The following is a 72,089-nucleotide window of genomic DNA, read 5'->3' on the forward strand; positions in this document are numbered from 1 at the left end:
AGAATCACATGCTGCGTTCTGTTATTTAGGAACTATTCAATCCAACCACACAGTTGTTCTGATACTCCATGTGCTCTTACTTTGTTCATTAAACGACTGTGGGAAACTGTATCAAACGTCTTGCGGAAGTCAAGAAACACGGCATCTACCTGAGAACCCGTGTCTATGGCCCTCTGAGTCTCGTGGACGAATAGTGCGAGCTGGGTTTAACATGATCGTCTTTTTCGAAATCCATGCTGATTCCTACAGAGTGGATTTCCAGTCTTCAGAAAAGTCATTATACTCGAACATAAACTGCAGGAATTTAGCGGAAGGAATCACTTGTGATTACTGAATATCTCCCAGGATTCCAGCTTGTACAATCACTTTTCACAGGGAGTTAAGCAGAATGGGGTACAATTACCTAGGATCTCCCCTAATCCACGCATTATTCGTAGTCAGTCCTTTGCGACGCTTTCCTGAACAGCCATTGCTTTTCCAAGGCATCGTAGCATTCCGCTGTCTACTGGACTAATGAGCACGAAGTCTGATGTCATTGAATAGCAGTCGTCGTCATCGTAATTCACACACCTCTGATAATTACGAAAAGATACCGGCGCTCCGTGGTTCCTAATTTCGGTAAGGTGTACGTCGATACAGATAGTTCCATAAGCAGACCTGCAGCTAAGTAGTCGTTCAGTTGACGGTTGAGATGAAACCCAATCAGAGTCTCGTGGGACATCCGGCTTTGCAACGGAATTTACTGGATTAGAGTACATGACATGTTGTGGTGTGTCACTGTCTCTGCTTTGGTCCTAGGTTTTGCACGCACCTCTTTAGATGACTGCCTTTTTCCATGTGGTTTATAGCAATCGCTGCAGCACGCAGCAGCAGCGGCTAAAGCTTATTGTTACTAAGAATGACTTCACCAAAAAGGAGTTGGTGTGGGTCCTTCTAACTACTAAATAACTTGCGAGAAGGGATTTTATAAATCAAGTCTATTTAAAATTTCAGAAATCGTTATCACCAATAACAGACAATGACAATGGTATAAGAATCAATAATGGCTGGGTGCCAGACTAACAAATTATTTCAATTTCAAAGTTACATTAACATTCAATAACCGCAGCATATTTATTAAATAAATGTAGGGAATAATAATTATTATTTGGAGGATAAGGAGGCATCTTTAACTGACAAACAAAACATGGGATTACTTCAAACTCGTACTAACAATCACGAGCCTAACCCTGCAATTTCTTTTGCGCTATGCTTGTGAATTTTAGCTTGATCTCCATCTTCAAGCGTAGTTAAAGCCATCTAAATCTCTCCTGGCTATGTAAATGGAATCAGGCCTTGAGTGTGATAAGATCTGCCGTCACCGATGTGAGAGTAGCGTGACTCGTCTTCCGTCTTCGAAATCTAAACAGACACTACTTAGAATAGCACTCCCCTGTTTCGCCCTCAGTTAGTTACTAGTAGTGGTGGGCAGGAAATCGCGTATCTGTTAGAAATCACAGTGACTGAGAAGTCACAGATATCACAGTAACAACTTTACAAAATCTAGCTGCGATTTCAGTCACACTTAGCAGGCGAAAGTAGCATTTCACAATAAACGCCGTGAGCCATCTGTTGGCCGAATTCCATATTGCTTTCTGCGATTTCAGTGACAAATCGCAACTAAGAGTCGCAAGTAGCAACTAAAAAGCGCAGTTAACAGTGCCATCTGTTGAGCAAAGCTCATACTATGCTATTCACTACCGAGTCAAACTGCGATTTCCGTGACAAATCGCAACTAAGAGTCACAAGTAGCAACTAAAAAGCGTAGTTAACATTCTTTTCCTAGTGCCATCTGTTGAACGACGTACGTACTTCGTTATAAGAGCCTTATGCTTCACGAGATCGGTGTGCTGTGTGTGCGTATGAAGGACTTATTTCATTAGTGGTGCAAGTCCATTTTTCTTCATTTTGAGATACGGAGTCGTAAAGTTAAATGAGCGCTGAAAAATCTACAGTTGAGATACCAGAAATATTCAAGCATATGGCTTCTTGCTAGAAACGAACCTTTATTAATGTTTATTTGGATCATTAATTTCAGAAGCATTATAGACAGAAAAGTGGAGGTAATGGACTTGTACCACTATTGAAATAAGCCCTTCACATTATATGACGACATGCACATTCAGCATCAGTTATGATTGGTCAAACACAGCTGTGACTCTGAATGTGTTATATTAATAAGAAGCAACATTGCCTTTTTCTCCTGAAAATATCAAGTAACGTAACAAATGTGATTCTGCTTCCAATATGACAATTTTGGTTAATACTCCACATGTCTACAGGACTTTGCAATGTTAACACAGCAGAACTCAGACATCTGTATAAGTGTAGTGAAATGAAAACAGCATTATTGAGTCATATGAATGCCTCACTTTTATTCCGGCACAGTTCAAGACTCGGGATAAAAGATTTGCCCCTGGTGTTCTACATGGCAACTTCACACACACGAACTTTTTGCCGACACTACACCAGCTACATAAGTAAGCTTTTCCTGTGTTACTTTCAAGTACTGCGCTTAAGCTATTCCTGATTTAACTGGAAGATCTGTACTTCCCACTTTCATATCAACAGCCTCAAAATGCATATTCTACACCTCGGGCTATGTTACAGGTCAGTGTCACACCAAGATTGCGGAGGGAAAGGGGGGGTGGGGGGGCGGCGGCATGTCACTCTTCAACTAGTGTTTACCAGTAAATATGTGGCGAAAAATTACGGGTAAAGGACGGCTTAAACATGTGGAAAATGAGATTTTCATTATTCAATCACTATATTTAACATTTATTATTTCTTTAAAATCGCATAACAACTTCAATAAAACACAGTTTAATCACTCATCTGCACACTTATTTCACAATTATGTCACTTTTAAACTGCAAATCCTCTAAGAGCTGTCTTGAATCTTCACGAGTTTCTCTCAATAGCCTTGATGTGGATAGATACGTACAGCAACCAGTAATCAAGAGTCAGAACTGTGTCTGCAAAATCACAAGGATTATTAAACAATTTTTGCTGTCACTAATTACAAGCAATGTAATTGACAGAGTAGATTGCTAAAATTTGCTGTAATGAAAGCCACTCAATGGGGTATATTTCACATTTGCAAGAACGATCTCACTGAAGTAATTAAGTCCATCGAAACACTTCGAAACTAACCTCTCGTCTGACGAAATCGTTCTAAGGACGCAGTGGCAATTTCTCCAGATCTGTTGACAATGATATTTTGAGTTATCGATTTACTGAGTGACTGAAATGTAGTTCGGGTACCTGTGAACGTAACAATATGTTAGAATTCATTTTCTAAACACGAACTGTATGGCTACTTACATATTAATTACACTATTAACATTTTCACAGTTGTTTCTTTAATACATAATTAAAGTCAACGGAAGAACAAACATAAAACTTACTTACCAATGACAGATTTCTTGAGATGCAATTTTCTGTGTTGGCAGATGTAACTTTTTCATACGGTGGTAAGTCGCAGAAATCGCAGAAGTCACAGAAATCGCAGAAGTCACAGAAATCGCAGAAGTAGCAGAAATCGCAGAAGTAGCAGAAGTCACAAAAATCGCAGAATTAGCAGAAGTCACAGAAATCGCGGAAGTAGCAGAAATAGCAGTGGCGGAGGGATACGCGACCTACGTTCCTTAACTGCGATTCTGAACTGCGACAAATCACAGTTAAGAATAGCAAATACTGAAAAGTAGCATTCACAAAAATCACTGATATCGGAAAATCGCAGTTTAGCCCATCACTAGTTACTAGTCACACAACAATGCTTAGAATCGAGCTCCCGTGTTCCGCACTCAGATTGTTACTATCGATATCTGAGTGCTTATTTATTTCCAATCTTACACAACGCAAAGCATAGCGTTAAGTTGTCTATATTGCTTTCAATGTAATGGAGAGTTCTGACACATTACATACATGTTAAAAGAATTACATAAACCACAGAACCACAGCTATCTCATGCAAGCACGGACTTGTAAACTCATATAAGTGGGAATGCCTTACTCGGATGGAAAGTGTTGCTATGTCTGTATGGGAAGTACAATCTAACAGTTAATAGTGTCTACCAATAATAACTGTAACACATTCCACTAGGTGAACGACGCTACAGTTTAGTGCACGCTAAAATGCTAACAATTAGATAGTTACACAATCTGAACAAAAGAATCCGGAAGCATATCAGCGGACGTTAATAGACGGTGTTTCCACCCTTCGCGTTTATGACAGCTTGAAGTCTGTTGGGAAAACTTTGGACGAGGTGTCTCAAAGTGTGTGGAGGAATGGCAGCTCATTCTTCTTCAAGAGCCAGAACTTGAGGCGGGGTTTTTTTGCAGCTGGGTTCTGGGGCGAAGCAAGCACACTAACTCATCACAAACGTGTTCCATTGATTTTAGGTCAGGACTTCTGCATGGGGTAGCCCATTTCAGGAAAATTGTTGTCTGTAAACCATTGCCTCACACATGCTACTTTACTGCGGAGTGTCATACTGGTATGAACAATGAAATATACTGGTAAATTAGAACTGTGTTCTAGGCCGAGACCCGAACTCGGGACCTTTGCCTCTCGCGCAAAATGCTGTACCGACTAAGATACGGAAGCACGACTTAGCAGAAGTTCTCCTGCAAAAGCAACTCAGTCGATAAAGCACTCGCCCGTGAAAAGCGAAGAGACGGAGTTCGAGTCTGGGTCCAGCACTCAGTTTTAATCAGACAGAAAGTTTCGTATTGGTACACACTCGCTACAGTGTGAAAATTTCGTTCTGATGTGAGCAATGTTTAAAGTGTTTTCGTACCTTTCAGTGTTCAGTGTTTCCTTTAGTGCAGTAATGGGAACACACCCTAACTACGAAAAAAAAAACCACATCGTAACACCACCCTCCGCTGCCGTCGACGGTTCCTTTCCCACAGTGTATGAGCTGCGTCTGGTTTTGCTTTAGCTGTGGGTGTTTCTTGGCGTTCTCACTTCAGAGTCTCATAACCGACAGTCAGATGGGCAGCTTTACATGGATTTATATATTGCTGATTGACTTGTTTCTCAGGCAACTTGCAATGATTAACCCATTCTGCTGTTACCCCTCCCCATCTCTACTAACAACACAGTACCCTCCACGCTGTTTTATATTGGCGGTTCCCCGTCTCATGAAATCTAGTGGTCATTCCCGCATCACGACGTGGTAACCTGTTACTTCGACCACATAGTGTACTTGGTTGCTTGTTCGTATTAAAATAATTTTACAGTTGTACAAGTACAACAAGAAAATAAAAGTGACGGAAAACATAAGTCGACATCCCTCGTTAATCAAAGAGACGTTGTGCTCTAGAAGAGGAAAGGAGATTAGCGTTTTTGATGATAGATTTTAGGAATATAAATTTACAGTAACGGACATTATACTCTGGAAGGTTGTTGTGATATGACAGAGGTAATTCAGTTTTAGATTGATATTGTTTTGGTAATCAAGTATTGTACACTGCTTATTATTAAAGAGTATGCTGTCAATGCTTTTTTCAACATGTTGGTCTGCATTTCGTTACCTAACTTACTGCAGAGTCCCTACCAGAGAATACTGTTTGGACCATTTTGTCTGATTTTCTCTGGTAAGTTGAAAGTAAAAGAATATTTTGAATAGATGCTGACAGAAACTATAGAAGCTGACACTTTCCGTTGATTTGAAAAGCAGAAAACAGAAAGAGAGGAATAATAAGGCTATTGAGAGGTATGGAGAGGATGTTACGATTGAGAATGAGAAAAGGGTAGTGGATTTATTGAAGGAGTATGAATTACGAGTAGAAGCTACATTCTTTGCTCACCAGGATATAGGTAAATTTCCAGGGTATAACCATACAAAAGGGTTGAAATCAGTTATTGATTATCTAATCTTGAGGCAAAAAGCAAATTTAAAAATTCAGACTGTCACAGTTCAAGAGGGGCAGATGATCGATGTGACCATCGTTTGGTCGAATGTAATGTTTATATTGCATACACTTTCTTGAGCAGTGGCGAACAAGAAAGAACGCAATATGCTGACCAGCGTGAGGTCATCAGGTGTAACTTAGACAGTTTAAGAGAAAACAGGACTAAGAAATTGTAGCAACAGTGACTGGAAAACAAAATGCAGAGTGCAGAGAGGCCAGTAGAAGAGAAATATGGACATAGAAAGGAGGTCATAGATGAAACAGCCAAAGAAGCCCTTCGAGAACATCAGCAGAAGATGCAACCAGTTCGGTGGGATGCAGAAACAGCAGAAATGATTGAAAGGAGAAAAGAAGCTTCTCTGTCGTTCCTGGATACGAGTGACAGTGAAAGTAGAGATGGATTGGACACTAAATACATAAGTAAAAAAGATAAGTTTTAAAAAGGAGAATCAAGGCTTGGGGAGAAAAATGTGAGTATGTAGAGTGGCTGATTGGTGGGGCTCGTAGTGATAAGACATACAGGAGAATCAGTTCAATGCGAGTGTGACAAGCTGCATTATTATAATATTACTCATGCTCAATGTAAAACGTGTTTTACAGGTTTATTCCTGGAAAACTGGCCTAAATTTTCTCTTAATTCTGAGATGAGGATGCAATAGGCGGAGTTATAGCATTTAGACACGATAGTTCTTCAGTATGCCGTGAGGAGCTGCATGATGATATGGATCAATACAGGGTGTTACAAAAAGGTACGGCCAAACTTTCAGGAAACGTTCCTCATACACAAAGGAAGAAAATATGTTATGTGGACATGTGTCCCGAAACGTTTAATTTCCATGTTAGAGCTCATTTTATTACTTCTCTTCAAATCACATTAATCATGGAATGGAAACACATAGCAACAGAACGAACCAGCGTGACGTCAAACACTTTGTTACAGAAAATGTTCAGTGTCCTCCGCTAGCGAGGATACATGCATCCACCTTCCGTCGCATGGAATCCCTGATGCGCTGATGCAGCCCTGGAGAATGGCGTATTGTATCACAGCCGTCCACAATACGAGCATGAAAGAATCTCTACATTTGGTACCGGGGTTCCGTAGACAAGAGCTTTCAAATGCCCCCATAAATAAAAGCCAAGAGGGTTGAGGTCAGGAGAGCGTGGAGGCCATGGAATTGGTCCGCCTCTACCAATCCATCGGTCAGCGAATCTATTGTTGAGAAGCGTACAAACACTTCGACTGAAATATGCAGGGGTTCCATGGTGCATGAACCACATGTTGTACTTGTAAAGGCACATGTCTAGGAGCACAGGTAGAGTATCCCGTATGAAATCATGATAACGTGCTCCATTGAGCGTAGGTGGAAGAAAATGGGGCCCGATCAAGACATCACCAACAATGCCTGCCCAAACGTTCACAGAAAATCTGTGTTGATGACGTGATTGCACAGCTGCGTGCCGATTCTTGTCAGCCCACACATGTTGATTGTGAAAATATACAATTTGATCACGTTGGAGTACATACTGACGAAACTAAAATGAGCTCTAACATGGAAATTAAGCGTTTCCGGACACATGTCCACATAACATCTTTTATTTATTTGTGTGTGAGGAATGTTTCCTGAAAGTTTGGCCGTACCTTTTTGTAACACCCTGTATATCCAGAGCTGGTGAAGCTTCGTCCACCGAAATTGTTGGGGATGATAAGGATGCTGTTTGAAACAGTATTAAGAGAAGAAGATATTCCATTGGAATGAAAAACATATTACATAAGACATGTGGGTAAGAAAAGGACACATAATGACCAAAATAATGGTAGGGAACTGGCAGTGATCCCTTTCGTTGGAAGACTGTATGTACTTCATGGTACTGAGGGACCTAACAGAGAAAGGAACAATTCACAAGCAGCAAGAAGAGCAAGCAGGATTCAGAGTAGGAAGATCGGCACTGCATAACGTCTTCACAATGAAACTGTTGTTGTGGTCTTCAGTCCGAAGACTGGTTGATGCAGTCTTCTATGCTACTCCATACTGTGCGACCATTATCATCTCGAACTAACTACTGCAACCTATATCTTCCTGAATCTGCTTACTGTATTCATCTCTTGGTCTCCCTTTACGATTTGTATCACATACAGTTCCCTCCAATACTCAATTGGTGATCCTTTGATGCCTTAGAATGTGTCCCATCAACCGGAGACCTCGTTTTGGTCAAGTTGTGTCACAAATTCCTTATCATGTCATTTCTAATCAGTACCTCCTAAATAGTTATGTGATCGACCCATTTAATCTTCAGCATTCTTCTGTAGCTTCACATTTCAAAAACTTCTATTCTCTTTTTATCTAAGCTTTTTAATGTCCATGTTTCACTTCGATACATGTGGGTGAATAAGGATCTGCGGCAGGTGTGTGGGCTGCCAACGACCTTCTCAAGACAAATACTTTCAGAAAAGACTTCCTGACACTTAAATCTACATTCGATGTAACAAATGTTGGACTGGAGACAGATGTCGCATTGATTTACCCAGAGGACACATATGATAATGTGCCCACCATCAAACTGTGGGAAAAGTTGAAAGAGGCACAGTTAGCTTAAAGAATGCTAATGACTGTTATGCAATTATGTGACAATAAGACAGCGAGAGTAAGGGTTGGGAATAGTTGGGCAGTAGAATTCGAGGTGAATAAGGGTCTGCAGCGAGAATGTGGGCTGTCATCTACCTTCTTTGAGTTGTATCTAAGAGTTATCCTTCAGGCTTGGCATGGTAAACGCCAGGCTATGGAAGTAACAGTAGTAGAAGATAGTAAGATATTTATCTCGTATTTTGCAGATGACAGGACTGTACTATCAGAAGATGAAGATGATCTGGGCTATATGGCAACAAAGCTTAAGGACGAATACTATAAGGCTGGCCTGAATGTGAACATGAAGAAGTGTGAGTACTTGGCTACTGGAACGGAAAAAGCAAATAATCTGGAGGTCGGTGGAGAAGTAATGATAGGTGTGAAAAAGACAAAATATCTTGGAGTATTATTTAACAAACAGGACACTAGCAACGATAAAATCGCTAGTAGCATTAATAAAGGACGAGCTGTAATGAAGGTAGTCAATTCTGTTCCTCGGGAAAAAAGAAGAAGAAGATCAACGAAGAAGAAAATGTATTACACTACAAGCCAGAGTGTGGAGTTTTGTTCGGAGCTGAATCCTGAGTCGCTAGCAAAACAAATCAGAATAAACTGCTTGCCACAGAGATAGATTTCTTAAGAAAGTACAAGCAGTACTAGGATGGGTAGGAGAAGAAATGACGTACTCCGACAAAGGATGAAAACGGGTAGGGATATCTGAGACGACATACAATGAAAACAGCTGGTGCGGTTTGGACATGTGAATAGGATGAATGAAGACAGGATAGCAGGTGGGATAGTACAATGGGTACCATTCCAGGGGAGGTTGGCAAAAATACTTGTTCAAAACCGGTGGTAGGCAGAAAACGTCTTCCGAGATTGTCCTAAATGCATTCTCCGAAAATTATTTCGAGCAGTTAGTCCACGAACCCACGCGAATTGTAAATGGTTGCGAAAACACACTTGACCTCTTGGCCACAAACAATCAAGAGCTGATAGAGAGCATCATGACTGATACAGGGATTAGTGATCACAAGGTCATTGTAGCTAGGCTCAATACCATTTCTTCCAAATCCATCAGAAACAAACGCAAAATAATTTTATTTAAAAAAGCGGATAATGTGCCACTAGAAGCCTTCCTAAAAGACAATTTCCATTCCTTCCGAACTGACTATGCGAATGTAGACGAGATGTGGCTCAAATTCAAAGATATAGTAGCAACAGCAATTGAGATATTCATACCTCATAAATTGGTAAGAGATGGAACGGATCCCCCGTGGTACACAAAAAAGGTCCGAACGCTGTTGCAGAGGCAACGGAAAAAGCATGCGAAGTTCAGAAGAACGCGAAATCCCGAAGATGGGCTAAAATTTACAGACGCGCGAAATTTGGCACGTACTTCGATGCGAGATGCCTTTAATAGGTTCCACAACGAAACATTGTCTCGAAATTTGGTAGAAAATCCGAAGAAATTCTGGTCGTATGTAAAGTACACAAGCGGCAAGACGCAGTCAATACCTTCGCTGTGCAGTGCCGATGGTACTGTTATCGACGACTGTGCCGCTAAAGCGGAGTTATTGAACGCAGTTTTCCGAAATTCCTTCACCAGGGAAGACGAATGGAATATTCCACAATTTGAAACACGAACATCTGCTAGCATGAGTTTCTTAGAAGTAGATACCTTAGGGGTTGCGAAGCAACTCAAATCGCTTAATACGGGCAAGTCTTCAGGTCCAGATTGTATACCGATTAGGTTCCTTTCAGATTACGCTGATACTATAGCTCCCTACTTGGCACTCATATACAACCGCTCGCTCACCGATAGATCTGTACCTACAGATTGGAAAATTGCTCAGGTCGCACCAGTGTTCAAGAAGGGTAGTAGGAGTAATCCATTTAACTACAGACGTATATCATTGACGTCGGTTTGCAGTAGGGTTTTGGAGCATATACTGTATTCAAACATTATGAATCACCTCGAAGGGAACGATCTATTGACACGTAATCAGCATGGCTTCAGAAAACATCGCTCTTGTGCAACGCAGCTAGCTCTTTATTCGCACGAAGTAATGGCCGCTATCGACAGGGGATCTCAAGTTGATTCCGTATTTCTAGATTTCCGGAAAGCTTTTGACACCGTTCCTCACAAGCGACTTCTAATCAAGCTGCAGAGCTATGGGGTATCGTCTCAGTTGTGCGACTGGATTCGTGATTTCCTGTCAGGAAGGTCGCAGTTCGTAGTAATAGACGGCAAATCATCGAGTAAAACTGAAGTGATATCAGGTGCTCCCCAGGGAAGCGTCCTGGGACCTCTACTGTTCCTGATCTATATAAATGACCTGGGTGACAATCTGAGCAGTTCTCTTAGACTGTTCGCAGATGATGCTGTAATTTACCGTCTAGTAAGGTCATCCGAAGACCAGTATCAGCTGCAAAGCGATTTAGAAAAGATTGTTGTATGGTGTGTCAGGTGGCAGTTGACGCTAAATAACGAAAAGTGTGAGATGATCCACATGAGTTCCAAAAGAAATGCGTTGGAATTCGATTACTCGATAAATAGTACAATTCTCAAGGCTGTCAATTCAACTAAGTACCTGGGTGTTAAAATTACGAACAACTTCAGTTGGAAGGACCACATAGATAATATTGTCGGGAAGGCGAGCCAAAGGTTGCGTTTCATTGGCAGATGCAACAAGTCCACTAAAGAGACAGCTTACACTACACTCGTTCGTCCTCTGTTAGAATATTGCTGCGCGGTGTGGGATCCTTACCAGGTGGGATTGACGGAGGACATCGAAAGGATGCAAAAAAGGGCAGCTCGTTTTGTATTATCGCGTTATAGGGGAGAGAGTGTGGCAGATATGATACACGAGTTGGGATGGGAGTCATTACAGCATAGACGTTTTTCGTCGCGGCGAGACCTTTTTACGAAATTTCAGTCACCAACTTTCTCTTCCGAATGCGAAAATATTTTGTTGAGCCCAACCTACATAGGTAGGAATGATCATCAAAATAAAATAAGAGAAATCAGAGCTCGAACAGATAGGTTTAGGTGTTCGTTTTTCCCGCTCGCTGTTCGGGAGTGGAATAGTAGAGAGATAGTATGATTGTGGTTCGATGAACCCTCTGCCAAGCACTTAAATGTGAATTGCAGAGTAGTCATGTAGATGTAGATGCAGATGGAAAGAGGTCGTCCACGATACAACTGGAGAATGAAGTGGCGGAGTCAACGGAAGCGAGAAATACGAAGTCGATGAAAGCCCAGACAGAGTAAGGTGGCGACTGGAGGCGGAGAAGCCAGCCGTAGGCAATCCGCAAGAAGAGAAAGATGCGAAGACAAAAAGGTTTGTCATTTCTTATCAGACTGTCCAAACATGTTGACGTATCAAATTGAAATTTATGTCACGTACCTAGGGCTGCGGTCCCTCGGCTATATAATGAATGTTAGCTTCTAAGTCAATGCAGTGTAAAGATATGGTAATTTGTGTTACACATTTTGTTGCTCGCAAAGCCAGTCATTAAAATCAATAAACTAGCTCCCCTTCATGTAAAACCATTAAGTTTCAAAACAAGAAAAGTTTCACCACACAACTAAAGGAAAAAATTATGAACTTATTAATTTGTAATTATAGCATGCAAAAAAAAATTAGCAAAAGTCATCGAGATCCTCGATTCCTGTAATGGAAGAGTTGTCTTTATACATAATTAAGCTTATACAGCGTGAGTTCTACCGCACCTGGCCAATTCTTTTTTTTTTTTTTTTTTTTTTTTTTTGTTATATGGTGATGAACTGTGAAGCTTGGATACTCTGTAAAAAGATTTAATCAGGCACTGTTCAATGAATTGATCAATGGCAATAAAGCTAAGAGAGTGATAGGGACTCCACGGACAACCTTCATATAGGAGCATAGTAGGAGGTAAGGGGGCCAAAGATTTTTCAAAACAAAAGCAGGTGAAACTGGGCTAGTTAGTATTCAACTCATGCACCGGTAGGTGAGTTGCTTCAGACAGTCGCCATTCCTAGCAATTATGGAGGAAAGGGCACCACTGTGAGGACAGCGGTCCCATACAGCCGTGCTGCTGAGTGAGTATTTCTGGCGGCTGAGCCGGGCCTCCTTACACTCGGCTTCCCTCGGAGCCGAGCCACCTATAAGTCTGATAATTGGCCGTGTTAGCCACGGAGAGCTCCGCCAGCCGCCAACGCCTCCACGCGGCGGAAATCTCGTTATCAGCGCTGGCCGACGCTCGCCTTTTATTAGTCGTAATCCTCCAATAAGGACCAGCGCAGGCACTGCAGTTAAAGCCGGCGCCGTGTATGAAGGGGAAGAGGAAAAACTGCGAGAGAGACCTGGCAGCGCCGCTACTGCCTGCCGCTGCTCCTACCTTCCGCCGCGCACAGAATAACTATAATACCTCGACCAGGAGAAAAAGAGTCCGCCTGCGCACATTGTGCTGGTGTCGGCAGCGGGGGCGGGAAAAATTTGCTGTGCCACCAGGAAACTCTATCGTTAAATCTCGTTTCGCCACTGTGCCGCCTCTGAGGGATACTCAGCGGACTTGCTAAACAGCCTCCAGAAAAATCCCCACCTCGAAAGCTGCGGCAGCGCCTGCATTCTGAATTCTACGTCTCGTCAGTGCCGGCGAGGGAAAATACTGAGCAGGCAACTGTTAACTGCGTGGGCGTAGGAAAGGCTTTAGATACTTTTCTGAGGCAGCTGAAAAACAGGAAAATACGATAATTACTTAATCTAGAATGTGGTGTTGCAGAAGCCTATATTAGGCACCGTAAACAGTTTCGTGAAAATGGGAAGAGAATAAATATAAAATTCTAGTAAACCTTTTTTGTCACTTTGACATAGCACATCCGGGTGAACATACTCTCAGAAAATAGCACTTCAAATATGACTACTTCCGAAAAAGAAACGCATGATATTTTCAAGTGTCATGAGTAAGTCATTAAAGACTTTATGAGCCCCATACTCCCCATTTCTGCCCGTTCATAATTCTTCGAATAATAATTAGAGGATTGTTCTTACATTTCACAAAATATTGCCATCATAAACATACTCGTAGTTGACATATATTTAATATTTAATTGCCTTTACACAATGTGTTTTTTTAATCAGTCACAATGATCAATAAACGAAGACCTGGGGGGGGGGGGGGGGGAGAGATAACGATGAATATAGCATTTCAGTGTTAGTGACGTGTTTGAATTTTAAAATATAACACGCATTATTATCTATGATTGGCATAATAAGAATCCAATATTAGCAGTAAACAAACCTCAGGTTCCAATAATGTAGTGAAAAACTTCGAAGAATGTCCGACCCATAAGAATGGAGAAAATGCAGCAATGAGATGTCAATGACTAAACATAACCAGGAAAAGCGATTAATGCACTCAAAATCGTTGGCGCGTGATTTTTATTTTACGCCAGTTTCTACCACTGAATTCGTACGTCTTTAAAACTTCAGTACCGTAATTTAACACTGACGAATAACATCACATTTAAGTCCCACGTTCACCCATAGTGCTGAATCTTCTTATAAAATGCTTTTGATTCATCTGTTGTTAGAAGTGCTGAGAGTTCCTGAAAACCAATATCAAAGAAGTTGGTAGAGTTTACTGTTACAATACTAGTAATAGTAATACTAGTAGTAGTAGTATTAGCAGTAGCTACTTCAATTCTATAAAATATTCAGTAGACGTACTTGCAAATCCCCCTCCCCCCCTCCCCCGCCCACGAAACATGGACCTTGCCGTTAGTGGGGAGGTTTGCGTGCCTCAACGATAAAGATAGCCGTACCGTAGGTGCAACCACAACGGAGGGGTATCTGTTGAGAGGCCAGACAAACGTGTGGTTCCTGAAGAGGAGCAGCAGCCTTTTCAGTAGTTGCAGGGGCAACAATCTGGATGACTGACTGATCTGGCCTTGTAACACTAACCAAAACGGCCTTGCTGTGCTGGTGCTGCGAACGACTGGATGCAAGGGGAAACTACAGACGTAATTTTTCCTGAGGGCATGCAGCTTTACTGGATGATTAAATGATGATGGCGACCTCTTGGGTAAAATATTCCGGAGGTAAAATAGCCCCCCATTCGGATCTCCGGGCGGGGACTACTCAAGAGGACGTCGTTATCAGGAGAAAGAAAACTGGCGTTCTACGGATCGGAAAGTGGAATGTCAGATCCCTTAATCGGGCAGGTAGGTTAGAAAATTTAAAAAGGGAAATGGATAGAGTAGGTTTAATAATGAATAAAAGAGTGGGTGTAAGCTACCACAAACAGCATAGTGAACGCATTATTGTGGCCAAGATAGACACGAAGCCCACACCTACTACAGTAGTTCAAGTTTATATGCCAACTAGCCCTGCAGATGACGAAGATATTGAAGAAATGTATGATGAGGTAAAAGAAATTATTCAGATAGTGAAGGGGGACGAAAATTTAAAATTCATGGGTGACTGGAATTCGAGAGTAGTAGCTGAATACGGACTGGGGCTAAGAAATGAAAGAGGAAGCCGTCTGGTAGAATTTTGCACAGAGTATAAATTAATCATAGCTAACACTTGGTTCAAGAATCATGAAAGAAGGTTGTGTACATGGAAGAACCCTGGAGATACTATAAGGTATCAGATAGATTATATAATGGTGAGACAGAGATTTAGGAAACAGGTTTTAAATTGTAAGACATTTCCACGGGCAGATGTGGACTCTGACCACAATCTATTGGTTATGAACTGTAGATTCAAACTGAAGAAACTGCAAAAAGGTGGGAATTTAAGGGGATGGAATCTGGATAAACTGAAAGAACCAGAGGTTGTACAGAGTTTCACGGAGAGCACAAGCGAACAATTGAAATACAGTAGAACAAGTATGGATAGCTTTGAGGGATGAAATAGTGAAGTCAGCAGAGGATCAAATAGGTAAAAAGACGAGGGCTAGTAGAAACCCTTGGATAACAGAAGAAATATTGAATTTAACTGATGAGAGGAGAATATATAAAAATGCAGTAAATGAAGAAGGCAAAAAGGAATACAGAGACGTCTCAAAAATGATATCGACAGGAAGTGCAAAATTGCAAAGCAGGGATGGCTACAGTGCAAATGTAAGGATGTAGAGGCTTATCTCACTAGGGGTAAGATGGATACTGCCTACAGGAAAATTAAAGAGACCTTTGGAGAAAGGCACGAATATCAACAGCTTTGATAGAAACCCAGTTCTAAGCAAAGAAGGGAAAGCAGAAAGGTGGAAGGAGTATATAGATGGTCTATACAAGGGCGATGTACTTGAGGACAATATAATGGAAATGGAAGAGGATGTATATGAAGATGAAATGGAAGATATGATACTGCATGAAGAGTTTGACAGAGCACTGAAATACCTGAGTCGAAACAAGGTCCCTGGAGTAGACAACATACCATTAGAACTACTGACAGCCTTGGGAGAGCCAGTCCTGACTAAACTCTACCATCTGGTGAGCAGGATGTATGAGACAGGCGAAATACCATCAGACTTCAAGAAGAATATAATAATTCCAATCCCAAAGAAAGCAGGTGCTGACAGATGTGAAAATAACCGAATTATCAGTTTAATAAGCCACAGCTGCAAAATACTAACGCGAATTCTGTACAGACGAATGGAAAAACTGGTAGATGCGGACCTCGGGGAGGATCAGTTTGGATTCCGTAGAAATGTTGGAACACGTGAGGCAATACTGACTTTACGACTTATCTTAGAAGAAAGATTAAAAAAAGGCAAACCTACATTTCTAGCATTTGTAGACTTAGAGAAAGCTTTCGACAATGTTGACTGGAATACTCTCTTTCAAACTCTAAAGGTGGCAGGGGTAAAATAAAGGGAGCGAAAGGCTATTTACAATTTGTACAGAAACCAGATGGCAGTCATAAGCGTCGAGGGGCATGAAAGGGATGCAGTGGTGTGGAAAGGAGTGAGATAGGGTTGTAGCCTCTCCCTGATGTTATTCAATCTGTATATTGAGCAAGCAGTAAAGGAAACAAAAGAAAAATTTGGAGTAGGTATTAAAATTCATGGAGAAGAAGTAAAAACTTTGAGGTTCGCCGATGACATTATAATTCTGTCAGAGACGTCAAAGGACTTGGAAGAGCAGTTGTACGGAATGGACAGTGTCTTGAAAGGAGGATATAAGATGAACATCAACAAAAGCATAACGAGGATAATGGAATGTAGTCGAATTAAATCGGGTGATGCTGAGGGAATTAGATTAGGAAATGAGACACTTAAAGTAGTAAAGGAGTTCTGCTATTTAGGAAGTAAAATAACTGATGATTGTCGAAGTAGAGAGGATATAAAATGTAGACTGGCAATGGCAAAGAAAGCGTTTCTGAAGAAGAGAAATTTGTTAACATCGAGTATAGATGTAAGTGTGAGGAAGTCGTTTCTGAAAGTATTTGTATGGAGTGTAGCCATGTATGGAAGTGAAACATGGACGATAAATAGTTTAGACAAGAAGAGAATAGAAGCTTTCGATATGTGGTGCTACAGATGAATGCTGAAGATTACATGGGTAGATCATATAACTAATGAGGAGGTATTGAATAGAATTGGCGAGAAGAGGAACTTGTGGCACAACTTAACTAGAAGAAGGATCGTTTGGTAGAACATGTTCTGAGGCACCGAGGTATGACCAATTTAGTTCAAATGGTTCAAATGGCTCTGATCACTATGGGACTTAACATCTGAGGTCATCAGTCCCCTAGAACCTAGAACTACTTAAATTTTACTAACCTAAGGACATCACTCACATCCATGTAAGTTTTAAGGCAAATCCAACACCTTCCATGAAAACCCTGACATGATAAGGAAATCCAGTAGTATGTCACATAGATCCGAATAAATCGTGACATTACATTAACCAAAGTAATACGAGTAACGAGTGAGCAAATGGAATACCACAGACTAACACAAGAATGCCTAAATGCATGTCGTACCTTCGCACCGTGAGACCGACGCAGTTCCGAGGGGAGAAACGAGAACAGAAGCCGAGAGCAGAACCGTGTTATGCTAGAAGGCCCTACGATAAGGGACGGACTGGACAGCCACGTCGCCAGCTAACCACTAAAGCTCACCACCCGCACGTTTTAGCGTGAGACTTTTTCGCGTCTCTGTTAAGTCAAGGACCACCCACCATCCCATGTTAAAAGCTAGAGCCCTCAAAAAAAGAGTATAGATCTTACGATAACACAAAAAGGGCCACTACCACCCGCAAGTTTTAACGTGAGCCTTTTTGCGTGTCTGTTACATTAGGACCACTCCCCAGCCCATGTTAAAAGATAGAGACCTCCAGAAGAACAGTATAGATCTTACGATAACGCTAAAAGGACCACACCAGCTGCAGGTTTTAGCGTGAGACTTTTTAGCGTCTCTGTTACGTTGCAAATTTTAAAAACATTGCCCCACCACGAAAAGTATGACGGTTCTCATTGGATAGACAGAATTTTTGTAGGCGGAGCTTAAGGTTAACATTGAGACCCTGATTGGTCAGATGGAAACACAGCCAGATAGTTTTTTTTTAAACCAACTTCGGTAAATTGTAGTAAGGAGAAGTTGAAGGAGAGTGTTGCTTCCGAGATGGCGAGGTGAGCGGAGTTGTGCTGCCCGCCACTGCCCTGACGCTGCCTAAACACCGACAAGGTAATGAACGCACGCGATGCCGCATTTTTGAGAGCATAAGGCTTCACTCAGAACTGCAGAAGTCTCATCTTTTACACCCCTTTTTGCGTAATACTAGTGTCGATCGTTAATTAAAACTCATGGTGTTCACATTTGCCACTTGAAGAACAGATCTGAAACACGATGATTTTTCTTTTATATAGTTATTGAGAAGCCACATCAGCCACTGTAATTTACGACAAGTTAGATAAGTAATTAAAGATAATTGAGGGCCACTGTAGACCATTTTGATAGTTTTCTCTTTTGTGAAACTTAAATTAAACCTAGATTATAGATGTGATATGGCATAGGTCACCCTCCGATCCATTGTAGAACTTGGAAACCCATTCAGGGAATATTCGTTCACAATTTTGTTGAACGCAGTTGGTTTTCACCATGCTGTATTAAAACATCTCCTTTTATCAATAGTGCAATTTATAAACGATGTTTTGTGAGTAGAATAAAATATCCAATGGTAAACTTAACTGCTTTTTCGACGTTATTTTACCTGCTAAGTAAAAATAGTAAAGCCTTCAAACCATTCCACTAAATTTAGTTAGTATTAAGATTCTTTTACAGGGAGTGCAGTGGAGCTGACGCTGAGATCATTAAGTATTTGGTTATATCATTGTTAGTCTCATTGAACTCTTCTGAATTCTACATGTCATGTGTGGTCTGGCGTCTCCTTACCAGCAACAGGTCGCAGGTTCAACCTGGTTAATTCCCTTAAAAAAACGCTCAGAGCGTCGTTGCGCGAAAGTGGTAGGGAGACATGATATAGAACAAACAGACACCACCATGAATGTTTAGATTCATGCCCGAGGCAGGATTCGAACTTGCGACCGTAGCAGTCGCGCGGTTCCGGACTGAAACGCCTAGAACCGCTCGGCCACTTCGGCCGGCCTCACCAATTTACTATTGGAGGGCAGCGTGGAGGATAAAAATCGTAGAGGGAGACCAAGAGATAAATACACTAAGCAGATTCAGAAGGATGTAGGCTGCACTAGGTACTGGGAGATGAAGAATCTTGCACAGCATAGAGTAGCATGGAGAGCTGCATCAAACCAGTCTCAGGACTGAAAACCACAACAACAACAACAACAACAACAACCTGCAAATCTCTCCATTTTAGAAGCGGAATGGGCTAATCCGTCCACTAAGCCGCTCCCCGTTGTGGAAACTCTTATTCTGGGAGACTATGAACTCTTCTGATGCTTCTCTATGGTTACCACTGTACCCCAGAAGCGGTCTCAAATGTACAGTAATCTCGTTTTGTACAATATGTTAGATGAAAAGAATGGTGTCCGCTGTAGAAACATTGACCGATCGCGTTTCACAACTTGACATGATTTCAAGCGACTGTGACGTATGAAGTTATACCAGTCTTTCGTTACCTCCGTGTGAGCAGATCGTGATATTAACCTCATATTCTTGTCACACTCCAGGTATGAGTGCCCTCTTTCTGGAAATGTCGTCGTAACCCTTTGAAGGCACTAGCAAAATGTAATGAATGCATCTGAAAACCGTAATGTTCTTATATTGTCTAGCGCGTGAATCGCAGAATATGTACAATCGTTTCATATCACGAGAAAGTAAGTGAAATATAAAATGGTGAAGCATTCATCTGCACCTTTCTTTGTTACAATCTCATCGTAACAATAAAATCTTGACTCCTCCGATGCTAAAACATGGATGTTAAATAAATGTACCGCCAGCTGACGTTTGTAGTACACCATGATACTTGCTATATTTGGGACTGGCACATTCCTTTAAAAACCGATGGCAATAGTTTCTTCTTCTTCTCTGCTTTTTGCAGACTGTTTCCTGCAGAGGCCTTCACATCATGAAACGTTTGGGCTCTCCTTAAATAAAATTCCTTGTCTACTTTCAGACTTCTGAGTTTTTTGGTCAGTTGTTACTTAAGACCAGGATCACTCACACTTTTTTCTAAGCAAGATATTTATTCTTGTATCTGAAACTCTCGTGCATTCATGGTATCACAGTGACTTCATGTATCTGATCGAGGACACCCAAATGACACATTGCATTCTGTATTAAAAATGCTCAAATACGTTTCATAAGACATCGGATTGTTGGATTATTTTTACGTGGAAGCTAAGTTTTAGGTGTCTTATTGACAGAATAGCATGACTGGAAGCCTTGGAGTGACTCAATGTGCCCATGAATTGTGTTCCTTGTGTCACTGCTGAAAGCAAGAGGCCGATACTTGTACTTGCTCCTTCCATCTGATAGCACTCGGCCACATTCTCTTAACTTTTCCGGGACAGTCTGGAAAGTTCTAGGACATATCCCATGCATTGCCAGGAAAGCTTTACAACAAACATGAATTTCCTTCACAGCTTTTGTTATCTTCCTTCACTCTTACTTTGTATATGTATGTACGATAGTGAAGAAGAGCTTCACTAGAACTTTTTCGAGGACTATTACTCTGTAGAAGATTCAAGGCAACCAATATATCCTTTGTGCAACGCGATCAGGTAAAATTTTTGATGATAACACATTCGTACAGCACTTGCTGTAACCAGTGGTTCCTTTGTATCAACCACTTGAAAAATTAGCAACAATCATTGGCCACACTACCCACTCCTTCCGTCTCCACGATTTCTACCTCTCCATTTATTGAGGTCGCATCCAGCTCGCCCCCTTCCTGAGATTCCTAGGCCTCACTCTCGACCGTCACTTCACCTGGACCCCTCATCTCCTGACCCTCCAACAGAAAGCCCATTCCCATCTCTGCCTCCTGAAACTCCTGTCTGGCTGGACATGGGTATTGTATCCTTCCAGTATCCTCGGCACACCTATAAATCCCTCATCCATCCTATCCTCTGTTATGCCAGCTTTGCCTGGATCTCCGCCCTCCCCCTCCCCCCCCCCCCCAATTTCGTAAGGTCCCTCAAATCCAAGGATGCCATGCACACCCCTTCCCACACCTCCTCCTTTTCCTCTAACATATCAGCATCCTTTACACTGTCCTTAGGCTTGATCCAACCCCCCCCCCCCCTCCCAATAACTGGTTTCCTCCTTTCACTCCACCCCCAGCCCATCGCTACATCTCAATCGCTGTGTCTCTCCCTCTCGCCACCTCCACACCCTCCATCTACTTCATCAGCGACATCTACCCTTCCTTCCAACTGTAAATTGGCCTTGTTCCTCCCCCTCTCAAGGAGCCCCCTTTCCCTTCCCCCTCCTTCTCCCAGAGCGGATTTCCCTCCTTTCCCCTGAGTCCCTGAACCCCCCCCCCCCCTCGTGGCTGTTTTACTCTCCCGTCCTTTCGCTCCCCAGCCCTCCTTCAGCACGCCCCCCCACCTCACCTCATCCCTCATCCCCTTTTCTCTTCCCTCCTTCTAGCTTCCTTTTCCATTCTCCCTTGTCCCCCCACCCCCCTCCGACACACACAGTCAGATCCTCCCAGGGTTTTATTCTTTATCAAGTGTGCCGCACAAGTGTTGTGTTCGATGCCATTATAGAGTGTCATCTAGTGATTTTGTTTTAATTGTGTGCTCGACCTGTTTATCGTCCATCCATGATTGTTCCATGCTACGCCATCTGTCATGTGGCTGTTTTAATCGTTCTGCGACTTCTTATGCTCCGACCGTACTTTATCTGGTGCCTTTAAATCCAGTGTGCGATTTTGTTTAAAATGCTTTTTTATGTTTTTACCTCCGTTTTAAAGTCATCATCTTGTATGTTTCTTTTCTTACGTACCGCCTTATTTGCTTCTGTATTCCACCATGTTTTCCTCTTTATTTGTTTTACATGTCTTCCTGTCTACTTGTTATATCTTTCAGCTGAAGAGCAGCTCTTATGCTGCCACCAGCAGGCCCCTGATGGGAAATGAAAAACAAAATAAAGGAAAAAAGACAGCCTATCAGTTCCAGTCATTCCACCAGGACCAATACCTAGACGGTCAGTATCGCGATTCGATTACGTCCGCATTGTTACTGTGTGCCAGGAAGGGCTCTCAACAAGGGAAGTGTCCAGGTGTGTCAGAGTAAACCAAAGCGATGTTGTTCAGACATGGAGGAGATACAGAGAGACAGGAACTATCGATGCTATGCCTCGCTCAGGCCGCCCAAGGGCGATACCTACGAATTATGGCTTGGCGGAACCCAGACAGCAACGCCACCAATTTAAACAATGCTTATAGTATAGCTATTGGACGTCGTGTTACGACTCAAACTGTGTGCAGTAGGGTGCATGTTGGGCAGCTTCACTCCGGACGTCCAACTTGAGGTCCATCTTTGCAACCACGACGCCATGCAGACTTTACAGACGGGCCCAACAAAATGCCAAATGGACCGCTCAGGATTGGCATCATGTTCTGTTTACCGATGAGTGTCGCATATGCCTTCAACCAGACAATCGTGGAAGATGGGTTTGGAGGCAACTCGGTCAGGCTGAACGCCTTAGACACACTGTCCAGCAAGTGCAACAAGGTGGAGATTCCTGGCTGTTTTGGGGTGGCAGTACGTGGGTCCGACGTACGCCGTAGGTGGTCATAGAAAGTGCCATAACGGCTGAGAAATACGTGAATACCATCCTCTGACCGCTAGTGCACACATATCGGCAACATATTGGCGAGGCATTCGTCATCATGAACGACAATTCGCTCCCCCACCGTGCACATCTTGTGAATAGACCAACGGTGCCTTGATGAACTTGTGGATAGTATGCCACGCCGAATACAGGCATGCATCAATGAAAGAGGACATGTTACTGGGTATTAGATGTACTGGTGTGTACAGCAGTCTGGACCACCTGGGCTGTATGGTGGTACAACAAGCAATGTGTAGGTTTCAGGAGCAATAAAAAGGGCGGAAATGATGTTTATGTTGATCTCTATTCCAATTCTCTGTACAGGTTTCGGAACTCTCGGAACTGAGGTGATACCAACTTTTTTTATGTGTGCAGTATTCAGATAGAGATTAGGAATCCTATACATGTAGCCGTTATCACGCATTAAGAATTGTCGAAAAGTAATTATAACAACTAAAATAAATGAATTTTCGTCGCTAGCGTGTAAATATTTAACAGAAAATATTTATTGAACTTTTTCGGTCAACTTCACCCCAGCATCAACTTCACACAATTTCACGGTATGTACTACTAAAATTTTCCCAGCGACTCTTAATTTGTTAGTTACGTTTGCCACGCACCTTATCCAGTGTCTACTAGTTCCGCTTGTAGACTTTGCAATTGATCACCTGAATAACCTGGGTGAAATTGACCAGATTTCTCGAGCAGTTCTTTTATGGACAAACGTTCACGAATGCGGCAAGAAGGTGAGAAAATGAACGCAGCTGCGATGACACAGTGGATGCAGCAACAAATGTCTATAACAGTATAGTGGTGGATTGAAGACGTCGTTTTCTCCCGTGTCTGTACGTTAACATGAGTGTGTTACATAAGCTGCAGTTCTGTTTGTTGTGTCATACAGTTGACATCGTAACGGTTGTCAATTTGAAAATGCCGCATGTGGTCAGACGTAATTGTGTGAACTGAAGAAATATAGCATGTATGTTGCTGAACCGTGTCTCATAGACAAACTGGGTTCATGGTCGTCATGGTAAAACGAAAGGTGGTCAGCCACTTGGTAGTGCTAATGAAGAACAGGCTGCACTGATGGGACTTCTCGATTTTGCAAACAGGGGCCCGCATCTCGTGATCGTGCTGTAGCGTTCTCGCTTCCCGCGCCCGGGTTCGGTTCCGGGCGGGGTCAGGGATTTTTTCTGCCTCGTGATGGCTGGGTGTTGTGTGTTGTCCTTCGGTTAGTTAGGTTTAAGTAGTTCTAAGTTCTAGGGGACTGATGACCATAGATGTTAACTCCCATAGTGCTCAGAGCCATTTTTTTATATTTTTTTTTTTTGCAAGCAGAGGATTTCCGCTTCCGCTTTCTGCGATGGATCTTCGATGAACAGCAGAGGTAATTCCTTGCGGTCCAAGAAAGTTTTTTCGTACCAAGGACAGCTTGAGACTGGATTCCTTCGCAGAAACGAGTTTCATGCGATGTGGCCTGTAATTGATATACACCCAATCAAGGTTACAGATATTGCAAAAGAAAAACAAAAGGCCAACGCTCATATCTAGAAGAAGGGAGGATTTTTCTTTCCAAGCTGACACGTCAAGATTCAGTGTAAGGTAAACAGGTCTTTTTGTGTGCTTATCTTCAGAGTTTCGTTATTTAAATTTTTGGCGTCATTTTGTTCACATTTTTTTGTGCTGAAGTTGTCTTTGTACGTTACTCAGTAATTAGTACTAAAGTTTAATTATAACGCCAGATTTATTTTTCAGTTACAGATGAATCATCAAAACAATTAACGTCACTCTAGAGTCATAAACAGTCCATAAATATCACGTAACAGCTAATCGATCAAATTCGACCCCAGGTGGGGTGAAGTTCACCGTCACAGTATCATTGTAATTTTCTAATCTCTTAGAGCGAAAAGTAATAAGGACCGAAGATTTTTTACTGTAGCTTAATGTTCATGCTCTGAAAGAAAAACTTAATACAGTAGTATCATTGATTTCAGAGCTATTTAAATTTAAAGCACAAAATCGGTCAACTTCACCTGACAGTTTTAGGTGTATGTTCTCAGTGTGTCGACGAAACATACATTTCTTGAAGGTCTGAGAATCTGACCAGATTCGATGAATTTTTTTTTTTTTTTTTTTTTCTTCATCAGTCTAGTGACTGTGCTAACCTCTTCATCTCAGAGTAGCCCTTGCAACCTACATCCTCAATTATTTGCTTGACGTATTCCAATCTCTGTCTTCCTCTATAGTTTTTGTCCTCTACAGCTCCCTCTAGTACCATGGAAGTCATTCCCTCTTGTCTTAGCAGATGTCCTATCATCCTGTCCCTTCTCCTTGTCATTGTTTTCCACATATTCCTTTCCTCTCCGATTCTGCGTAAAACCTCCTCATTCCTTACCTTATCAGTCCACGTAATTTTCCACATTCGTCTATAGCACCAAATTGCTTCGATTCTCTTCTGTTCCGGTTTTCCCACAGTCCATGTTTCACTACCATAGAATGCTGTACTCCAGACGTACATCCTCAGAAATTTCTTCCTCAAATTAAGACCGGTATTTGATATTAGTAGACTTCTCTTGGCCAGAATGCCTTTTTTGCCAAAGCGAGTCTGCTTTTGATGTCCTCCTTGCTCCGTCCGTCAATGGTTATTTTACTGCGTAGGTAGCAGAATTCTTTAACTTCATCGACTTCGTGACCATCAATCCTGATGTTAAGTTTCTCGCTGTCCTCATAGCGAGTCAGATGGTATGTCGCCAGACTCATATTTTCTACACACCAATGTGAAACGTCGTTTTGTTGCCACTTCCCCTAATGATTTTAGAAATTCTGATGGAATGTTATCTATCCCTTCTGCCTTATTTGACCGTAAGTCCTCCAAAGCTCTTTTAAATTACGATTCTAATACTGGATCCCCTATCCCTTCTAAATCGACTCCTGTTTGTTCTTCTATCACATCAGACAAATCTCTCCCCTTATAGAGGCTTTCAATGTATTCTTTCCACTTATCTGCTCTCTCTCCTCTGCATTTAACAGTGGAATTCCCGTTACACTCTTAATGTTACCTCCGTTGCTTTTAATGTCACCAAAGGTTGTTTTGACTTTCCTGTATGCTGAGTCTGTCCTTCCGACAATCATATCTTTTTCGATGTCTTCACATTTTTCCTGCAGCCATTTCGTCTTAGCTTCCCTGCACTTCCTATTTATTTCATTCCTCAGCGACTTGTATTTCTGTATTCCTGATTTTCCCGGAACATGTCTGTACTTCCTCCTTTCATCAATCAACTGAAGTGTGTCTTCTGTTACCCATGGTTTCTTCGCAGCTACCTACTTTGTACCTATGTATTCGATGAATAGCAATCGTATTTCTTTTCCTCACATTTCTCCAGTGGTTGTGTAAAGTGCAAAGCCACTGAATAGTGGCTGACTAGAAGCGAGTTATTTTGATTTCCGAAGCACGATATTTTCTGTGACAATTCGATGTAAGTGTTTGTTGGAATCCTGGAGAACGTTACCTGCCACCACTTGCAGCGTCAATAGGTAAGTACAGTGTTACAGTGTGGCTTCTTTTGCGTGGTTAGGGGGTGTGATTTCTTCATTGAGCTTAAGAAAACACTAAATGGAGAAGTATACGGAAGTATTTTTCAGCAGAGGAACAGTTCGGAGATGTGTTTGTATCAAGATGGTGATGCACCCTGCCCTAAGTCATTATCTATGACGCAATGGCTACATTCATGAAGTGGACTGACCTGCATATAGTCCTGAATGTACCCAATGGACCACCTTTCGAATGGGTTCGTACATCGACTTTGTTCGAAACTCCAGCATGCAACTCTTTCCGCCTCTGCTGGTTTCGGTTCTTGAGGTAGAATGGTATGTCATTCTTCCATCGATATTCGGATTCCATTCTATCTATCGCTTGCGCCTTCTCCCGCAGTTACGTAGGGTCGGCCATGGTTCATCGGATTTGGTATGTTAATGGTAAGGGGTGGCTGGATGCAAGCCCTCCCTGCCGCCACCCTGCTCCCCCCCCCCCCCCCCCCCCCCCGCAGGACGGAATTAGTTCAAATGGTTCTGAGCACTATGGCACTTAACATCTGAAGTCATCAGTCCCATAGAACTTAGAACTACTTAAATGGACACCACACACATCCTTGCCCGAGGCAGGATTCGAACCTGCGACCGAAGGAGTCGCGCGGCTCCAGGCTGCAGCGCTTAGAACCGCTCGGCCGCTCTGGCCGGCACGGAATTAATGTACCCCAACTGGCTGTGTAGTGGAATCCATGAAATAGTCTGAATGTTTACTAAGATGGTATCTGTTCTTTCAGATATGTCTGAAAGAACAGATACCATTGGTGACCAAGCAGCTCGTTAGAATGAAATTACAATGAAATCAACTCCCTCAGCTGCTTACAGGCGTTGACTTACGTCAACGGGGACAGATGAAAATGGAATCGGCAACGCGCCGCGAATAATGAGTGTAATGGGCTGGGGCACTACAAATGTAGTGTGGGACAATACGTTGAGAATGTGGGTTTCGCGGGAGGCATGCCAGAGACAATTCCCTGCAGTCGCGCTATTCTCTGTGTGGTCGGTGGCTCGGATGGATAGAGCGTCTGCCGTGTAAGCAGGAGATCCCGGGTTCGAGTCCCGGTCGGGGCACACATTTTCATCTGTCCCCGTTGACGTATGTCAAAGCAGCTGAGGGTGTTCATTTCATTGTAATAGTATGAATGTGCTCAGATGTCTGTGAGCTGTGTAACTGACATGGAATGTGGGGACCAGTCCGGTATTCACCTAGCGGGATGTGGAAAACCGCCTAAAAACCACATCCAGCCTGGCCAGCACACCGGCTTTCGTCGGCGATCCGCGGGGCGCATTCGATCTGGGGCTGGCGCGCCTACCTGAGTCAAGGAAGCAGCGCGTTAGCGCTCTCGGCTACCCTGGCGGGCCTCCACCGATGTTCGGATACCTCCTTGAAAATGTCCCCAGCAGAGTTCAAGCTGTTCTAACGGCGAGGGATGGATACACTCCAAGTTACTGTGTCCGGGTTTTTCTGATTAGACTGAGCGCATGTGCCTGTGTGGTGAGTGCCGAGCTCCGAGAGGAACTCTCGCATACAGCACGGCCTGTAGGGGCTGGAAGAGCGGCGCTGGCAGCTGCGCGGCGCCAACCATTAAAGCCCAACAGCGCGCGCCGCGTGGTGTCTGCATTGAGTCACGTGCGCTGCCTGTCGCAGTCGCCTGCCGCCGCTGGGGGGCGCCACCCTCGCTTTATCTGTCGGCGGGGCGCGTCCCACGCATAATTCACCGACCCACACGCACAAACGCTACTCGTTCCCTACAACCGGCATTCGCACGCAGGCACGCGCTGCAGCGGCCGTGTACTCACACACCGCCACTGCGTCGCCACATACACACCGACAGCGACAAACGCGACCCCGTCCCCTGCACCTTTCATCCGCAGTAAGACTAGCTCGCCTAGGGGATGCTCTTCGCATCATCGGTCCTATTGTATCAGTATTAGCAAATGATTAAAAAATTAAACATTAAGATATCTGTATGGTGCGAGAAGAGGCAATGGACTCTGAATAAAGAAAAGTGTGAAGTTATTCAAATGAGTATCAAAAGAAACAGGTAAATTTCGATTATGCAATAAGTCACACAAATCTGAAGGCTGTACATTCAAGTAAATACTTGAAGATTACCATTACAAATAACCTAAATTGGAACGATCACTTAAATAACATTGTGGGTGATGATGATGATGATGTGGTCTCCAGTCCTGAGACTGGTTTGATGTAGCTATCCATGCAACTCTATCCTGCGCAAGCTTCTTCATCTCCCACTACATACTGCAAACCTACATCATTCTGAATCTGCTTAGTGTATCCATCTCTTGGTCTCCCTCTACGATTTTTACCCTCCACGCTGTCCTCCAATGCTAAATTTGTGATACCTTGATGCCTCAGAACATGTCCTACCAATTGGTCCCTTCTTCTAGTTAAGTTGTGCCAAAAACTTCTGTTCTCCCCAATCCTATTTAATACCTCCTCATTAGCTATATGATCTACCACTCTAATCTTCAGCGTTCTTCTGTAGCACCACATTTCGAAAGATTCTATTCTCTTCTCGTCCAAACTAGTTATCGTCCATGTTTCACTTCCATACATGGCTACGCTCCATACAAATACTTTCACAAACGACTTCCTGACACTTAAATCTATACTCGATGTTAACAAATTTCTCTTTTTCAGAAATGCTTTCCTTGCCATTGCCAGTCTACATTTTATATCCTCTCTACTTCGCGCCTCATCAGTTATTTTGCTCCCCAAATAGCAAAACTCCTTTACTACTTTTAGTGTCTCATTTCCTAATTCCCTCAGCATCATCCGACTTAATTCGACTACATTCCATTATCCTCGTTTTTCTTTTGTTGATGTTTATCTTGTATCCTTCTTTTAAGACACTGTCCATTCCGTTCAATTGCTCTTCCAAGTCCTTAGCTGTCTCTGACAGAATTACAATGTCATCGGCGAACCTCAAAGTTTTTATTTCTTCTCCATTGATTTTAATACCTACTCCGAATTTTTCTTTTGTTTCCTTCACTGCTTGCTCAATATACAGATTGAATAACATCGGGGATAGGCTACAACCCTGGCTTACTCCCTTCCCAACCACTGCTTCCCTTTCGTGCCCCTCGACTCTTATAACTGCCATCTGGTCTCTGTACAAATTGTCAATGGCCTTTCGCTCCCTGTATTTTACCCCTGCCACCTTCAGAATTCGAAACAGAGTATTCCAGTCAACATATTGTGGCGCTTCATTGGCAGAACACTTAGAAGGTTCAAAAGGTCTACCAAACAGACTGCTTACAGGACGCTTGTCCGCCTTTTCTGGAGTATTGCTGTGCGGTGTGGGATCCGCATCAGGTGAGACTGACGGATGACATCTAAAAAGTACGAAGAAGGGCAGCTCGTTTTGTGTTATCAGGAAATAGGGGAGATAGTGTCACAGACATGATACGTGAACTGGAGTGGCAATCATCGAAACAAAGGCGTTTTTCGTTGCGACGGGATCTTCTCATGAAATTTCAATCACCAGTTTTCTCCTCCGACTGCGAAAACATTCTGTTGCCAAGCACCTACACATGGAGAAATGATCATCACGGTAGAATAAGAGAAATCAGGGCTCAGCCAGAACAATTTAAGTGCTCGTTTTTCCCGCGTGCCGTTCGAGAGTGAAACGGTAGAGACACAGCTTGAAGGTGGTTCATTGACCCTCTGCTAGGCACTTTATTATGAACATCACAGCAATCACGTAGATGTAGATGTAGATCAATGATACTAGCAGTTTGTATAGCTAGCGGCTTCCAGGAGAAAGAAAAATTTGATTTTCAGTATCCACCGAGTTAATTTAAAATGCGGTCACTATCTATTCATCAAAAGCTGTATTCTTACCTTGAATATTTACTGATTTTCATTGAATCAGCTGTGGGTTCTCGATGAAACACCGTGATTAACAAAATCAAACACTGCTCTTTTCCTAGTTTCACTTTTTTTTATGGTTCCTCCACAACCTAGGTATCGGATTATAAGCACATTTTCAACTCCATTGCTGATTCCAAAGATGATAATGTAAAGATAAACATAATGATAAAGCGAAAATAGTCATCTCAACTTCTTAATGTATCGATTCTTGCTTTAATGTAAAATTACTACAATGATAATTATCTGACAAATTACGTACGGAATTACACAATTCATCAACTACATTAACATGATTCGACATACCTAGGGATAAAGCTATGCAACAGCCAAGAAGTTTTTACCTACTGACGGACTGAGGCCCAAAATTTACGTCTATCTCGGAGTTGTGATATCATCTAAACGATGTGAATAACTCCTCATACTCGCGGAATTATAGCAAAAAGGATGAAACGGAGGAGGGAAGCCAGTTCAGCACAGACGTAACAGACTTGTAAAGGATGCAAACCGTAACACTGAACTCGAACTTTCTCTGCTCCGATCTGTATTACGGAACCACTTCAGCATTGCTTTAGATTATGCAAAATGAAATTTTTCATATTGCAATAGCAGGCAAAGTAAATATTACTGAATTCTTCACTACACTCCAAGGTGACACACATACGCGCACATGAAACTATTTTCTAATAAAATCACTAAGGGTCTACAAACAATGGCTGAAACTTTCTGCTAATCGTTCAGTTCAACGAAGAAAGGAATCCGTTTTTTGGTACCTAAACCACTCGAAAAGCGCTGTGTCAACATCAGCATCGTAGGAAAATTTCTTTCTCCCTAGATGCCGCTTGAGCTCGCCGAAAAGACGGCAATCGTATAGTGGAATATCAGGACTGTCCAATCAGCATCTTCCTCATCTGTGAGGACATCAAAAGCAGACTAGCACTGGCAAAAAAGCGTTCCTGGCCAAGGTAAGTCTACTAGTATCTAACATAGTCCTTAATTTGAGGACTGTGGGAAAACCCGAACAGAACAGAGTCGAAGCAATTGAGATGTGGTTCTACAGACGAATGTTGTAAATTAGGTAGACTGGTAAGGTAAGAAATGAGGAGGTTCTACCGAGAATCGGAGGGGAAAGGAACATATGGAAACACTGACAAGGAGAAGAGACAGAGTGATAGGACTTCTGTTAAGACATCATGGAATGACTTCCAAGGTACTAGAGGGAGTTGTAGAGGACAGAAACGGTAGACGAAGAGAGAGATTGGAATACATGCAGCAAATAACTGAGGACGTAGGTTGCAAGTGCTACTCTGTGGTGAAGAGGTTGGCACAGGAGAGGAATTCGGGCCGGCTGCATCAGACCAGTCAAAAGACTGTTGACTCAAAAGGAAAAAGAAAAATGCTCCCCATATGCATCAGGAGGGCGACAGAAAATGAGAGTCCGAGAGGTTCAGAAATCAACCGTCTATGGGATGTATATATCACATTTCAGATAATGGACATTGTTGGCATTCAAGGAATGCCCAAACAAACTATTAACTTGCACCATGAACACCGAATGAAAAATGGCATATTGCAGTGATCACAGAGGTTGCCACCATCAAGAGCTAAGGCGAACTCCTAGGGAGTTACATATGGTGCAGTATGTTCAGCTAGGTATCCACTCCTAAAGAATGCACGTAATACCATACTGGTGTAACGGGGTGATCAGAAGTTGTGCAATGTGATGGTCTTCAATCGAATGCGAGAAAATCCGTCGAGCTTACCGTGAAACTGGCTGTCCTTTAAGGCATAGCTCCAGATATTGCAACAATACGTTTCATAGGCACAAAAAATCTAACTTACAGAGGCTGTATTTGTCCACTGGTTTCAGGTGGCACGAATTACAATGTCACGCACTTTTCAAGACGGATTGTTTGCTCTAAAGTAGTACGATTTTTATTCGCAGATCAAGAATTAAGCAAAGGCAAGTAATTTTGATCTGCTAGTCGCCAAAGTCAGTGCTAATACCATAGCTGTCGTTATCGTACACCCATTTTCTAACCCTTGCTTGCTATGGCGAAAATATTCACTACTGCTCTTGCAACATTACTCACGCAAGAGAGAACTGTAGGGGGAGAGCACCACCAACTTCTCGCAGCACAATAACTAACTTTCCAGCCAATTTACCATTGACATTAATAGTCGGCCTGATTGCATACGGGCGCGTTAAGATATTTATGTCGGTTGATGATGACACATCTCGTTTTGTACTTCTAATTTCCAGTGTTCCTTTCACATGTTTTTACTCTTCAAATCCCGACTGGTCGGAATTGAAAACAGGTTCCATACTGAACGATGGGATAAGTCTTTTCATCTCATGTACAAATTTTCGGGCCGATTCTGCAGTTTGCAATTCATTGTAAAGGTCATGCTTTGTTTGAAATTTACATATCTTACGTCTTCCAATTCGGGCGTATACTGCACCACACAGTCCAGTGACCCATATTGCAAATCGCTAATATTTCATCTTCTTTATCACTCTACAAATTTCTTGGGTTCCTTTCTGACAAAATGACAACTATGTCAACTCTTGTTGTAAACATAATGCAATCCTTTTTGTATCAACGTCACTATTCTGTAGCACTGTCGTTAGTTTCGCCTCGACTAGCCAGCTCAACTACGCTCGGAGCGTAGCCTCAAGCTGTGCTCAGCATTGGATAAATCCAGTCTCACTCTCTGTTGCCATTGTTATCCAACTGCATGGTAGACAATACGTGGGGCGTCGAATGAGGCAAACATCACTGGCTTTTTGCGATCTCGCACTCTAGGCATTCCTTATCAGACGAAATTCACGTCGCATTAACGGCTGGTCGAGACTTGTAAATATATCCTAGCCAAGATCGAAAATAATTTGAATAGTCGTTCAGCGTTTGGGCTTTGAATAATACTGCGTTAGGTGACTTTGTCTAAACATCTATGAACTGTTCTGCAGATAATTTTGATGGTGATCTGCAGTTAGACAGAAATATCGTTAGTTCGCAATTACGTAGCTTCAACTTAGAAGTGTGGCGAAACACACAGAATATTTTTCGTGACTTTTCTAAAAGTTAAGTGAAAACATGATTCCGGTCGACCTACTTAGGTTCTCGCACTGACAATCAGAATTTTAGTAATAAATTTTTGCGACTAGTGAGAAAGGACAATTCGCCTGCTTTTTCTTGAATACATGCATTGTGGTCCTATAATTTTAATAAATTTTTACTCCTTCATTTAGGGTTAATTTTGACGGATGCATTGGTTGGCCACTGTACAATGACAACGGAAATAATTTGAAATCCTGCTACATAATTGGAAGTTCTACCGATACTGTTTTTTCTTGCCGTATTCATCTTTTTATGAGTCCTGACGCACGTGGTGGCTCACAAGCCGAACTTTGGTGGAAGAAATAGTTAATAACTTCACAATTAGTCATTTACTTTTTCATTAAACAAGCAGGAAGAACGTTTTTGAACATTTTAAAACAAACATTTCCCCACAAATATTAGCCTAATTACGTCACAACCCTAAAAATATTACAGTGATTACGTCCCATTTGGCTGGTCTCCTCTAGGATAAAAAAAAACATGTTTCCCCCAAAATAATTACCCGTAACTAAGTCACAAGTACCAATGCCAACGATATGCATCGTCTTGTTTGGAAAAAAAGCTCCTTCCTTTCACTGCTGCTAAAAACAGTAAATTCCATTTATTGTTCTCCCTCTAGTTAGTACTCAGTGCTGCTCAGTTCCGTTCCGGATGGTTTATTACAGTCATGTTACTTGAGTGTTAATAATTACACAAATCATGACGGATGGTTTTACTGATGAAGACATGGCTGATAAGCACCTCGTTTATAGCTTCACTAAATACCGTGAAAGAGTGGCACAACCGACATCATGTATCCTCATCACAGTATCTTTGTATGTAAGGGGTATTGCATTAGTCTGTTGCATTTTGTTTTGCACGATTTGATTAATGACTGCTGCCAGCTTCTTCACTGCTTTGAAGATATTTTAACACAAAGCGAAGTAGTTACAATAAAAAACCATATGAATTGTAATTAGTATATTATTCTGCAATGAGCCAATGGAATGTTTGATTGAGTTGTACCAAAACAGGGAAGATTATTTGCATACACTCCTACAGTCTCTCGATGGAGCTGTGTTTCACCATACATACATTGTCCAAAATTTTTAAAATTTGAGATGAGAAGTTTCTCTATGATCCATTTGAAAGCAGGCAAAGGCTGAAATTTGAAATGGCGATTTTTATAAGCAAATAATTGTAACAGTCAAAGGTGACAGTATATATGCCCTTAATATTTCAGTAATACTGTACTACCACTTAACGGTTTTGCTACTATTTGCAAGAAGCTGCTAAATATTAGTTTACAACACTTGTTGGTCCACCTTCCTCGATGGCTTTTTTAATGCTATAACAGTTAACTGATTTAGCATAGTTCTGCTTAGTAATGTCTTATGGCGTAATTTTATGGGGTAACATCATTTTCTAAAAACTTATTGATTGCACAAAACCTATCCGTGTGAATAATACTTGGTGTTCACACACAATAATCTCGTAGACACCTCTTCAAAACATAGTCACTTTATTTACTCTCTCACAACACTTAAGCTCCGTTATGAAATTCGTCACAAAATATCCATCACAATTTTGGAAGAATAGTTACGTCCACAGTAAAAATACTAAAAGTAAAATGACTTTTATTGTTCATTACTAAAGCTATCAGAGCCTCAGAAAGAAATGCAGTATGCAGTAACAACAATCTTTGAGTTCTAAACATAAATGACAGCAGCAATCGTGAACAAATTTTCAGTCCAATTCTGCTCTTTTAACAAGCTGTATCTGTGTAACAATTTTTACTGTTTCCATGGAGGACGTTGTTCCATATTTTTTTTTAAATATTTACATTTTTAAAATCATGTTATGTATGTAAATTTCCTTCTGAAGAAGATACCTTTAGTGCTACTGAAGCCTGGTCAAGGTTTTCTCAGTCAACTTGTTCGCTGTGTACTTTACACACTGAAAATCTTCTCTTATTTACCCAATAGCATTAAAAGAGATACACTCGTTTTCAAAATTGTAATGTCTTGATACCGATAGTTATAGAGCAATAAAATAATCCCTGCAAGCTATTTGCTCATTTATATTTTACTGGGGAACCATTCAACACTATTCTTTAATACAGCGTCCGGCCGCATTCTTCTCTGGAAGCTCATCTTTCACCATATTAAATAGGTTTGCCCACAACCTTGACAATCACAGTGAGGAATCTATGTTATCTCTATAAACATCGCCCACGGTATGTGCAATGCTAGTACTGAATCGAAATAAATTAAAAGATTAAGCCGTAGTGCACTTGATGTTACAATTACGCAATGGAGACGCTTGTGATCGCGTACGAGGGTACGGTGACCGATTCTACTGAATTTCATTACACGTATATGAATACAGTGTATATTTCAAATGGTCCTAAAATGTGGATGTCTTTCAGGACGTGTCTTAAACTAAAAATTAATTCACATTTAAATCAGTTATTTTCACCTAAAAAAACTCCCTTAACATAAGGGATAAATCTTAGATTACTATGGTCCTTTATGCACAAGAGAAGACATTGATTAACATTATGAAATGGGTGGTCAAGAACACCTCTCGATAAGACATGGAATAAGATGTCATGCACACTGAGGCGGGGGGGGGAGGGGGGGGCGGCGGGGGAGGGGGATAAGAAAGCTCCAAGCTTAGCACGCCCGTTAATAGTTTAAATATTCCCTTACTACCTGTCCAAGAAAAGTATCACCATGCTTATGGGGTATTATTCTGTCCGGGATAATTAGTGTCACGAGGTTAGATTGGGGTATATGAATGGATGAAGGAAAAGCGTCCAAGCCGTGATTGCAAAGTTCGTTAAAGATAATAAAATTCCTTACAAGAGCCCGTTATTATTGAGACTGAAGTTCGTTATATACTTAGAATGGAATTACCTTTGGTAAAAGGGATTATTGACAGTAAAACAGGTCTGACGCCTCATGGTCTAAAGGAATGTCAGAAAAAGGATGTATGTGATTCTACCAAAAGCTTTGCTTTGAGAATGTAAACTAACAGCCTCCTTATGAATTAATATGGTAAAGCATTCTGAAAGCAAAGGTGAGAAAAAATAACAAACGGAATTCAGGAGTACACAGGAACACAGGAGCGGCCATCACGCATGAAAGATACTATATCCTCTTCACTACTAGGATTCCGTTGCGATTAAGAATTTCGCTGAATTAACACTCAGCTAAACAACCGCATTGGGTAAAGAAGACAAGAAAGGAGATGCTAAAATGTCAACCGACTGTACGACATGACCACATGGATAGATACTGTGGAAGAACAAAGCCTGAACACTAGATCTTAAGATACACACAATGGTGTCGGTATCCACTCGCGAATGTTATTGAAACACACACCTGGACGATAAATGAACCTCAGAATGCTAAAACCACCCAAACTCACACAAAGAAACTCGACTCATACGAGGGACAATCAGAAATTCCTTGTCCCTGCTTGTTTACCCAAACTACGGCTGTCTATACGAAGTCCAAGAATCCAGTCCGAGCGGTGGACCTTAGTTGACGGTAATTCCACGGTACGACGCTGCTGTCAGGTGCTTCGCGCATCCGCGCCGTAGGAGCAACGAAGTATGGTTCGTTTTATATGGAATAAAGGACAAGCGCCTATCAGCACTCACAGGGAAGTGCGGGTCAAGTGTGGAGGGAAACTTTTCGCTTCAAGAACAGTGAGGTGGTGGTGTTATAAGCTCGCAAAAGGGCGTGAAAGACTTGTATGACACTGAGCGCTTGGGAAGATCGCGTTCATCGCTGGCTGACGACAATATATCCGCTCTTGGATGGAATGGTGAAAGAGGATCTGCGTGTGCACCTCAGGGACATTTACCGGAAGTTTGGCATTTCGTATAGGAGTGTTTACGACATTGTTTAAACTTTTTGTGTGTGAAATCTTATTGGACTTAACTGCTAAGGTCATGAGTCCCTAAGCTCACACACTACTTAACCTAATTGTCCTAAGGACAAACACACACACCCATGCCCGAGGGAGGACTCGAACCTCCGCCGGGACCAGCCACACAGTCCACTACTGTACCGTCCCAGACCGAACGGCTTACGACATTGTTCACAGGTCCGTAGGGTACCCGAAGGTTTCTCGTCATTGGGCACTTACGCAGTTGGATGACATGGTGAAATCACTGAATCAGCTGTCCAGTACGCCGAGAAGGGGGAGAGTTTCATGGACCACACTGTTACTGGCAATGAAACGTAGATAGCGTATTTCACTCTGGAATCAAAGCAGCAGAGCATGTTGTGGTATCATTCGAGTTCGCCTGTGACAAAACATTCCGTCCAGGGCAAGTGCCAGTGATGGTAATAGTCTTCTGCGATCGTCGCGACCCCTCATGCTGGATTTCATGCCACTAGGTGCCCCACCAATTCCGACAGTTATTGATCTACAGCCCAACGTATGAGGGCTGCCACTAGTAAGAACCACTGAGGAATTCTCAATGTGGACAACGTGGTTATCCTTCACGACAATGCAAGGCCATACGTGGCAATCAAAGCCACCGAGAACCTCCAGTCATTTTACTGGGAGAGTCTGGACCAACCACCATAAAAATTGGACCTTGTTCCTAGTAATTTCTAATTTTGCGGCCCACTGAAGAAATTCCTGGTACGATAGCGATTCACGTGCAACGATGAAGCCCAGCAGCAGTCCGACGGTCGTTGCAGTACTAACAGGACATATCCTAGCATAAGGGAACCTCAGATTTGGTGCTGCGATGGCACAAATGTCTGAACGGTGTGGGAACCACAGGGAAAAACAGTGTAACGTCCTCAGAATGGTAAGTATACCTGCAATTAATGTACTTTTCTCAGATTACCAAAATAAAGGTCAAGACATTCTGTTTTGCCCTCGTATTAAGACCATGCACCCATATTCACACGTTGGAGTCCACAAAAAGAGTGTCTCCGAAAACTGGCCTCCGCACACCCAGAGATGACGGCGACTCGCTTTTTCCAAAGGGGAAGAGAATGGCGAAATTGTGCTAAGCAGTCGACTGAAACAGGAAAACCAGGAAAGCCACAATTGGCGGCGTGCTGTTTACTGGACGTACAGAAAACCGGGAAGGTACTGGATTCGTTACGTGTTGCTTACCTGGACATAATCTGAATTCAAAATGACAGCAGAGAAACGTAAATCTGAAGGTGAATATAGCGAAATCTGGGAAACGAAACGTCTCTAATCTACAGTGAATATTCGAAAACACAAGCTAATTCTTCTGCATCACGCGTAAAAAGAAATCAGGACCTAGTAATGGAAAAGACAGAAGTTGCTAGTCACAAGTAAAAAATAAAACAAAACTTTCCAGTGTGAACCGATTGAAAAATCAGCCAACCAGTTGCAAATGAAGGTTTATTATCCTTTAACCATGGGTTCGATATTTGGAAAAATATCTTCTTCACCAATTACAGGCTTATTAACTCACATGTTGTAATAGGCATCACAAGATAAAATATCTGCATAAGTTACATGCATCTTACGTCAAAGACTACCTGTTGGCAGTTGGCTTTAGTCTTTGACGTAAGATGCATTTAAATGAGTAAATGATTCAAATGGTTCTAATGGCCCTGAGCGCCGGTCGAAGTGACCGTGCGGTTCTAGGCGCTACAGTCTGGAGCCGAGCGACCGCTACGGTCGCAGGTTTGAATCCTGCCTAGGCCATGGATTTGTGTGATGTCCTTAGGTTAGTTACGTTTAATTAGTTCCAAGATCTAGGTGACTGATGACCTCAGAATTTAAGTCGCATAGTGCTCAAAGCCATTTGAACCATTTGGCTCTGAGCACTATGGGACTTAACATCTGAGGTCGTCAGTCCCCTAGAACTTAGAACTACTTAAACCTAACTAACCTAAGGATATGACACACATCCATGCCCGAGGCAGGATTCGAACCTGCGACCGTAGCGGTCGTGTGGTTCCAGACTGAAGCGCCTAGAACCGCTCTGCCACACCGGCCGGCCTTAAGCAAATAATTTATACTGTGACGCCTTTTACATCATTTGATGTAAAAAAGACCAATGCTTCTTTACACGGTATTTTTATAAATATCGAATCCATTGCCAAGGGATAATAAACATTTATTTGCAAGTGGTTGCCTGATTTTTGAATCTGTTCTGAATTACACAGTTGCTGTTTCGCAACCGTGTTTAAGACTTTTCATTGCATTCTTCTGCAAAGAACTGGTATGTGTACAACATATGATAAACAGAGAACAATATCGTGTCATTAAGAAAATCATGAAATCAAACAATTACGAAACGACGGGTGAAAGATTTATCCCTTTCAGCATACCATGTCTATTAGAAAGTAAAGCAATTTTAATTCTTGCTTAGAATGATTCCTTCTTCACTACTGATTCTACTACATTTACCAATTTTCAATTATAAGCTGCTAGCTTGTCTAGCTAAAAAGATCCACACTTTTAATGTATCTCTAGTTATAAGAGTCTACAAGGTGCGTCAGTTCGGTGATTGGTCCAGAAAATAAAGGAAATAACAGTTACGAACAACATTTCTTTACTGGCCATCAAAGTGACCAGCATTCCGTACAACACACTTCTGACATCGTTTGTAAAGCTGTTGGCAAATGTCAGCAAGCGCTTGTTGGGGAATCGCTCGAAGCGCCATGCTCACTTATTGTATTTCCGCATCTTTACGGGAGACGATGTATGGTGCCAGTAGTACGATTGGAAGAACAATCGACTGTCAATGGCAGGATAATTGTCATCATCCCCGCCTCCTAGAAGATGTCGGCTGACAGAATTCGAGATTAAGACATTAATGACTGACTTTTTCGCCAGCGTGAAATTCTACCCGAGAAATTATTATTACCTTAGTTTGCTCTAAGCCTTTTTGTTTTTCATTGTTCGCCATGTATGGTCAGCCGCTTACTCTTTTGTTCTACGTACAGCATCAGAGAGAAAGAGAAAGCCGCGTGGAGTGGCCTCGTGGTTCGAGGCGACATGTCACTGACTGCGCGGCCCCTCCCGCCGGAGATTCGAGCCCTCCCTCGGGTTCAAAATGGCTCTCAGCACTATGATACTTAACATGTATGGTCATCATTCCCCTAGAACTTAGAACTACATAAACCTAACTAACCTAAGGACATCACACTACACCCAGTCAGCTCGAGGCAGAGAAAATCCCTGACCCCGCCGGGAATCGAACCCGGGAACCCGGGAGCGGGAAGCGAGCTCCCTCCGGCATGGGTGTGAGTGTGTTGTTCTTAGCATAAATTAGTTTAAGTTAGTTTAAGTAGTGTGTAAGTCTGGGGACCGATGACCTCAGTAGTTTGGTCCCTAAGGAATTCAAACACACACATACAGAAAGTAAAAAGTCATAGTGAACTGTGTATACGGAGATCACATTTGTACTGTAAGCAAGAAACGAACCAGAAAAAAAAAACATTTGCATAGTTTTAACGAGGTGTATGTAAACGCGTATTGTGGCGAAGAAACCCATTTCAGTACTTAAAAACAAACCTCATCAAGTTAGTTACACTCTCAGTGTTGACTTAACAGCATTCATGAAAATATTTTTGAATAGCCAGTCCTTTGACAATTCGCACGCTATTCACTGCCGCTTTCTTATCGCAAGTATTCCTCTCAATATGCGTCGAGATGCATCCTTTCTAGCTAACATGGAGCACCGGTAGCCCGTCCGCTGTGGATGAGCGGTTCTATGCGCTTCAGTACGGAACCGCACTGCTACTACGGTCGCAGGGTTCGAATCCTGCCTCGTGCGTGGAAGTGTGTGATGTGGTTATGTTAGTTAGGTTTAAGTAGTTCTACGTCTAGGGGACTGATGACCTCAGATGTTAAGTCCCATAGTGCATAGAGCCATTTGAACCATTTCGCACTGGTACACTGACACTTTCATTGTTCGCAGTGCCCTCTCTCGTTTGTCTAAGGTTCTTAGTGCCCTTTCAAATAGCATAATGTATTAATTTTATAGCCATTTTTTAATTGACGATTTTGTTAAATATTGAAATATGACGACAAATGTTAGTGGACTCTTTTCCTCCGCGTTGAGTGTAAAATTTTATACGACGAAGTACACGCAAATCTGTGGTACATGATATATAGTTTAAATATCGAGCAACGGATGGACACTTCCCCTTGTACTTAGAGTGTGGCCCTCCTTCTTCAGTTACATACTCATGATTAACCTTGATTAAACCACTTACGAGATCGATTTTTGCTTGCAAGTAGGCTCGAGTATGGTGCTTGCGAGGCTACACGGTTTCCTCTTGTTGGGATAAACAACCAAGTTAGCTGAACCGCCACAAAGTGCATAATAGTTTTTAAGTTTAATGATGTAAAACGAACAGATTCGTTTCCTAGGTTGTCCGGATATTATCAGCAAAATAAATATGATCACGCTTCATCCAACATCCGTAACATCTATCGCGGATTGTTATAGGTTGGATAAATAAGTCACGACCGAAAATGTTTCAGAGCAGCGTGAGCTGTACACTAGTCCAGTGACTGTGAATCCATGCACGGCCGCACTGGGATACAAATTAAGCACTCCATTGCCGGCCACTGCATTCGACGGCATTACATAATTAGTTCCCCGCCGCACACGGCCCATATGTTAAGTTGCTGCGGACAATCCGTCGCGCGCTCTCTAATTACACATAAGCTTTACCGTGTTGCTGAATACCGCGCCGCCTCATTAGCAATGAAAGCGGACAGTTGGCCGCCGGTCGGCTTCGTCCCGTTATCGATTAGCGGGCGGAGATTATGTCTCGACCCGTCCCGCTGTTATCATACATTGCATTTCGGCCCAAAGCCGCTCGATTGAATTGTAGATGAGAGACGTGGACGGGGCCGCCAAATCCGGAAGGATTCTCTGCGATGGCTACCGGTCCCCCAGCGATCGCCATGGCAAACAGTCCGGACCGATGGGCTCGTCAGCGTCCAGGCGTCCATCCGCTTGCGGCTTCCCAGCTCGTGCCGAATGGTGATACGTTGCAGTGGGGATAAGAAGGTACTCCACTCGGTGGAGAAGCTACGTGCACTTTTAACGACATAGCTTCTCTTCTTCTTCTTTCTTTCATCATTGTCTATACCATAAACCTTGCCCGTCTAGCAGGTATCCAGCCATCTTATTCATGGTCTTCGTAGGAATCTTGTACGTAAAAGTTTAAAATTTAAGGTTATTTTGTTGGCCTTGAATCTGACGTTCTTTGTAAACGTTCTTGCAAGCCTTGCCGATTACATTTGATCTTCTAATTTACAGGACATATCCTAAGCTCTACTTTTCAACCTTTGAATATTTTGTATTTTATTCATACTCAGCAACCGTAGACGGATATAAAGAAATAACGAGCAAACAGCTGCGTAAAACAAATTGCATCTCTTTACCGGTTTCGGGCATTCAGTGCCCTTTTTCAAAAGGTTATACCTATCTCATTATTAGGCAACGGGCTTGCCGCAGTGGATACACCGGTTCCCGTGAGATCACGGAAGTTAAGAGCTGTCGGCTGTGGTCGGCGTTTGGATGGGTGACTATCCAGGCCGTCATGCGCTGTTGCCATTTTTCGGGGTGCACTCAGCCTGGTGATGCCAATTGAGGAGCTACTCGTCCGAATAGCAGCGGCTTCGGTCAAGAATACCATCATAACGACCGGGAGAGCGGTGTGCTGACCACACGCCCCTTCTATCCGCAACCTCAACCGAGGATGACACGGCAGTCGGATGGTCCCGATGGGCCACTTGTGGCCTGAAGATTGAGTGCTATCTCATTATTTGCGAGTGTCATCAATAAGATGCATACAGCTAATTGTCATAGTCGTGTGAGTCACAGCGTCTACACAAAAGTAGTACTAGTGTTATTAATTTTCTACAGTCACTATCAATCACATGACAGTGGCGTTTTGCGTGCGCCTTATCGTTGACGCTTGCAAATAATACGACAGGTATAACCATTTGAAGAAGGGTACTAAGTACCCGACACCGTAATAAAAGTTGTTTTATGCTACTTATTGCTTGTCATTTCTTTGTACTCTTATGTTTCTTCAGGTGCTACAGAAACTGATGAAAGCAGACAGTGGATGGCATATCCGCGCGTTTAGTTCTGGAACGAGTGATTAGAAAATGAAACTAAGCGTATAATTATTGGCGTGGGTGTGAAACCAAAATTCACCTACTCTGTCTAGATGAAGATGGTGTCTGTTCTTTCGGACATGTCCAAAAGAACAGATACCATCTTCATATAGTTAAGGCTAACCGGCCATTGACCTTCTTCTTCTGTGCAGATGCACACGTTTTACCCGAACTTTTACGGGACTCGGTAAGATTGTCTGACGTGAGTAATGGGTGTGATAGGCAGGGACAATACGAATGTAGTGTGTGGACATTAAGTTGGGAGTGTGGGTCTCAAGGAGAGCGTGCAGGGTATAAGTCCCTGCAGTCGTAATATCCTCTGTGCCCTCGGTGGCCCGGCACGGAACTGGGTGTTGTGTGTCCTTCATCGTCATTCCGGCACTGTAGCTCCTCAGCCTGTTCGGTCAGAGGATTAGCTGCACTCTGTAACACAAAAACTAAGTCAAGTGCTCAACACTGAACTTGAACGCGTGTGCTGCGACAACCGCAACGAACAAATGCGACGGACAACATCGAACAAAATGAGAAAAAAATAGAATCGATAGAGCGCTTTCCATGTGAGTAGGAGATCCCGGGTTCGAGACCCCGTCGGGGCACACATTTTCAACTATCCCCGTTGATGTATATCAACGCCTATCGACAGCGTAGGGTCTTGGTTTAGTTATCATTTCATTTTTAATCTGTCTAGCGTCTTCTAATTTTCGATAATAGATTACGGGCAGTTTACTCAATATAGGAAGTATACGAAACTGATGCCAGAACATTGCTGCAAGTTTCATGGAGGAAGTCGCAAGATGTGGAAGGATTGGAAGTGCATAGAACAATTAGTCAATCAAAATTTAAAATACAGACATGGTTGTTTATATGCAAAAAGCGTGCACACTCACTTGGAATACGTCCGTTACACAATCTCTTTCAGCAAAAGTGTAATACAATCATTTAACACACGATGTTAAACACAGAAGTACTACAGGCGTAGGTAACTGCCATAGTTGGTAGCAAATGTCAAATCAAAATGATCTGAAACAACAGAGAAAGAATCAGATTATTGATGAAGATAGCAACCAACTACAGAAGAAAAAGGCGATTACAATGATCAGATACACAAAATAATCAACAACAGCTTCATAAAAATGATTCGGAACTTACATGTATCAAAGTAGAGCATAAACAAACACGCTACGGAAATACATCAACACATAAAGGAAATTTATATATATATGATGAAACCTTTCAACTAATAAAAAAATCAGAACTATAATTAACAATCATACATTTACTGATAAGCGTACTCGACAAACTGGAATATGAACATAAGAACCACGGAAATACAGTGAACTAGTGAAGGAAAAGAAAAAATGGAGTTCCGCGTACGTTCAGATGCATACTTCAGTTGGGAACAGAGACTGTAAGAATAAATGAGAGCAGGAACAGTTTTTCGACTCCAAACGTACCTGTACTTGTACCCACACATGCTTCCCAAAAAAACTTACGGGTTTGTTGTATTTGCGTACATTAAGGGCTACAGTATTTTAAGGACTATGAGAGGCACTTTTCTTCTTCGACAAATTGCTTCCAAGATTCAGGTGCGTCTTAGATTCGAATTCAATATAAAGAATCCCGTCAGCTTTAAAAATGGCCATATACTCAGTGCCGCAGGAGTCTGTCTCTATCTGGCCACACTGGATTCAACTGGCAGCAGCACTGCTTCGATGTGACGTATATGAGTAGCGGGGATTCAGAACTTGCTAACACTGTCGCCTTCCCGCATCTCCCTCACAATTCATTTTACGGTGACAATGAACTCTAACTGAAAGTGATTCGTATTGTCGGTAGCAGTACAATATTTTTGTTAGTTTATCTTTGTTAGTACTAATTAGGTAATGAGAAACAGTATAAGATATTCTGATGCGGGCTGTAAATTGAAAGTAACAATGTTCGAATGTGTGTGAAATCTTATGGGACATAACTGCTAAGGTCATCAGTCCCTAAGCTTACACACTAGTTAACCTAAATTATTCTAAGGACAAATACACACACCCATGCCCGAGGGAGGACTCGAACCTCCGCCGGGACCAGCCGCACAGTCCGTGACTGCAGCGCCCTAGACCGTTCGGCTAATCTTGCGCGGCTTGAAAGTAACAGCTTAAGTGGAAGAACACGGAAACCGAGCAGCTGAGTGGCGTTTCGCTCCTCCAACAGAAACAAATAAAAATAAAAAAAAAACAAAAAAACTCTCGTGAATGGAGGGCTAGCAAGAAAAACTGAAAAAAAGAGGAAGATTAAATGTGCAAACAGAGGACTGGATGCAAAATGGCCCGAACTAGAAAATGACCTATTGAAATGGATCCAAGAACACCGTCAAAATGGCATTAGAATTAATACAGAAATGATTCAAATACAGCTCTTAATCTAGCACTGCAGTGGAAGTTAACAGACTTCAAGGGTGGAGTTGGTTGGCGCTACAGGTTTATGAAGCGTCGTGGATTTAGCAAGCCAACCAAAACAAAAATATCTCAGAAAATCGCACGAGAGTGTGAACACAAATATTACCTTTTCATCGCTTTATTATTCAACATCGAAAGAAAACCAGTGTGAATCTAAGCCAAATAGCGAATATAGACTAAACTCCTCTGACATTTGATATACCGAATAACAGAACTGCTGCCACGAGAAGTGTTGAAACTGCAACATGAGAAAACACGCTACACTTTTGTCCTTTTACGTTGTTCTGATAGTACTAAACTTAATCCCATGATCATGTTCAAGCGCAAAACAGTGCCTGAGCCTTCTGATATACTACCAAGTGTTGTTGCGCACGTACACGACACACGCTGGATGGACGAGGCAGGTATACAATTATGGATCAACTGAGTGTAGGAGAGAAGGAAAGATGCTCTATTCAAGAAGAGTTCTCTTCATGTGCTAGATCAGTGTGGTACACATTTGGAAAATTCTGTGAAAGAGAAATCGAGACAGGGAAATACAGAGCTTGCTGTTATTAGAGGAGGACTTACTTCACAACTGCAGCCTCTTGATATGTCCATAAATGAACCATTTAAGATGTATATGAGACAGGAAATGTACAAATGTATGATGGATGAAATCCAACATGAATTCGTGTAAAAGGCGCTTTAAAACGATGTACAATCAAACAAGTGCGTTAGTCGATAAAACAGTCGTGGTCTACAGTGAGAGAAGACATTTTTGTTAAACCTACGAAAAAGTGTGGCATAAGTAACGCTCTCGACGGCAGTGAAAACTATCTTATATTCGAAGCTGACCACAATGACGCCGAAGAGAAAGAAGAAGAAGAAAAATAAGAAAAAGAGGAAAATTCAGGTGACGATTTTCAAGGATTTTAAAGGTTAGTTCTATTTTGTAAACTAAGAATTTGAGACTTCCTGGCAGATTAAAACTGTGTGCCGGACCAAGACTCGAACTCATTCTGGAAACTAAGAAGTTATTTGTTCGCCTGCATTTTCAATCTAATAATGAAAGTAGTAAAATCGTTATTTTTTAAACTGCTTGAAAATTAAGGCGATCTTACAGTCCATGTACCCAAGAAATTGTGAATTTCACACGACGCTTTTGAAAGTTCAGGAAAGCAATAATTCATCGACATATCACCTTTGTTTCCACGATCGTCCCCTATCACCAAGTAAATATATGTACATCTTTCAAGCAGCACCAACTGCTAGTTCTCTGCATTTTGAAGGCAATCTTCGGTGTAGTCCCATGATTCAGTACGTTTTTGTGGTGTCGCAAGTAGCTAAATTAGGACATGTGTCTGTCCTCACTGACGATGAAATAGTGCATAGAACTCCTAATGACATGAGTTCATCTAAACTAAACTGCATTCAAACAGTCATTGGAAGTCACAACTGCACCGACCGACCGTCGTGTCATCTTCGGCTAATAGGCGTCACTGGGCTCGGATGCTAAGGAACATGTGGTGTGCACACCTATTTCCCAGCCGTTGTTAGTTTCAGCGATCGGAGCCCACTCTTCGTAATCAAGTAACTCTTCGATTGCCCTCACAAGGGCTAAATGTACCTCATTTCCAACAGTACTTTGAAAACCCTAACGGTCACCCATAAAAGAGAAAACCAAACCCGACAGTGCTTAATTACGGTGATAAGCCGGGAACCGGTGCTGTCGGTGTGGCAAGGAATGATAAGTTGCGTTACACGCAGTTGGTGAAGTACAGTTAAACCGTAAACCACAGAAGGCAACGTACTCTGCTTGTGAACAGGGCATTTCATGAAGATATTAACACGCCGCGCGATATTAGCCGAGCGGTCAAAGGCGCTGCAATCATGGATTGTGCGATTGGTTCCGACGGAGATTCGAGTCTCTCTCGGGCATGGGTATATGTGTTTGTCCTTAGAATAATTTAGGTTAAGTAGTGTGTAAGCTTAGGGTCTGATGACCTCAGCATTTGAGTCCCGTAAGATTTCACACACATTTGAACATTTTATGAAGATATTAACAAATACAGTAGACTGAGCGTTACTTCTGTTTATTGGCATATAAGTAACGTAAAATTCGAGTATAAAAGATTTCCCTCAAAGTGACGTGATCCAACGACTCTCGAACTACGGGTCAGCACTGTTTTGGACGTTCAACCGCTGTCTGGGAACTTTGTTACAGTAAATGGCCCGTGCCTCGCCCCGTCCGGGCCTATAGTGCTATTTTTTCTATGCCCTTGGCTATCTGGTCCTCCCACTTCTGTTACTTTCATTTCGGTCAAGTCCGTCGTATACCATAAATTTTAAAGAAATCAGCGATGATGAGTAGGTGTGGTCTCCTTGCTAGCATCAGGAGCGTTGGCGTGGCATAAAATAGGACCCCCGATACCTCTGCAACCGATTCTAGCCGCCTATTTATACGAGGGGAGTTCATTAAGTAATGCAACAATTTTTTCCTCAAAGCAGCTTGGTTTCATTCAGGATTCCAAGACACCATATTACCTCCCATCGTTTTGGCTACAAAACCCATATTTTTCAGTATAATCCCTGTTAAGTGCGACCGTCTTACAGAACCTTCCTGAGAACTGGGAGAACCGGTATGCCTGCATGGTGATGCACTACTGCTCGACGTCGGAGTCAATGACTTGCAGCATCAATAATGTCTCCATCATCCAAGTACTGCTTCCCGCACAGTGCATCCTTCAGTGGGCTAAGTAAACGGAAGCCAGAATGTGGGAGAACTGGGCTATAGGGTGGATAAGGAAGAACAGTTCAGTAAGGTTTTGTGAGCTCCTCTCCTGTGAGCAGACTTGCGTGAGGTCATGCGTTGTCAGGGAGAGAAAGTTCATTTTCGAGGAGACGGACACCCTTCTTTTCTTCAGTTTCCTGAGGATAGCACAATAAACTTCAGGGATGTTCGTTGCACCAAGAGGCAGGACATCAAATAGAATAGCCCGCATCTCGTGGTCGTGCGGTAGCGTTCTCGCTTCCAACGCCCGGGTTCCCGGGTTCGATTCCCGGCGGGGTCAGGGATTTTCTCTGCCTCGTGATTGCTGGGTGTTGTGTGTTGTCCTTAGATTAGTTAGGTTTAAGTAGTTCTAAGTTCTAGGGGACTGATGACCATAGATGTTAAGTCCCATAGTGCTCGGAGCCATTTGAACCATTCAAATAGAATAGCCCCTTCAGAGTCCCAAATACCGTCGCCATGACTTTACCTCTTGAGAGAAGAGGTCGTATGGCGCCGTTCTATGGATTACCGTATCGTTTCCAGCTCGAAGTGGTCAACGCATGTTTCATCGCCTATGACGGTGTTCGACAAAAAGTTGTCATGATCAGCCTCAAAATGCGCAATAAATTTCGCACACATGGTTTTTCTTTGCTATTTATTGACTTCTGTAAAGCGGTGACGAACCTAGCGATCACGCAGCTTTGAGAACCTCAACTGGTGAACAAATGAGTCAGCACTAGCAACAGAGACGTACATTTGAACACTGAGTTGTTTTGTTGTGATCCATTGGTCACCTCGAATGAGACTGTCCACATGTGCCAACATTATAAGAGTCGCAGTCGTGTGCAGCCGGTCGACAAGCGGGAGATCGTAGCTGCGATGATGACAGACACATCGCCCAACGACTCACGTGCTTTTGTTCACTGCCATGTCTCCACAGACACTGTGCAAGCGCGATGCTCACTTTTTGTACCAAAAAATTTTCGATGGCAGCTGTCCTTGGAATGTTTTTCCGTTAGAGACGTCATTTTGAAGGCACCACCACCTATCGGAACTTGACGAAAATATAGTAACGGAAGCGGGAATATTCCACCAAATCGAAGAAACAATTCCGCATTTTTCGAACTGGCCAAGAAAAAAAATATGTCTTACGGAACGATCCTCGGACAAGGAACTCGAAACTGCTGTCGTGAAATTTGCATCCATTCGTTCTTCTAAAGAAAGTCAATAGTGACCTCCAGCTTCAGTAAGGCACTGTATAATTTTTTGCAGCATTAGCTTCAGGCAGTTATTCACAACCAGCCCAGGGGTGTGCGGGCCATGAATTGACGCAATTCTGCAGATGGGCACTGCAGAAATGGCCGGACAGCATCCTACAACGCGGCTTTCTACCGCCAGCAGTGAACTAGACTGTAGCACGTTCTAGCCGAGACACGGCGGCCCGGATGTACAGTACTCTGCGACCGCGAGCGCTCCGGCCGCGTTCTTGCCTTGTGCTATGAGCGCAGCGGCGAGTGGCGCTGAGGGGTGAGGACGAAGAGACAAATGAAGGCTGCAGCTGGACGCCGCTAGAGAGAAGCTGGCACTAAGCAGGTTCCTGACAATACTATTGCTTAAAATTAGATTTACATTCTGAATTAGGAATGGTATGGTGTTTACACATTCGGCTAGAAAAGAAAAAATGCAGACAATCGATATGACTCATTCAATACCTAATTGGATTTGCCGTACTTTTTATATGCTTAAAAACCACTCAACGGTCTTAGTACGCTGCTGCACCATTATTGCCAGTATTTGGGTTTTATGTTGATGAGTTACACATAGAATTGATCTGACAAGTACCCTTTGGCCCGTGCAAGAAGCAATATCCACCCCTTACTACTACAGAAGTCAGACACACGCTCCTAACGTACCAAAAAGAAATGCCTGAAAACTTTCAGCAATAAATATCTTCTGGGGTCGTCTGCTGTAAGGAAGAGAAACAAAAATATTCTACTTTCATACATAGCTAGTGGAATAATTGAGTACTGGAGTACTGCTAGTTAGTGTAAGAAAAACATTAAATGAACGAAAAATACTATTTATTGCAAAATCTGATAAAATCAAGTGAAACTTTAATTTATAAACTGATACACAAATTTCTGGGTTCTCTTCAGAATAGGAGGATAGGTATCCTGTTAATGAAATTTATATGCGAAGTGTGGAAAAGCTCTTTTGTCCCTTTTCTTTAAGAATCTTATTTACTCGTCAGAATGGCTGAGAGCCGCACCTACACAACTTGAATAATTATCTCATTGAGATTTTCTAAGTGTGATCTACTCTAGGCTGTCACGTGAGAAATGTAATGGAGTGATCTGAATGAAGTATGTTATATCCAATGGAGAAAAGATGAGGCTCGCCTAAACTGTAGCACATAATACATGAGCTGCGACAACTGCAGCCTGCGTCGTTTGCTGCTGAAAAATAACAAAACTATCTCTTTGTATCTGGATTGACTTTCGCCAATCGAACTCTCACTACGCCTTGATGGAGTCAAGGATTCGCATCTGCCCCTAGTCCAACTACTGGCGTGCTACACTGTTCAGATAACCAGTCCACCGCGACGCCATTCAATGTTCGCTTGCAGGCACTAACAAATACTCTGTCTGTGTTCACACCACACATTAAGTGTCGCGGCCAACACTGTGAACAAATACTTAATCACTCTGATTCGCTTGCGATAGAGATGCAGTACTCAGTAGAAAATTTGTTCCTCACTCTCTGTTTACATACACGAGTGCACTCGCTCCCGCTACGTGTTCCCGCTTCAAGAGCATCACCAGAACGACGCCTCTCCACGTAAAAAGCGAAACGGTACATCATCTGCTGTCTTTCCCTCAATCCTCCGGCTCATTGCATCAGAAATAGACCACCAATCAGCGTTACTCGTACAAACGGGGTAATGGCGCTCCGTTTAAGTCGAGCAATCCGGAAATATATAGCATCTGCATTAGGCGTTTACTGTCCACCTGTGAGAACTCTGAAACTACACACTGCGCACTAGGTCCGTCAAAAAATGCTTTACTATAATGCTCTTCAAAATACACTCCTGGAAATGGAAAAAAGAACACATTGACACCGGTGTGTCAGACCCACCATACTTGCTCCGGACACTGCGAGAGGGCTGTACAAGCAATGATCACACGCACGGCACAGTGGACACACGAGGAACCGCGGTGTTGGCCGTCGAATGGCGCTAGCTGCGCAGCATTTGTGCACCGCCGCCGTCAGTGTCAGCCAGTTTCCCGTGGCATACGGAGCTCCATCGCAGTCTTTAACACTGGTAGCATGCCGCAACAGCGTGGACGTGAACCGTATGTGCAGTTGACGGACTTTGAGCGAGGGCGTATAGTGGGCATGCGGGAGGCCGGGTGGACGTACCGCCGAATTGCTCAACACGTGGGGCGTGAGGTCTCCACATTACATCGATGTTGTCGCCAGTAGTCGGTGGAAGGTGCACGTGCCCGTGGACCTGGGACCGGACCGCAGCAACGCACGGATGCACGCCAAGACCGTAGGATCCTACGCAGTGCCGTAGGGGACCGCACCGCCAATTCCCAGCAAATTAGGGACACTGTTGCTCCTGGGGTATCGGCGAGGACCATTCGCAACCGTCTCCATGAAGCTGGGCTACGGTCCCGCACACCGTTAGGCCGTCTTCCACTCACGCCCCAACATCGTGCAGCCCGCCTCCAGTGTTGTCGCGACAGGCGTGAATGGAGGGACGAATGGAGACGTGTCGTCTTCAGCGATGAGAGTCGCTTCTGCCTTGGTGCCAATGATGGTCGTATGCGTGTTTGGCGCCGTGCAGGTGAGCGCCACAATCAGGACTGCATACGACCGAGGCACACAGGGCCAACACCCGGCATCATGGTGTGGGGAGCGATCTCCTACACTGGCCGTACACCTCTGGTGATCGTCGAGGGGACACTGAATAGTGCACGGTACATCCAAACCGTCATCGAACCCATCGTTCTACCATTCCTAGACCGGCAAGGGAACTTGCTGTTCCAACAGGACAATGCACGTCCTCATGTATCCCGTGCCACCCAACGTGCTCTAGAAGGTGTAAGTCAACTACCCTGGCCAGCAAGATCTCCGGATCTGTCCCCCATTGAGCATGTTTCGGACTGGATGAAGCGTCGTCTCATGCGGTCTGCACGTCCAGCACGAACGCTGGTCCAACTGAGGCGCCAGGTGGAAATGGCATGGCAAGCCGTTCCACAGGACTACATCCAGCATCTCTACGATCGTCTCCATGGGAGAATAGCAGCCTGCATTGCTGCGAAAGGTGGATATACACTGTACTAGTGCCGACATTGTGCATGCTCTGTTGCCTGTGTCTATGTGCCTGTGGTTCTGTCAGTGTGATCATGTGATGTATCTGACCCCAGGAATGTATCAATAAAATTTCCCCTTCCTGGGACAATGAATTCACGGTGTTCTTATTTCAATTTCCAGGAGTGTATTTTAGCACGTTTCTGTCTCCAAGACACGGGCAGTTACACTGCTGAAAGAAGAGAAGCAATTAGCATATTTTATCAAAATAAAAGAGATATTTGAGATAAAGTTAGTGAACTTCTTATAGATGTTGACTCTGAAATTATGGGTATGTTGGAGCCCCACTTAAAAAGTTTGACAATTCAGAGGCTTTCTTTACCAGAATTCAGATTAGCTGGATGCTTTCAAGGAGTACTGAGGGGTGGGGGAGTGACTATGGACATAATAAACAGTATTCCATTTGAGTCCATTGACATAGCACTTCACTATACAGAACACATATTTGAATGTTGTGCAGCGGCAGTTGATTTTAGTGCAACTAAACTTCTAATCGTTTTTGTTTACAGGTCCCCTAACTCTGACTTCAGAGCATTTCTACTCAAGCTAGAGATGGTTCTTGATTCACTTTGTAGGAAGTACCATAAATCAGTTATATGTGATGACTTCAATATAAATTTTCTATATGATGGTCCAAGAAAAAGGATGTGGGTAGATCTCCTAAATTCATATGATCTGATGCAGACTGTTTATTTCCAACTGGGGTGCAGGGGAACAGTAGCACAGCGATACACATTTTTTTTATTCATTCTTCATTACTAGATGGTCATTTTGCTAGTAAAAGGGTGAGTGGCCTTCCAGACCATGATGCACACATTTTAACACCAGAAGGTTTTTGTACTCAAACAAATGTCACATATAATTACAAACTATGCAGGAAAGTTAAAAGTTAATCCAACAGCAAGCAGAGAGTTTTTTTAATTCTTGTCAAGGAACAATAGTGGCAGGATGTTTATAGTGCCGATAACATGGATGATAAATGTAATGCTCTCCTTAACACATTTCTCATACTCTTCGAGAGCTGCTTTCTATTACAACGTTCTAAACGAGGTAGTAGCAGAATTAGGCAGCACGAGTAGCTGACTAGTGGGATAAGGATATTGTGTCGAACAAAACGGGAATTGTATCAAAATGTAAGAAGTAGTCACAATCAAGCTACAGTAGCCCATTACAAATAGTATTGTAAGGTGCTTAGAAATGTGATTAGGAAGGCAAAGAGTACGTAGTATCTAAATAGAATAGCTAATTCACAGGGTAAAACTAAAACCATACAGCCAGTTGTGAAGGAAGTGTCTGGTCAGCAATACAAGGTCGACGACATAAAGTCAGTTCATATTAGAATTATTTCTGGTACCGATAAATCAGAGATATGTACAGAATTTAACAACTATTTACTGAGTGTTGCTGGTGAATTAAATAAAAATTTAGTTTCTTCAAGGAATCATATAACTTTCTACGCAAATGCCTGTGTGAGATTAATGTCTGAAATACTCTTCTGTGATAGAGACAACGGGTGAGATTGACTCAATAATTAAATTTCTGAAAACTAAGGACTCTCATGTTTATCGTGGAGTGCCTAGCAGAACATTAAAGTACTGTGCTGCATATGCTAGCCCTGTATTTAGTCATATTTGTAATTTTGCCTTTAGGAATGGTCAGTTCCCAAGGAATTAAAGTACTCAGTAGCAAAGCTGCATTATAAAAAGGGAGAATGGGATAATGCAGATAATTTTAGACCTATTTGTATGCCATCAGTGTTTGCTAAAGTTGTTGAAAAGGCTGTGTACGTAAGGATAATTGATCATTTTATATCACACTATTTGCTATCAGATGTACAGTTCGGCTTTAGAAGTCGTTTAATAACTTAAAATGCTATATTCTCTTTTGTCTGTGAATTGCTGGATGGTTTAAAAAAAGGTTTGGAACTCTAGGTATAGTTTTTGGTTTAACTTAGGCGTTGACTGAGTTGATCACAAAATAGTGCTCCACAAGTTGGACCATTACGGAATATGGGGATTAGGTCACAAGTGGTTCACCTCTTACTTTAACTGCAGACAGCAAAAGTTCATTATTCACAATATTGAGAATGGCTGTGATGTGGGGTCTGAGTGGGGTATGGTCAAGTGGGGTGTTCCCCAGGGGTCAGTGCTGAGGCCACTCGTGTTTCTTATTTATATAAATGATATGTTCCCTAGTATTATGGATAACTCTGAAATATTGTGATTGCTGATGACAGTAGCTTGGTAGCAAAGGATGTTGTGTGCAGCATTGGCACAGTTTCAAATAGTGCAGTTCATTACCTAAGTTCATGGCTTGTAGAAAATCAAACTGAAAAGTACAAATTTTTTGTTATTCAGATAGACAGTAAACTGTCGTGGAAAGCCCACTTTCAGGATCTTGTTCAAAGACTTAATGCTGCCATTTTTAGTATTCGAACGGTATCTGAGGTGAGTGATCGTTCGACATGAAAATTAGTCTACTCTGTTTATTTTCATCCACTTATGTCGTATGGTATTATATTTTGGGGTAACTCGTCCCATTCTAAAATGATTTTTGGGTTGGGCAACGGTTGATGTAAGTTCACGGACATCTCTTGTGCAGGAAGGTGTGCAGTGTACTGCTACATCCATTTTCAATAAGCTACCACTCAAATTCAAAAATTTTGGCAGTAATCCACGCGCTCTCTTATCGACACTGAAGAGTTTCCTCATGGGTCACTCCTTCTATTCTGTCGAGGAGTTACGTGAAAAATTAAGCTGATTATTGTTGTATTATTTATTGCGTTTACTTAAACTTATGGATTTACGTTTTTTGGGGTGATAAACATCGTATTTTTATCTGTTATTACTCTTATGTTGTAGTTTTCACGTACAGACCAATTCCATGACCATGGAGATTTGCTCCTCAATTTAGTCCTACAGAACTTGACGTGTAAATAATAATAATAATAAAAAAGACTATGCCGCTGGTGGAGACATCAAGCAGGAATGGATGCAGCTAGTTCACAGCTGTCAGTGTGTCTTCGATTTCTACCATCTTCGCCATTCAAGCGTAGGAGAATGTCTCCCATATGATAGTACTGCTCCCACTAGCTTGCTTCCGTGCCAGGCTGCCCGTTTCGAGCACGTTGTTTGTGTGGAGGATCATCGACCTGCTGTAGCAGAAATGAGATTCACCCCAGAGCCGACACGTTTGAGAGGACACGTGTCCATTGATCGACGGTCGAATACCGATGGTCCTTTACCCACTGCAGTCATAACTGACGATGTCGTTGCGTCAACATGTGAACACGTAGGAGTCGTTTACTGCAGAGCTCCATGTTCAACACCGTACAATGGACGTTGTGCTCGGAAAGACTTGTGCGTGTACCAGCATTGTGCTGTTCCGGCAGAGGTGTCACAGATCACCATCTATCCCGCTTTACACAGCAGACAAGCCTCCGAACCCCACGTTCTGTGCAGAGTCGTGGGCGACTAATCATTTAGCGCCTAGTGGGAGTTCATTGTCCTTCTACCTCTTGCCGTAGATGCTCACGGCAGTAGCACGTGATCATTCGATCAGCTTCGCTGCATTAATCTGTCCTTTGACGAAGTCGCCTGTTTGAGTGGATTTCCACATTTGCAGCCCATATCTTCGCTTCAGTGCCCTTCCCCCCCCCCCCTCACTCTGGGTCTGCTCCACTTATTTACTTTTGTTACCACGTCACGTGGCCATAGCGCCACCAATCGGCATCCAGAATCGCAGTGGGCACTGCTCATAATGTTTTGGCTTAGAGGTGTGTGAACGCCACAACTGAACATAAAATGCTACTACATAAAGCTTTTTGTAGTTTTCTCACGGTATTAGCACTGCCTAATTTACTATTTAATCATGCAGTAAAAGTTATTTTTTCGGAGAAAAATAAACAGTTGACAGTAAATACTCGTGATAAGTATGCTGCAATGTTTGCTCCTTAAAAGCAGCCGCACTGTGTTTGTAATACATTTTCAGTTTTCTGCGTGTGATACCTTTTGTATGCAGCCATCCCACTCACACAACTGCGTGGAACAGGGCAGTGATGCTCGAAGTCGGGGCACTGAGTAGAGTTGGCTGTGTTTGCGGAGCGCGAGTGCACTCTGGGAGTGCAAAACTTAGCCGGGCCTGCTGTATAACAACATGGCGTTTGCTCAGCCAGCTACATGACGCAAGCATAAATCTCATAGTAACACACCAAGCTCACAACTCAACTGATAGCAGCATTCCTCCGACACCGTGTGTTCGAACGGCTCGGTCTCAGCGCCAGTCATTGATGGACTTTGCAGCTAAGCAACCGTAGACGCGCCAAGCACCATCAGCAAGCAGGCAAGACCGCTGATCTGCCAGCAGTGAGTTAGCCTTGATTTTTCTGCCCTTCTAACTGGCTCCGCCGATGCTAAGCTTCTATCACCTGACGCTAAGGTAAGACTACGAGGCTCCTGCGTTCAACTCGGGGGCATGCACATTCCTACCATCCTCCAAGCGTCGCTTCACTCCCGAGCTAGCACGCAACCCGTGTCAACAAGGACGCTAACGACAGACACTGTCGTGTTGTTTCAGGGTACCTCATCTGCTGCCAGTACAGTAGAATTCTGGGTAGCCATCCTAGGAGAACTGGATGTAAGGCAGGTAATAATTAACAAAAAATGTTCCTGTTAAAGAAACATTTTTGACCCCGCACTCGTAATTGTACCAGAGAGCCCATCCCACACTTTCCCACACACGCCACTCTAGAGTCTTGCAACACTGATGGCAACTAGCTATAACATATGTCACTGTACGCGAATCAAGGTGGAATTCTGTGATAAACGCTCGATAAGCGTGAGATTGCTTGTGCGCCGATTGTGTATCCTGCACTCAGTTCTACCGAGCGCATCGCAGAGCGAAGTCTTTTCTCTTGCCTTCCACAATTTGTGCAGTAGGAACTAATGCCACCTTATACAGCCTTTCTAACGAAGAGAGAGTGTGACAAAAATACATTTTACATTTCTAGATCTACATCTACATTTATACTCCGCAAGCCACCCAACGGTGTGTGGCGGAGGGCACTTAACGTGCCACTGTCATTACCTCTCTTTCCTGTTCCAGTCTCGTACGGTTCGTGGAAAGAACGACTGCCTGAAAGCCTCCGTGCGCGCTCTAATCTCTCTAATTTTACATTCGTGATCTCCTCGGGAGGTATAAGTAGGGGGAAGCAATATATTCGATACCTCATCCAGAAACGCACCCTCTCGAAACCTAGTGAGAAAGCTACACCGCGATGCAGAGCGCCTCTCTTTGCCACTTGAGTTTGTTAAACATCTCCGTAAGGCTATCACGGTTACCAAATAACCCTGTGACGAAACGCACAGCTCTTCTTTGAATCTTCTCTATCTCCTCAGTCAACCAGATCTGGTACGGATGCCACACTGATGAGCAATACTCAAGTATAGGTCGAACGAGTGTTTTGTAAGCCACCTCCTCTGTTGATGGACTACATTTTCTAAGGACTCTTCCAATGAATCTCAACCTGGTACCCACCTTGCCAACGATTAATTTTGATCATTCCACTTCAAATCGTTCCGCACGCATACTCCCAGATATTTTACAGAAGTAACTGCTACCAGTGTTTGTTCCGCTATCATATAATCATACAATAAAGGATCCTTCTTTCTATGTATTCGCAATACATTACATTTGTCTATGTTAAGGGTCAGTTGCCACTCCTTGTACCAAGTGTCTATCCGCTGCAGATCTTCCTGCATTTCGCTACAATTTTCTAATGCTGCAACTTCTCTGTATACTACAGCATCATCCGCGAAAAGCCGCATGGAACTTCCGACACTATCTACTAAGTCATATACATATATTGTGAAAAGCAATGGTCCCATAACACTCCCCTGTGGCACCCCAGAGGTTACTTTAACGTCTGTAGACGTCTCTCCATTGATAACAACATGCTGTGTTCTGTTTGCTAAAAACTCTTCAATCCAGCTACACAGCTGGTTTGATATTCCGTAGGCTCTTACTTTGTTTATCAGGCGACAGTGCGGAACTGTTTCGAACGCCTTCCGGAAGTCAAGAAAAATAGCATCTACCTGGGAGCCTGTATCTAATATTTTCTGGGACTCATGAACAAATAAAGCGAGTTGGGGCTCACACGATCGCTGTTTCCGGAATCCATGTTGATTGCTACAGAGTAGATTCTGGGTTTCCAAAAACGACATGATACTCGAACAAAAAACATGTTCTAAAATTCTACAACAGATCGACGTCAGAGATATAGGTGTATAGTTTTGCGCATCTACTCGACGACCCTTCTTGAAGACTGGGACTACCTGTGTTCTTTTCCAATCATTTGGAGCCTTCCGTTCCTCTAGAGACTTTGCGGTACACGGCTGTTAGAAGGGGGGCAAGTTCTTTCTCGCACTCTGTGTAGAATCGAATTGGTATCCCGTCAGGTCCAGTGGACTTTCCTCTGTTGAGTGATTCCAGCTGCTTTTCTATTCCTTGGACACTTATTTCCATGTCAGCCATTTTTTCGTTTGTGCGAGGATTTAGAGAAGGAACTGCAGAGCGGTCTTCCTCTGTGAAACAGCTTTGGAAAAAGGAGTTTAGTATTTCAGCTTTACGCGTGTCATCCTCTGTTCTGAGAATAGATTCAAACTATACGCAAATTAACACATCATTTGATATATTACAAAGGTCGATCCGGTTAATATACAGAACGTCAATGAAATTAATCTTCATTTAAACCAATCAGACCTATTTCCCCTGGCCAACAGAAATCATCATAGGGTTCCTAAGCGAACGACTGTTGTCTCGCCGGCCGGTGTGGCCGAGCGGTTGTAGGCGCTTCAGTCTGCAACTGCGCGACCGCTACGGTCGCAGGTTCGAATCCTGCCTCGGGCGTGGATGTGTGTGTTGTCCTTAGGTTAGTTAGGTTTAAGTACTAAGTTCTAGGGGACTGATGGCCTCAGATGTTAAGTCCCATAGTGCTCAGAGCCGTTTGAACCATCTGAACTGTTGTCTTGTGTGGGCGGACTAATTTTTCGAGACTTGGTTAAATTAATCCTAGTAATCTAAAATATGATGAACAGCCACAAAGGTTGCTCGAGCCGTTATTTGTAGCGGAGGGACAGCAGTCTCTCCCTCCCCTTTCGACGAGTTGCCGCCCCTCCAGGGAACAGAATTTCGCTACCGTGGAACCAGACCTTGCACACCAGCTATGGGCACCTCTTTCTACCGGTGGATGTTTACTGGGTTGCAATGCTTTAGACAGCAAAAGTGACGGCAAAGACCGTCTGGTTGTTTGAAGTTATTAGCTGGAGTAGCTCCGACAACTTCAGTAGCGCAGAAGATGCTGCCATTGGAGGGTCATTGTGCTTGTTTACTGTTCTCAGTAGCAACCTTACAACTTAAGTGGTGGATGACAGGTATGTAGTACTTCAACTTGACGTCTTGTTGTCGTTTTGCTCGTCGGGTGGAGCAGAACTGATTTCGTTGGTTGGTTTCTCGGCTGGCCTTCGGTTGGGTTGTACTCCGATTAAGAGGTTGTCAGTCTGGCTGCCTGTCTCCCCTAAACGTGAGTTAGTGTTACTATTGGAACCTTCTGAGCGCCGCTCCTTGTGTTTTACTTAGTGATTTCCTTTTAGTCTTAAGTACTCAGTGTGGCCTTCAGCCGAGGTTTAGCTTATTGATAATGGTACCCTTTTTTTTCTCTTTAGGCGTTAAGCTGTGAAATTGTTTTCTCCATGGTGTGTGACCTTCAACCGAGTTTTAAACTCTCTTAAAATGAAAATTCAAAACCTTGCTCTAGCCCTTAAGTCATAAAATTGTTATTTTCTTTGGGTATGAGGTCTTCAGCAGAGTTTGCAGAAATGTTTTAAGCTAAGGCCCTCAGCCTTTTCAAATTTAAAGCTCTTCTTCCTAGGCCTTAAGCCATAAAATTGTTTTGACATGGTGTGTGTGTCTTTCAGCCGAGTTTTAATCTCTCTTAAATTCAAAATTCAAAATTATGTCTGGCCTTAAGTCATAAGATTGTTATTCTTTAGTATGTGTACTTCAGCCGAGTTTTAATCTATCTTAAAGTAAAACTTTAAAATGTTGGTCTTGCCTTAAGTCGTAACGTTGTTATTCTTTAGTATGAGGCTTACAGCCGAGTTTGCGTGAAATGTTTGAAGCCTATGCCCTCAGCGTGTTAAATAGAAAGCCCTGTTTCCTACGATATGAGCCGCCCAGTTGTTTGGTTGAAAGGCGGCCATCAGTTGCGTTTCAGTCTATTTAGAAGTAACATTGAAAATCTTTGTTTTGGCCTTAAGCCAACACTGTTCTTGCTTAATGTGTGGCCTTCAGCCTATTTTTATTGAAGTACAAAAAATATTTTGAAAGAAGTGAAAGTTCCAGAACAACTCCTGTACTTCAATTCTTTGCGTAGGCCTTGGGCCCTGGATTTTAGTATGTGGCTTTCAGCATATTTAAATCAAATCAAAGTAGCTCTTTCGTTAAAACCTTAAGAGTTTTAATTCTTGCTTGTGTTATTGCGTGTTTTAACTAATAATATTTATATGTTGAGTGTAACTGACAGCAACTTCTTTTGGCCCCTTTCCACAAATATAACCTTACGTGCTCTGTCCTGCTAGTCCAGGGATTTCAGGATTCCTTATGAATAGCAAGGTAGGGCAGAGAGTGTTTTACTGTGAACAATTTAGTGATAGGGTTGTTCTTATCAGAATCGATAGCATACCAACACCGACAAAGGTAGTTGAGGTATACACACCGACGTCAGAAGCCGAATATGAACAGATAGAGAAAAAATATGAGGACATTGAGAGGGTAATACAGTACGTAAAGGGAGATGAAAATGTAATAGTCATGGTGGACTGGAATACAGTAGTAGGAGAAGCAGTAGAAGAAATAGTTACTAGAGAATATGGGTTTGGACAAGGAATGAGAGAGGAGAAAGACTGATTGAGCTCTATAATAAATTTCAGCCAGTAATAGCGAATAGTCTGTTCAAGAATCAAATAAGGAGAAGGCATACTGGGAAAAGGCCTTGTGATAAGGGAAGATTTCATTTAGATTACATCGTGGTCAGACAGAGATTCTGAAATCAGATACTGGATACTAAAGGGTACTCAATAACTTCATTAGTTAATCATTTCTCTCGTAAATATGCTCAGTGTACTCTTCACACATACGCTCTGTCTCGTTTGAGCTGAGAAGTTGGATTCCCATTGCACTCATTTATGTGACGCCCTTGACTTTAAACTGACCAAAAGTTTTTTTGGGGTTTACAGCATGGTGAACCAGTCCGATTTCTTCAAATTTACCCTAGCCATTTCGCTTTTGCATCCCTGCAGTTACAATTTCTTCCATTATTGTCTTGTCTTTCTATACTCATTTTTGTACTACCTCCTTCCGTCGATCAGCTAAAGTATTTCTTCTGCTTTTTTGGAGGTCATCAGTCTTCTGTCTCGTCTGATGCGGCCCCCCACGAATTCCTTTCCTGTGCCAAACTCTTCATCTCAGAGTAGCACTTGCATCCTCATGTATTTGCTTGACGTACTCCAATCTCTGTCTTCCTCTACAGTTTTTGCCCTCTACGGTTCCTTCTAGAATCATGGAAGTCATTACCTCACGTCTTAGCAGGTGTCCTATCATCCTGTCACTTCTCCTTATCAGTGTTTTCCACATATTATTTTCCTCTCCGTTTCCGCGCAGAACCTCCTCATTCCGTACCTTATCAGTCCACCTAATTTTCAACATTTGTCTGTAGCACCATGTTTCAAATGCGTCGATTCTCTTCTATTCCGGTTCTCTCACAGTCCAAGTTACACTACCATACAACGCCGTACTCCAGACGTTCGTCCTGAGAAATGTCGTCCTTAAATTAAGGCCGATGTTTGATATTAGTAGACTTCTCTTGGCCAGGTATGCCCTTTATGCCATTGCTAGTCTGCTTTTGATATCCTCCATGCTCCGTCCATCATTGGTTGTTTTATTGCCTAGGAAGCTGAATTCCTTAACTTCATCTACTTCGTGGGCATCAATTCTGACGTTAAGTTTCTCGCTGATCTCATTTCTGCTACTTCTTATTACTTTCGTCTTTCTTCGATTTACTCTCAATCCATATTTGTACTCATTATATTGTTCATTCCTTTCAACAAATTATGTAATTCTTCTTCACCTTCACTCATTATAGCAATGTCATCAGCGAATCGTATCACTGATATCCTCTCATCTTGAATTTTAATTCCATTCCTGAACCTTTCTTTTACTTCCATCATTGCTTCTTCGACGTACAGATTGAACAGTAGGGGCAAAGACTACATCGCTGTCATACACTCTTTTTAATCCGAGCACTTCGTTCTTGGTCATTCACTCTTATTATTCCCTATATACATACTGTACATTACCCACCTCTCCCTATAACTTACCCCTATTTTTTCTTAGCATTTCGAACATCTTGTATCTTTTTACTTTGTCGAAGGCTTTTTTTTATCGACAAATCCTATGAACGCGTCTTGCTTTTTCTTTAGTCTGCGCTCAGCCTAGTGATGCCAATTGAGGAGCTACTCGACCGAACAGTAGCGGCTGCGGTCGTAGAAAACCATCAGATCGACTGGGAGAGCGGTGTGCTGACCCCACTCGTGGACTGAAGAAGGAGTGCTTTTGCTTCCATTATCAATCGCAATATGAGAATTTCCTCTCTAGTGCCTTTTCTAAAGCCAAACTGATCGTCATCTAGCACATCCTTAATTTTCTTTTCCATTCTTCTGTATATTGTTCTTGTCATCAACTTGGATGCATGAGCTGTTAAGCAGATGGTGCGATAGTTCTCGCACTTGTCAGCTCTTGCAGTCGTCGGAATTGTGTGGATGATATTTTTCTGAATGTCACACGGTGTGTCGCCAGACTCATACATTATACACACCAAGGTGAATAGTTATTTTGTTTCCACTTCCTGTAACGATTTTAGAAATTTTATAGAATGTTATTTAGATCTTCTACGTTATTTGATTTTAAGTCCTCCAAAGGTCTTTAAAATTCTAATACGGTATCCCATATCTCTTCTAAATCGATTCCTGTTTCCTCTTCCATCGCATCATACAAACGTCTCCGTCATAGAGGCTTTCAATGTATTCTTTACACCTATCCGCTCTCTCCTCTTCCTTTAGCAGTGGAATTCCCGTTGCTCTCGTAATGTTGTTTTGACTTTCCTATATGCTGAGTCTGTCCTTCCGACAACCATTTCTTTTTCGATTTCTTCACATTTTCCTCCAGCCATTTCGTCTTAGCTTCCCTGCCCTTCCTATTTATTTCATTCCTCAGCGACTTGTAATTCTGGGTTCCTGAGTGTCCTGGAACAGTTTGGTACTTGCTCCTTTCATCGATCAAGTGAAGTATATCTTCTGTTACCCATGGTTTCTTCGCAGTTACCTTCTTTTAACTTACGTTTTTGTTTCCATCTTCTGTGATGGCCCGTTTTAGACATGTCCATTCCTCTTCAACTGCACTGCCTACTGAGCTATTCCTTATTGCTGTATCTATAGCCTTAGAGAAGTTCAACCGTATCTCGTCATTCCTTAGTACTTCTGTATCCCACTTCTTTGCATCTTGGTTCTTCCTGAGTAATGTCTTAAACTTCAGCCTACTCTTCAGCACTACTGTGATCTGAATCTATATCTGCTCCTGCGTACGCCTTGCAATCCAGTATCTTGTTTCGAAATCTCCCTCTGACCATGTTGTTATTTAACTGAAATCTCATTGTATCATCCGATCTTTTTCAAGTATACCTCCTCTCCTTTCTACCCTACGTTTATTCGCATATACCTTCATTCTAGTTATATTTGTCCGCACTGTTCCTTTAATGCCCTATTTTATAGATACCCATCTTCTTCAAATAAACTGCCTATTGTGGTATTCATTATCGTTGTTTCTATAACCCAGAGATCTGCAAACATATCTCACGTTTTACCAGTCCTTCAGTATCCCAGTCCATTGCACCCTGATTCCACTGGGCAAGACTTATAAAACTTCAGCCTACTCTTCATCACATTTACTACTAAAATGTAATTTATGTTGGACAGGTAACTATTCATTTCGTTTGCAGCAGTATTCTACCCACGGTAGTAAGAGCAGATTCGATGAATTCTAGTCTTGTAACGCTCCTTTGCTGTAGACTCGTAATATCTGGCGTTTCCCAGTTAATATTCTTAAATATTAAATAGGGCAGTAAGAACATCGCACCATATTTTCCCAACATCTTAGCAATACATTACAGAACTTAATTATGTTCCTTCGTACTACTCAGTGTTATGCAGCGCCGGGTAATTATGGGATGTACCCGAACCGCGTACACTAATGCTTTGTTTTTCGTTGGTGGTTCTCTTTGAGCTGCCGCTCGGGTAGCGAGAGTTTGAGCGTTGTTATGGTCGAAAGGCAATATGACTTAGGAACGTCAAGCGCATGGGTATGTTGTAGTAGATCCCGGTAAATCACTGTATGGTGTTCGGTCGATATATACAACAGGGGTGGAGAAAGTCGCCATTACTTTTCACTGTGACTGGACCTTCCGTGATAGCACTACGGTAACGCCAACTGTATTAAAATTTGAGCTGCCACAAACTATTAAAAATTCAATTGAAATTTCTCATCGAAGGTTTCACGTTTATAATGACTGTAGATTGACTGTATTGTATTCGATCGATGTATATCAGGGGGGTGGAATAAGTCGCCAGTATTTCCCATTATGATTCAATCGTCAATGGTGGTTTAATACTACTATAACTTCAAGTATATTGATATTTGCGCTACCACAAACTGTTCAGAAGTCAATTGACGTTTCTCATCGAGTGCGCACCATTATAATGGCTGTACACTGTTTGTTGAAGAACTTAAAATATTTATTACATAGTTTCGTGGCCGCAAGTGATAGGAACAACAAACCAAATTCTGGTGGCATTAACTCCAGACAAGCATTAACTAACCTTTTGAATTTAAACTCAAACAATAGGGAAAACGAATTTTAAAATTCCCTTTGTTTAATGTTTTCCGTTCGTTAGTGACAGTTACACAATGTCTTAATTGTTTTTCGGCCTCTTTTACTGCAGTTGCAGTTATGCAAACTGTATACATTTGATATGAGGTGTATTCGCAACTGGGAATATGGACGAGCGTCAACTTTCAATAGAATGACGACAGTGCAGATTTGTACCGGACGGGATTCGAACCCAGATTTCCGGATTATCACTTGCACGACCCACGGCCAGTCCGAAACTTCCATGTGTCGTCCATCACGTGTCCACACCTTCTACTTGTACACCCATTATGTATGTTCCCGTACAAAGCGGAGACATCTTACCTGAAAGTCGCCTGCCTAAATACAAAGGAACTTTGCATCGTAGTTCGGAATAACGCAGGCACTGCAATATAGAATAAAAGTCTTATTTAGACTATACGTGTTTCGCTTTGTTGCTCACTGTAACAACATGGCTTTTCTTACAATTCTGTTTGCCAGGATCATGAACAGTTCTCATACTTTAACATACTAAACACTGATAAATTATTACCAGTGCACGTGGTTCCTTTTTAATACATTTTTCAGTCTTAACGTGTTTCTACGCATTTTTGTACACTTTTCAATCGTCACTAAATACACTTTCGGTTTTATATTGTGTACATCCACTGCCAACGCGCGCGCGCCAGTGTGTGTGTGTGTGTGTGTGTGTGTGTGTGTGTGTGTGTGTGTGTGTGGTTCTTTCTTTTTTTTAATATAGGTTTCTATGATCTCTCCTCATTTTGTGTGTGTGTGTGTGTGTGTGTGTGTGCGTGTGAGCTAGCGTTTGTGTGTGCTCTCATGTGTATACATGTCCTTTTGGTCTGTCCTAGCTTACCAAAACAGCAACTCAACGCAAAAACCTCTAAAGAAGGAGGAAGACATTGATGTATATCGATAAACTATCGTTTATCAACTTTAGTTTAACAGTTGTGATGGTCTATAAATAGGACAAACCAAAAGAACGTTTGAAATATGGTATAAATAACATTAAAAGTCGTGGAAATGTGGCAGCTGCCATTCGTAATTGCAGAACACCTCCGACACCGAAACTACTATAGGAACAGACATGGAAACAGTAAGATTCGGTAACAAGAGGCACCTCGTAACCCTACAAGAAAAGTTTCAAAACCAAAAGGCAATAAAAAAAAGTAAACACATAATAAACGACAGAACAAATGTTAGCAGAAAAATCTTATTTAAACTAATACAGCGTATAGTACATAAATACCAAACTCTGTACATATGACAAATATGAGAAGTTATCTAAAGTAAATCTGTTATTCATTTAGACAATAAAGTGAACTAATATTTCATGTGTTCCAGTTTGATGTGGCTTCTGTCAGAGCAAGCAAAGAATAAACATTTGTGGTCCGACGAAAGCAACTTCGCCTCTTCGCAGCATTGGCCATATAGAGGCATATATCCGTGCAGCAACTTAGTTACGAAATTTCTCGGAACAGTCAATATGCAGGACTAATTCTACATCCCCTATCTCCGCGCGAACGTGTACATGAAATATGTTCGAGACTCCTCCCCTATCCCTGCCCGAACGTGTACATGAAATCTGTTGAAAACATAGTTGTTTACCAACGATTCACACTCAACATGGCCTCGGTAAAAGCATTCCTGGCTTCTGTGTCGTCTACTTCCGTGAATTCATACACGGGCGATAGGAAGCTGTTTGACTAAAGCATTCTGGGAAAGTATCTTCTGTGATCTCTCGGTTCGTGGCTTATTTACTTCCTCGGACAAAGAGTTTTCTGCGGCACGGCAAACGGCTTTGTTGTTAGTGAACTGAATTCCCTTATTCCGTTCCATGAATGTAACAGGACAGCGAGACAAACTGCACAATGCATGCTGCTTGTTGGTTTGCTGTAAAATGTTGTAAAAAAACTGTACTGTAATATTTGTTTAATCATGATCCATTGAATTAATATCACAAGAAAATTTGTTTCTGATGCATGTATATTTCTATTCATTGCATCTGTAGCATGTGTCCCACTTACGTACTTACTACTGTTCCCTATAATCACAAGGCCATAGTGACTAACATAGAACGAAAGCTGGTGAATGACTGTATAGTTTTCACCGTGATTGACGGGTTAATTGTGGTATAATAAAGCCTTTTTTTATTTGACTTCTGTGGTGGTTCGTATCTATGTTCCTGTATCGAAAAAGAATTGGTGCAAATATTAATAATGAGATTATATTTGTTTCTTCGGAGCTGCGCCAGGGCAAATTCCTACATCATCTTCGTCCTGCTCGAGGCTGCTGGAATTTTAATTTTATGGGTAACTGGCTACTAGTGCTCTCTAATGCCGCTAGATTTCAGGTCGTTGGCGTGACTCGTCACTAAGTATGTTTTGTAACCCATGCAGCTTTATAAATGTGGAAGCCAAATGAAAAAGAGGAAATGACTGAAGAAATGCAGGAGTATGATATTGCACAGCTACTTCTGTCAGGGCTGGAATCTGTATCGCACATCTATTTAAAAATTAAAATCATTGTGACCAAATCTATGGTAATTTTTAATAACAAAGTAACATACTTCCACTTTACCTTGATCTATAGTATGTTGTCATATGCGTCTTCAAGTGTATAGTAGAAGGAAACAGAAATTATAATTTCCTTGACTTTTTCAATAAAAGAATTTAAATAAAAAATAAAATCCCATTTATATTTGATGCCCCCTCATATTTGTACAGTATGGTACAACACGCCATCTGTAACCCATTTTCCGAAACGTTAATTCCAAAACAAGACACCACTGCGAATTAGCATTATAACAATAGGAGCTTTATAAATGTGGAAGCCAGATGAAAAAGAGGAAATGATTGAAGAAATGGAGGAGTATGATATTGCACAGCTACTTCTGGTATAGTCAGGGCTGGAATCTGTATCGCACTATCTATTTAAAAATTAAAATAATTGTGACCAAATTACGGTAATTTTTAATAACAAAGTAACATCCTTCCACTTTACCTTGATATATGGTATGTTGTCATATGTGTCTTCAAATGTATAGTAGAAGGAATTTTCTTTGTAAAATTAGTGAATTTCTTCTCTCAGTACAATACAGTCATAGCTGCTAATCGCATCGTCAAAGTCATTTATTATGTTATAAAAGACCCTTCAATAATCCAACGAGATTACACACAGTTTATCAGAATAGTTTACTATTTGGCCTTGCTATAAACTTTGTTTTTGTATTTCTATTACGTTTTTCGCTTACAGGTATATTATTTTTACTATATTTTTGATAAATTAATTGTCATCTGACTGCGTTTCTTTGTATTAAACAAATCGAATTTCCTCTCTGAAATGTTCCGATCAGAAATCAATATTTAATTAGTCATATTTATGTATACACATCAATCGTATGACATTTTTATAAGCCTAAAGTTTCGCTGTGGGGCAGACTAAAATAAAATGCACATTCTCAAATATTTGTGATTAGCTTGTAAAACAACTGGTTCTTTAATTTTTGAGCTGTGCACGGCTCGTGTTCAAGCTGTTTATCGTTTGTCATCTTCTTTTTACAGTACTGCCACCTCATCTTATTCGATTTACTGGCGTCATTGAGTTCCTGTCTAACCTGCCCGTGAGTGACAGCAGCAGCGCTTATCGATAAGAGCACTTTTGTATTATCTTTGAAGCTACCACCAGTATTTCCGGCTCGTTGTCAGCCGGGTTTGAGTCGAGGTGGAGCGCCAGTCAAGCGCGGACTGCCAGTACTGGCTGACCGCTGGCGACACACATGCACTGTCCAACGGGATGAGACTCGAGCGGGAACGACCGTTGGTCGGTCGTCTCATCGGGCGACGTGTATTTGGTCTTTTGACCGTTTCTGGGCCTCGTCAGTTGGTCACCTTGCCGGATGTGGGTCGGTTCCTTCGTCGTGCAGAGATGTCGCTGATAGGCAAGAGCTACCTCTGTATGGTTGGGTCTGAGCCAGTGTGCCCGGGTCGCCATGTCTCAGAGTTCTGAGCGGACATCGAGTTGAGTCGGGTTGGAGCTACATTGAGCTCTGGACAGCCAAGACTCGCCCGACCGTTTCCAACACTCATTGCTTGAGCGGGGCCGACTGTTGGTCGTTCGGTCGGTCGTCTCATCGGACGACGTGTTTTTGGTCGTCCACCGCTCATGGAAACTCCATGTTTGTGTGACTTGTCATTTCTCCTAGTTGTTCCATGGTGATTAGTTTTAGGATTGACGGAGTTCGTGGTGCAAGTGATTACGTGGAACTGTGTGTAGCTTCTGTGATTTCCACTGAGCAATTATAAATGCTGTCTGCTTACTGGAGTAGGCAGTCGGTCAGTTGGGACAGAGCAGCGAGTGTGTGTTTCCTCGTAGTGTTGATGCTGTCCGGCACGGCATGTAGTTCCACAGCATTTGGTGTCTGTTTATATTTTTGAGTGTTTATTGTACCTTGACTGTGTTGAGATACCTGATATCAAGATATAGTGCTGCTGTCATCTTCGTCCTCGCTGCTATTTTCGTTTGTCGTGCCGTTGGTTAGGTGGAAGGGAATTGATTAGGTTGTTGGTTGGTTCTTCTGCCGTCCCTAGGTCGTGCTGCCACCCGATTATTTAGTGTTACGCGTGTCTGCCTGTCTCGCCTAAACTGTGGTTAGAGTTTCCTCGCCAGGCCGACCCTTGGAAGACTTCTGAGCGCCACTGTTCTGCTGTTTGTGATTGTGCTTTTGTTTTGTCGTAAGTATAGTGCCAGGCCTTTAGCCATGTATTAATTTTGTCTGTTCTATGTTCAGGATATGGCCTTCAGCCGAACCTTATGGGAAGAATTTTAAGATTAGGCCTTCAGTCGTGTTTTTTTTTTATCTTTGTTTGCTCTGTATTTTGGCCTTTAGCCGAGTTTGTTCTAAAATCTGTAGCTTTCAGCCGTAATGTGTAAATTCATGTCTGTAATGTTTCTCTTTAATTATCGTGAATTCTTAAAATGGCCCTCAGCCGTACTGTGTAAATGCCTACCTTAAGGTTTGTCTTTAATTATTTTGAATAATTGTTTGGGCCAGCATCCGTCAAGATATTTGAAGTTATCTTAAGACGGTTTTCTGTTGCACTGTTTAAATGCTTGTCATTAAAGGCTCCCTTTTATTATTTTGAAATATTATTGGACTTTTAGCCGAGCGATTAATTTAAATTTTCCTTAATATGGCTCTTTGCCAAGGTTTGTACATGCTTGCCTTTTAAAGAATTTCCTTTGCTGATCTGAAATATTATTTGGGCCTTTAGTCGAGAAGATATTTGAATTTTAGTTAAGGCTTTCAGCCGTTTGCCTAAATCTTATGCCTTAAAAGGAATTATTTGATGATATTTTAATTTTACTTAAGCAAGGCCTTCAGCCGTTTCTCTAAATCCTTGTGTTTTAAAAGGAATTATTCAAACTTTATTATTGAGTTGACATGCACGACCAGATCAAAGCGTTCATGGAAAAGTTACGTGTACTTTAGAGGCAGATTTTCAATCGTCCTGCTTCTTTAAACCTACCTGAAGGTACTACTTTGGGCGATTACCAAGCAAAGTTAAAGCAGCTCATCACGTCGTTTGAAACACGATTCCGAAACCTCACTAATTTGTAAATGGAACTTAAGGTATTCAGCACTGCTTTTTCAGTTTCCCCGAATGACTTGTCATCGTCTCTTCAATTGGAGATTACTGATTTGTAAAATTCAACTTTGTTGAAAGAGAGGTACTACAACAAGTTGGATTTGTCACGATGGTATCGTTCATTACAGCAAAAAACATTTCCCAAGTTTCACAGCAATGCCACTCAGATCATGTGCATATTTAGATCTACGTATTGTTGTGAGCAGATTTTCTCAGCAATGAAAAGAGTAAAAGTAAGGAACTATCGTTT

Source organism: Schistocerca gregaria, chromosome 6, assembly GCF_023897955.1.
Source record: "Schistocerca gregaria isolate iqSchGreg1 chromosome 6, iqSchGreg1.2, whole genome shotgun sequence".
In the NCBI taxonomy this organism is placed as follows: domain Eukaryota; kingdom Metazoa; phylum Arthropoda; class Insecta; order Orthoptera; family Acrididae; genus Schistocerca; species Schistocerca gregaria.